General features: G+C 34.7%; 1 protein-coding gene and 1 long non-coding RNA gene across 2 annotated transcripts in view; both read right to left on the bottom strand.

The window, feature by feature from the left end:
- Positions 1-34,850: 34,850 nt before the first annotated feature.
- Positions 34,851-59,390, bottom strand: LOC145254660 (muscarinic acetylcholine receptor M2-like). Its single transcript, XM_080113312.1, has 3 exons — positions 56,633-59,390; positions 41,553-41,756; positions 34,851-35,113 (listed from the first exon to the last, which is right to left on the bottom strand). The coding sequence occupies exons 1-3, from the start codon at positions 58,455-58,457 to the stop codon at positions 35,094-35,096; spliced, it is 2,049 nt and encodes a 682-aa protein (XP_079969438.1). The 5' UTR covers positions 58,458-59,390; the 3' UTR covers positions 34,851-35,093.
- A 5,697-nt stretch (positions 59,391-65,087) lies between these two features.
- LOC145254685 (uncharacterized) overlaps positions 65,088-70,271 on the bottom strand; it is a 147,177-nt gene continuing 141,993 nt past the window's right edge. The window contains exon 2 of the long non-coding RNA XR_013863793.1: positions 65,088-65,457. This is a non-coding gene — a long non-coding RNA (uncharacterized LOC145254685). The remainder of the gene's footprint in view (positions 65,458-70,271) is intronic.

Raw genomic sequence — 70,271 nt, forward strand, 5'->3', positions numbered from 1 at the left:
TCTGATGACACCACTACCGGCCGCACATCAAGGATGTGTCGAGGGATGCCGTCGATAGATACATTGTTCGGGGACTGGACACTTGTCACAATGCCTCTCCCCCAGCGTGTGGTACAGCGAGCATCAGGCGGTTTGATCCACACTTCCTCTCCCACTCGCACAGTCGCTCGCTTCTCGCCTTCCTCCGCGGGTACCTATGCAGTTCGGGGATGCCGCCACTCGTACTTGAAGACTGCCCTCTGCGGCACTGACTCCACTTTTTGCCCTGACTTTGGAGCCATATTATACCAGAAGACAGCTTCTGGCGGCGAAATCTGGCCCCTTTCAGCTATAGTCTTAATGGTCCTGTGATGCTGCTCCACAATTCCGTTTCCGCCTGGTCTATATGCAGCCCTGAAATAGCGCCGCACTTCCCACTTATCCAATACATTCTCCATGGCAGCTGAGCGAAAGGCAGTTCCATTGTCCATTAGCACTTCCGTCACTGGACCCCTCTCCAAAAACACCTCTTCCAAGACCTTTGCAATTTCACCTGCATTTTCCGCCTTGATCTCCCTCCAAATGGCTACTCTTCCTGGTCCACAGTCGACCATTGACAGATACGGCCTCTGTCGATAGTGCGTTACGTCTATCGCCAACCTGATCCAGTTCTCTGCCACCTGAACCTCACCAGCTTCGTGTCTACTCGGCGCAGGGTCGATTGATTGACACCGGCTGCATCTCTCAACGACTGTCCTAACGGCCTCCTTTGTGATTCTGGGGTCCACCTTCCTGGAAAGAACAAGGTTCTATCCACTCCAAAATGGTGCATGTCATGCAAATCCTTCAGAGTGTCTTCATTCAAACAACATATTGCAACAGCCGCCTCATTCGGCGCCTTTAGCCAGGTCTTGCGCACCCTCGTCATCACATCTGCTCTGTTCTTCTCTGAAGGAACGATAGTGACCCTAAGTTGAAGATCAAATTCCCTAATCAGCTCCCTTAGCATCATCAATCGACGCTTTACTAGCATCTCGGCAGCGCCTTTCGTCTTCAACCTCCTTTCTCCTGTAGCTTCGGACTGGATCCAAGAGAACACAGTGGCTGAGTCGGTCCTCACCTCAACATTCTGTAGCCCCCATTTCAAGGCTAAGTCGATGCCCTTCATAACCGCATCCAGTTCCGCCACATTTATGTGAGCCACATCGTCCTTCTTCCGCAACCAAGCAGCATCTTCTGCAGTAACACCACCTATCTCCAAGGTGACCCCCACTGCTATACAGCTTGCATCACACCACACAACACCTTCTGCACTGTTGGGTACATGCCAAACACCTCTCACTGGATCCTCCCTCTTCACCTATTCAATAATCTCTCTCATAATGTCCACAGTCTTTTTATCAACTCCATCCTGCCACTTCGCTCCACTAGCTAGCCTTTTGATATAACTACATGCGGTCCGTAGCCATCCTGCAATAGGGTAATGGCCCACCAGTCTTCCGCATATTGAGAAGAGTTCTCGCCTGCTCAATTTTTCCGACACCTCCGGGATCTCATTTCCCCTCCGGAACACTAACCGTCCTATCTGGTCCTTTCTTAGTTGGAGCCCTTACACAGCTCCTCCCTCCAATGATTCCGGGCTTTTTGCAATTAGCCCAAAGCTGTTGAGGTGTTTTACTACGTCCTCCGCAGTTGTTACCGTCTCATCCACCAAAATATCATCAATGTAGGAACTGGTGGCTCTTCTGACTGCGTCCTCCTTGCTTAGCACCGTTTTGAGGATTGCTGCCATGATTTTTGGTGCAGAATTCAGGCCAAAACCCAACCTAGTCAGGCAGTACGTTCGGCCCTTGTATCTGACCAGCTGGTATTTCCAGAATTCCTGTGAAATGTGGATCTGTAGGTATGCAGATTTTAAATCCACAATCGTCGCAGCCTTCTGAATCTGCCTCCACTCTCGCATGGTTCCTCCGCACACGTCCATCACATCGCCTCCCGTGTGACACGCAACGTGTACGTTCAGCTCCCTGAAGTCCAGTACTGGCCGAACTGCAGCACACCTTCCACCTTCTCCGCCCATGGTCTTAAAATCCCCTCTGAGATCCATCGGTCCACCTCCTTCTCAAATTCCACTCTTGTGCCTCCTCGCAACGTATACTCATAGCATTCCACTCTGTTGTTCAGTATGGGAGGTTCTCCCTTCCATGCCCACTTGACTGTCCGTTTCTCACTATCAAAGTGTGCAGAGAAATCTTGGTCCTCTATCGTGCAACTTTTGTCTGACCCGGCCGTTCCTGTGACACCTTTTCGAATTGCACACCTGCAGCCCCTTGATGTCCTCCAAATCTCACGGAGTTCCTATATACCGTAACGCCCCCTAGTCGAGCAATTGCGTCCATCCCTAGCACCACATCGACACCCATGACAATTTTGTCAATAACAATCGCCTGGATTGTTAGTAACATCCCACGTACCATCAACCGAACGATACTTGTGCAATTGCACTTCACCTCTCTGCCGTCAACTGCCGTAATGCTGCTGATTCCATTGCATGTGTCAACCATGTCTTTGGTGACAATTGTTGAAGTACAGCCCGTGTCGACAAGGGCTTTTGCACTTCGTCCATTTAGGGTCACCTCTACGTGTGGTGACATACCCTGAACCCCTTCATCGAATAAGTGGGGTAGCCACCGGCGCACTGGCTTCCCCCTGTTCGTTTCCCTGGGGACAGAATCTGTTGATGTGGCCGACTTCCCCACAGCGGTAACACGTGACTTCTGGCTTTGGATCCCTGCACTCCCTCGCCATATGGGGCTTTGGCATCGGTAGCATCTGCCAGAGAACCTATGTCTCTGCCACAGTCCTCTCTGCTTTTCGTCCTTCACAATTTCCTGCTGCAGTTTGCTTCGTTGAGCGACAGCTACGATTCCCTGCTCACTCTCTTTTTTCCTGGCCAGCACCCTAGCCTGTGTAATCAATTCCGCCACCTCCATAGTATTTACACCGGGCAGTTGCTGCAGAGCTATAGAAATATGGTCCGGGAAGCCATTGATAAAGGCCATCTTAACCATCTGTCGACGGCCTCCTCCATTGAATCCTGCTAGTCCCGTCAACCTCCTGATATTGTTGGCGTAAACATCGACAGGCTCTCCAGTCCACACCATACGGCTTAGTTTGCCATATGCCACAAACGGTCCTCCGGTAAACGCTTCCTTAAACTTTTCCTCAATGGCGTCAACAGACAGTCGATCCTCCTCCCGCATCTCCAGATATAGGGCCAGAGCATCACCATCAAGATACAGCGGTATCAAGCTGGCTACATCCGCGATGTCCCGCAACTTTGCGACAATTTTAACCTTGGTCAACCAGGTTATAACATCTCCCTCTCCAGAGAACGTCTTAAGCATTTCACTGCTAATCCTCTTTGCTTCCATAGTTCCCGCCGAAATAGCTTGTAGTGAAGTAGAAAAAAAAGAAATTAAAAAATATATATATAAGACACAGCTGTTCCTTCCAAAAGGTTGAGCTCTTCAACGTCCAAAAATAATTCACCGTCACTTCTTCCACCCGTCGTTTCACTCTCTGCGCTCTTCACTCCTGCTTAAAAAAAAAAAAAAAAAGTACCGTTTATATGCTGCCCATTTCTCCACTTATGCAAATTGACTATCAACCAGAGCCATCTAGTTTTCCATTTCTCCAAACAGCCAATTTGCAAAGGGGGACAACTCAAACCACATCTTTACTTTCTGCGTTCGTGTTGTTATTGATACAGACACAACAGAAAACATTTTTCATAACTTTTTTTTTTTTTTTTCACGCGTACAAATATTTTTTCCTTCGGGAAATTAAGTTTAGTCCTTAATCTGGCGGAGTTGTATAACCATCAATCGCCCCCCCCCCCGCGTAATTTGTATACTGATATTTTTTTTCACTGGATTATTATTGATTGGACACTAATTAATCAGGTTATGAACAAACAATTGAAAAACAAATAATTTCGACATTTGAAAGGGGTGCTCACTTTTTAGTTACAACGTTCTGGTTAATCAGTCACCCATTTTGTAACCAATAAAAACGCGGGTATATTAAAACCATAAAAAGTCAGAAATATTTTTTTTTCTCAAAGAAAAAAAAAGGATAGAATAAGCGTGACTTTTTTAATTGTTATTCTATGAAAAAGTTTCGAGTTTTTTTTTGTTTGTTTGTTTGTTTGTTTGTTTGTTTGTTTGCTTTTTACTTATTTAGTTTTTGGGGTTTGTCTTAGCATACACACAGATTCGAAAAAGTTGTCAAAAAACAAATATATAACAAATAAATGTTATCAAAGGCAAGACAAGTTACTTTTCTACCTTACTGAATATGTTTTTAGTGTTTTTATTTAATGTAACATGTTTATGCAGCTGGAAAAACATAGTGTTTACCGATGTATTGGAAAGTTAAAAATCGCGCACAACTCTCTTTGACACGGTAAGTTTGGATTGTCATATATATATATATATATATATATATATATATATATATATATATATATATATATATATATATATTGAATTTTTTAAGTATCCCGATACATTGCTTCGTAAACATGGGGCCATTTCATATCTCCCAAAGACACTTCCGTATTTAGAAAAAAAAATGGGTGACCGATTTATCAGAACGTTGTAACTAAAAAGTGAGCACTACTTTCAAATGTCGAAATGATTTTATTTTGTCAATTTTTTTTTTTTGTTTTTTCATAATCTGGTTAATTTCAATCAATAATAATCAAGTGAAAACATTTTAAAAAAATAAAAATAAAAACTATCAGTCTAGAAATTGCGCATGGGGGTGATGGTTGTACAACTCCGCCCTTAATTTTTCAAATACAATCAAAAGTTGTCGGAAACCTACAAATAAATTCGTTTATTTTTGCCCGTACCTAAACTATGGATATTAGCAGCAAATCGACCATTGTGGATCATCTTTTTACTATTCAGGGAATTAAAGATTCAATTAGATTCCTATTTCAGTCACCTAAATTATTTAGTGTGAAACGAGTTTATGAATTTATATCCAAACCTAAATATTATATTTACTTGCATAAAAATAACGTTAATACACTAAGTTAGTTAAAAATTGAATAGAATGCTCTGCTTTACGGAAATTTAAATTTCGTTCCCTTTTAAATTCGGTATTTTTACATTACGTCCAACTTATCGTTCACATTCGACATGTAAACTTTTATACGTTTTCGGATATGCTGACAAGGTTAAGGGTGTCTATTCCGAAAGCCGTTCTTAACATGGAGAGGTTTGGCGTGTCTATTCCGAGAGTCGTTCTTATCATGGAGATTGGAGTGTTTATTCGTTGTAAACGTACCCGACAACATATAAATATCGACATTTCCAATGTGAACAGTAAGTTGGACTTACGTAAAAAAATAATAAAAAGATATACCAAACTGACATTTTCGCTTAAAAATGGAATTATTTCCCTTTCGTTAATAACTTTTTTTTTTTTAATATTTAGTGTTTTATATATATAAAGTACAATTGTTGAATGTTATTCTTTTGATTATATTCGTTTGGAGCGGGGCACAATTTAAAAAAAAAAAAAGATTAAAACGGAGCGAAATTTAAGTTTCCGTTCCATTTTTACAACAACCGTGCCAGTAAGGGGGATTGATTTACTATGATTTGTATTAGAAGCTGAGCTGAGCACTAGGTGTGTCAGAATTTTGGTGGAATTTTTGACACCCCTAACATGAAACTGCGAATAAAATATTTAAAAATTCGTAATTTCTCTTTTACAAATGGGTCGTTTATTTTCTTTATGGAATATACTTCCAAAATAAACTATTAAAGTTGTTTCAAAACTAATAGAAATATTATTTTTTATTTAAAAAAAAAAAAACAGTGTTTACAAAGTGCCGGTGCGCTTTCATGCAGCCATTTTTTAACGTAATGAAATCAATTGAATTTTACGAGTTAATTTTTTTTTTCAATTTTTAAACTTTAAAAATCTATCCAAATGTTTCTATTGGTTACATTTTTACGCAATTATTTATTACAAGAAATGGAAAGCCATAATAATCAAACGACAAACACTCGGACGAAAAAATAAATACATGTGACACACAAAATAACACACACGCTATCGTACTGATGTATAGATTAAAATATTTTATGTACCAAAAACAGTTTTTCATGAAACTATTTTAGTTAAAACAATGTTGTAATAAAAATAATCTATTTAGAAAAAGGAACTGTCATTTAATATATATATATATATATATATATATATATATATATATATATATATATATATATGGATATTTTTTTTAGATTTAATGTTTTTGTAAAAATATTTTATGTTCAAAACCCGTTTCGTTTCGCTGATAATAATTCGCTTTTTTGGTTTGCAACGTGAAGGTTTTTCATGAAATTCGAGGTTTCATAACAGATAGGCATCTTGGCTTTTGTTTGTATGAAAATGTTGTAGAAGTAGCAATAATATTTGAATTAATGAAAACATCAGCGTGCATCTCTCTCTCTCTCTCTCTCTCTCTCTCTCTCTCTCTCTCTCTCTCTCTCTCTCTCTCTCTCTCTCTCAATAAAAAAATGTAAATAAAAAAAAATAAACAAAGAAAGAACAAATAACTGCTCAATTTTAAATTAGAAAACTTATAGCATCCGCCGGCCGAGAGATTCGTGTTATCGTTTTTTACTACGGAATAACTTAAAATCAATTATTTCTTAACAACTTTTGAAAGATAAACCCCTTCATTTTATAGAATTAAAAACAAATATAGCGGTGAGAACACGCTAATCGAATGCCACCTGGGGCGTTCGTAAATGTGTATTCCAAAATTAATGTCCATTCACGAATTAAATCTCAACCAATGACATTTTCCGGAAAACATGACACAAAATAGCACACACGCTATCGTATTACTATATAGATAAGTAAAAATTTATAGTTCGCAATAACATTCCTGGATTGGTTCAAGAGTTACTTTCTAAGTTTCAATAGCGTAAAGTTATGATTTCACAAAAACTTGAAATAAAAAAATGAACAAAAAAAAGCACAAGGCGATGCGACTGTGGCTAAGTGGTTAACGACACGAACTGAAAACCTGGTTTTGTCAGGTTTGAATCCAGTTTGTTCCACAAGGATGTTAGCAACCCTCATATGGCCCCCTCCGTACGTAATGTTATTCTAGAAAGAATTCTAAATGGAAAGCTATCCGAGAAACGAATGCCAACTATTATCGTCTGATTCATACGAATGAATGAATGGTACTCAGCAGAAACAACAAAAATGAAAACGTCGATTCATCCAGTGAGTTTGGTCAAGTTGTTTGAATCAAGAAAAATGTGAGTTTGCAAATTCAGTTAAGTATAAAAGATAAAAAGACAAAACCCATAATTATCCATTTTTGCCTCCCTTCCTCTCTCTCTCTCTCTCTCTCTCTCTCTCTCTCTCTCTCTCTCTCTCTCTCTCTCTCTCTCGCTCTCCCACTCTCCTTCATTCTTTCTTTCTTTCTCTTCAACTACTGGTTAAATTGTATTACTGTCTATAATGATATTCCCTTTATTTATAATGGACTATTCCGATCTTTTTAGAGTTTCCTTTCTTTATTGCCTTCTACTGTTATTAAACAGAGATAGAAAGAGTGACGAGGGCGATATTAATAGACCGGGTCTAGAATAAGAGCGCGAGGGGGGTCACACAAAATACATTACCAAAGAATGAAAAATGATAGTAAATTAGTAAGCGAAGACAAATTTCGAATAATTAAAACGAATAAAATGAAACGTTTTTCACACATTGCTCAATCCCTAAAACAAGTGAATATTTTATTATGTATTTCTTGTTTCTAAAATATATAGAGAAAAGCTTTAGAGAAGCAAACGTTTATTGAGTTAGCTTTTGCATAATAATTTCTTTTTACAATTAGTCTCTCCAGTACCAGATGATAACCATTTGGGAACACTAGGCGTTGTATGTGCTCCCCGCTTATCTAGGCATTGTTTCTAGTCGTCCTGAATTAACTAAAAAAAAAACTACTGATCACTAAGGCTAGGACAACAGCATATTCTTTTTCATTGTTTTGGCTCTCGAGTGTGTATCCGTTGATATCTCATATGCTTTTATATAGAGTGATGTGGTTCTCGGTTGATTAACTGCTTGTGTCGGATATATACTCGAGAGTCAAAACAATGAAAAGAATTTTCTGTTGTCATAGCCCTACTGATCATATGACATTGAAATTAACAGGAAATAGTAATTATACATCAAGAATAGTTTATAACGAGTATAATTTTTTGTTTGGGTCGATTAATGACACGTACAGACATATATCGACTCGGTGAAATGCTAATTGTCCATTTCAACTTGCCGACATATTTTTACTTCTTTCTGCGCATGCCCAAATTCAATTTATTTCTGTAAGTTGTTTAATATTAAACCTTTCTTTACCTAAACTACATCGGTAGGAGACGCGTTATTTTGTGTGTCACGCTTGCATCCAAGCGCTAAATGTTTGGGTTTCGATTCTAGCTGATGACACACAGGTCATTTCTTTTAACTTTTGAAATCACTACCATATGAAGTGCAATATGATATCCATACAGAATTCGCTCCATAATAATAAATACGGAATCTGAATGAATTAAAATACGTTTACGCGCATTTTACGACCCGGCAAAGCTGGGTGCCCCCGCTAGCATAATAGACATGAGGACAAGCTACAGCATGTTGACATAAATATATTTATAGCTAAAACTATTCTCTTTAAATATTTAAGATTATCATAGCTATTTTTTCACATAATATCCGAGACAGTATTCGTAGCTATATTTAGATTTACTTAAGTCAGGGAAAAAACATCAATATTTTCGCAACTGATTTAATGATATAATCAGTTGGTCATATATGATGAACAAGTGATATTTCCAGCATAAGTAGATTCATTCGACTAAGATGATTTAAATCTAAGATGAAGTAAGTCTAAGTTCAAAATCACGATTGAATTATCTTCCTATTTTTTCTTTTTTTTTGGGGGGGGAGGGGTAGTGGGTGTCTAATTTTTCCACCCGTGCTAGTCCATCGCTGGCTCTTAATGTAACAGAGCCGTTAACACTATAGTAGCCATATTCAACTGACCGAACCGGCTGCGTGATGTGATATCAAAACGATATTTTGGAAATCGTAATTCTGAATTTCACATGAAAATGGCATCAACGTATTCCTCGTATTTTTAAGATGGTTATATCCAAAAATTACGAAAATCGATGAGGTAGAAAATTATTTATTAAAGAAAATAGAAAATAGAATTTGAGGAACGATCATATTTCCTTATGTAAGACACAGGAGAGTTAAAAAAGGGGTAATTTTTCGTTTCGATTTATTTTATAAAAACAAGATGGGCGCAATTTTTCACCTGCTAACATGATTTAAGTTGTTTTTTTAATAATTCAGTTTTATTTATGTAATTTCCATTGCATAATATAAAAGCTAATATTGTAATTTATTACAACTGACAAAAAAAATCAGTAGAAACCATTGGTTTTTATCTGAAAAATCCATTTATCAACGACAAAACTTCGCTCTGATAGTGTAGAAGCGCCAAATGATCTCCTTTGGCCAATATCACTATTTAATAGATTTTCGGCATTGTTTCCATTATATACTGGTTCTAGACTTACGAGGTGCCTTCAATAAGTTTCCAGACTTTTTTGTACAGGCATTTCAAATTGTCATAGAAAAAGAAAAATTGGTATTTTTTGCTATGCATCTTATGAGATGACTGACATGTTTTTATGGTCTAAGGTTCAAATGAACAGCTACAGCAGAAATTTGAATGCACCACCCTACTAAAGCCTGATTGTCACAGCTGGTGAATTTTAAAAAATGCAATCTGGACGTGAGGACATTTTAAAAGAACGATATGCAATAAAATCCTGTTTTAAACTTGGAAAAATGCGACAGAAACGTATGGAATGCTTCAGACTGCTTTTGGGCCATCATGCATGAACCGAGCATCAGTTTTTAAATGGCATAAGAGATACAAAGAAGGAAGGGGGTCTATGCGGGATGATAAGTAGGGCTGTGACAACAGCATATTCTTTTCATTGTTTTGACTCTCGAGTATATATCCGTTAATATCTTATATGTTTTTAAATACAGTGATGTGGTTCTCAGTTGATTAATTGTGCCAGGTGTATACTCAAAAGTCAAAAGAATGAAAAGAATATGCTGTTGTCACAGCCTTAATGATGACGTGGAGGGAATAAGGAAATCAGAACAACAGAGCCAAATAAAGAATGTTATGGATAAGGACCGCCGTGTATCTATAAAGATAATAAGTGTTCATTTTGGTGTCAGTGTGGGAACTGTACTCACAATTAATCATGAGGGACTGGAGATGCGGAAGATTTGCGAGGTTTGTCTCAAGTGTGTTCAGAGAAGACCAGAAAGAACGACGCTATGATAACCAAGATGGACACAAGACAGTTCCTCGCCCTCCCGATAGGTCAGACCTTGCTCCCTATGACTTTTTATTATTCCCTAAGTCAAAGGAAAACATTTGAGGCTATCGTTATGAAACAAAGAGGTGAAAGAGCCTGTGACGAGGGTCATTGACGCGCTCACACGAGAGGACTTCCATGTGGCCTTCCAGAAGTTGTTAGAACGGTACAACAAGTGCATTGCAACCGGAGGAGATTACTTCAGAAGGAGACTAGAGTTTCATATGTATACTATTAATAAACGTGCCCATACGAAAAAAAGTCTGGAAAATTATTGAAGGCACTTCGTAGATAGCTCAGCCTAGCTTTCCTTTAAGACTTGACAGAGGTGAGCCGAACTTGTAGGTGTATCAAGTGAGATTTAAGTTTGCTGATCGTGCTGAAGTTGAAGCACATTATGTAATTTTATGCTTTGCATCATTGAATGCGTACCAACCCTTGAACCACAAAGTGAGTTGTAGATGAAATCATGCCGTGCTGTTATATACTGTGATAGCCGAGTTGGTCTAATTATTTTCTTTCTCCAAATTTTCCAATTTCGCATTTGACAAATGCCTAAACATACACGTACAGACATATGCACACACACACACACACACACACACACATACATACATACATATATATATATATATATATATATATATATATATATAATACAACAAATTTGTCAAAGAGTAAATATTTGATAAAGCAAAACTTATCAAATTAAAAAAAACTCAACACTATTATGCAGAGCAAAATAAAAACAAAAAAAAAACGGTAATTTTTTTTTAACTTTGACCCCTATTATGACTCCTTAAAATTTATTGTTTAGGCTCAAATAAAGTTATTAAGTTCATGTCCAAGGAATCTATATCTAAAATTTCAAATTGTAGGAGGAGTTTGGTAGAGTTCTCAAAGGTCAAAACTTTGACCCCTAAATCGCCAGATTTCTGTCCGAAAACCAATCACATCGATTTTCCCAAATCTCAGTACCCTGTATATCAAATTTCGAATCCGTAGGCTTAAAATTGACAGAGTTATTGCGTAGGGAAATGTACACAAATGTTCACTTTTATATATATATATATATATATATATATATATATATATATATATTAAATAAAGGGTCGTTCCAAAACTAATGTCTATTATTTTTTATTCCGCCCGAATTGATCCGAGGAGATTGTAAGTTGCATTGTTATGATGACTTAACTTATACATTCATGACCTAAAACTTTCATCTCTCTGTTGCAGATGTTGACGGTGTGAGACTCTTAGAAAGCGACCGCTGTCATAGACGTGCTTCAAAAGCAGAGCTACGTCATTGGACTATGTTTAGTTTTTATCGCCGAAAACATTAACTTTACATTTATAAACAATTTTCGAACGTCCCTCGTAAAATCACACAATATATACGATCCGAAACAAAAGATACAAAAACTACGTCAATCGTAGTTTTACTTTATTAAGATATTTATACGTTTGGTTTTATTTTCAGGAAATTAATCTGATTGCATATTTCAACTCACGCATTCGTGAAGTAAAACGCAATTCATATTGTTTACGTTTTATTATTCAACTACCTATTTCATTGTGTATTTCGTGCCAGGCTTTCGTGAAATATTTTCACGTCTCCATTTCGTCTTTTATAAAGGACGCTCGAACACATTCGCCAATCATCTTCAATAACTATAATAGTTTTTTTTTTTTTTTTTTTTTTGTAATTGTGCATAAAGCGAGAGCCTAACTTTCTAACACACTGGAAGCTGGCGCCCGCGTCTCTCAATTGAGATATGGAAACACAAAATGCATACAATTTTCAGGTATACTTTATGTTTATTTTTTTTTTTTTTCACCACTTTATTATTAAAATATATAAAAATACGTAAACTTTCTTTTATCAATTAATTTTTTTCGCGTCTCTAAATTGAGGTATGGAAACACAAAATGGATACAATTTTAAAATATATTGTATGTTTGATTTTAACGATTTAAAAATAACTGTTTCGGCAATATCATCTACTGGATTCGTACTTATTATTAGGGCTATGACAACAGCATATTCTTTTAATTGTTTTGTACTCTTGAGTGTGTATCCGTTGATATCTTATATGCTTTTATATAGAGTGGTGTGATTCTCGGTTGATTAACTGTGTCCAACTATTAGATATATACCCGAGAGTCAAAACAATGAAAAGAATATGCTGTTGTCATAGCCCTACTTATTATGTTGTTTGAAATTAATGTTTTTAACATATGTGAAATATTCACATTTTAAAACTGTTAAATTGTTTCCTGTTGCACATTCACCTTTTTTATACTACTAAAACTATTTTAAAAAAATGTGACATATTCATATTTATTTCATGTTTCTGTAAATAAATATATTTTTAAAATATCTAAGTTTTACGTATTTTATATATATTTTTATTATAAGGGGCAAAAAAAAAGAGAAAAAAACATGAAATATATTTGAAAATTTTACATCAATTGAGAGACGCGGGTGCCAGCTTCCGGTGTGTTTGAAAGTTAGGCTCTCACTTTATGCACAATTACAGTTTTTTCTCTTTCCGTCATAGATTCGTATTTCGTTTCGTTCGAACATGAAATATGTTACGCGTCCATTTTTTTAATTAATCCGATTTTTTTTTATCATCTGTTTGCTTAACGTAAACATTTGTGTTGTAATACCAGTGAAATTTATTATAGTTTCATTCGTACGCGGTCGTAGTTCAACTTCAATAATTATATGTAGTTCTTTTCTTCCATATGAATGTTTTCGTTTCGTAACGACCCGGCTATTTAATAACAAATGAAAATGAGTAAAATTAATAAATGTTTGGCAAGGCACATTTCAAACATGCTTTTATTACGTGTATATACAGCAACGAGAATGAGTTTCGAACAATAACAAGAGTAATTTATTTTAACAAAGTTATGTTTCTGAATTTTTTAGATGAGGATTGTGATTCGTATTATTTGGATTCTTTGGACTACTGTTCTCATCTTGAGTCGTATTTTTACAACATTTCGGCTAATGTAACCTCCGACTTTCTTAAGGTGTATCTTCACAATGGCTTTTATTGGTAAATTAAACAATTTCATATGTATCGTGTTAAACTCGGGAATCTTGCGGACCCATGGCGTAACGAATAAAATACTTGGTTAAATTCAGTTGTAAGTGAAACTTTTCTGGAGGTTGTAGATTCAATCCCCAGTGTGACCGACACAATTGCGAATGGCTGAAGGCACGAGAATATGCTATTCCTGTGGATAAAATAAAGGATTCTGTTCGAAATTCCGTGCAGTTTTCCGAGTTCAACAAAAAATACCCGAGTTGGACAAGATATATCTGGAGAATGTCGATTGGTTACATCGACCGAAATGTTGTGAAAATAACACTCGAGATGAGAACAATACTCGAAGAATCCAAAGAACACAAAAGCTGCTGTGCTTATTTCATGGAATTTTTTTTCCTTGAACGAAGGTTCAATTTTCACATGAGAGAAAGTAGATAAGCGGTGAATAATGAATCGACAAATGAAAAACAGCCTAGACTAGCAAGGAGACTCGACGTTGCCCGGGATTAGCTGATGGTCAACGAATGTTTCACATTCTCATATTTTTATTGTCGTCGAAATCGGTGAAATTAACCATTTTTGCAATCAAATCGATTGATTGCCTGCTCTAGTTTGGGGACCTATCGAAATGTACCGGGAAGAAGAGTCATATACCACCCCGCAGTGACGTAGTCCTTAACGTACTGTATTTTACATTGCACTGTAGAGAACTTACTGTTGATTTTATAATTTATTTTATATATAATGGTGTGAATTTAAGTTTAAAATGCAAAAGGCTGTGTAAGATATTAACATTAATCGAAGTCGTCTGTTCTTTCTTTTATCAGATTATTTCGATTATCGGTACTTATTGAAAACATTCCGACACAAAACCTATCTAAGAACACTGTCAGGCACATGAAGTACCTACTTGTGACATTTCATAAAAATCGGACCAGCCGTTTTTGAGGCCATAAGGAACGAGCCCCCTCTCTCCCTCTCCTTCTCACACTCACACACACTCACACACATACACAAACAGAAACAGAAACACACAAACACACCTACAAACACATACACATAAACACAAACACACACAAACGCACACACACACCAACAGACACACGCACACACCAACAGACACACGCACACACACAAACACACACACACAAACAAACACACACACACAAACACACACACACAAACACACACACACAAAAACACAAACACAAAAACACAAACACATAGAGAAACACAAACACACACACACACAAACACACACAAACACAAGAACAAACACACACAAACACACACACAAACACACACACAAACACGCACACACACACACACACACACACACGCGCGCACAAACACACACACACACAAACTTCCATATAACAGCAGAGATATGTAACATAAAATCAAATATATTTCTGTGGACTCCGTTTTTTTCCGGTGGTTAAATACAACTGTTTATCTTATCGTTTTCAGTGTAAAAATCTTCTTCGAGAAGTTCTAACCGATGGATTGAGTAATGATCTGTAAAAGAAATCGATATTTAAAAGAACAATTTTATTTCACATTTTTGTACGTACGTTATCACTAGGGCTACGACAACGAATATTCTTTTCATTATTTCGACTCTCGAGTATATATCAGTTAATATCTTATGTTTTTAGATAGAATGATGTGGTTCTCAATTGATTACTTGTATCTGACTATGTTGGATATATACTCGAGAGCTAAAACAATGGCAAGAATACTCTCTTGTCATAGCCCTAGTTATCAATTTTCACACACCTTTTATGTTTGTATGCAAGTTATCACCTTCCACATACATTTTTGTTCGGACGTACGTTATCACCCTTCACACACATTTACGTTTGTACGTATGTTCTCACCTTTCAAATCTATTCATATGTTTGTACATACGTTATCACCTTTCACACACATTTATGTTTGTAATACATTATCACATTTTTTTTTAATTTAATATCAAGTTGTTGTTTTTTTTCAATATTTGTGAACTCCCACCGAACAGCCCGATATTACATTTCTTTTGCTATTGACAGAACATACACTCATAGCATATAACTAGCAACAGATGTTAGCCCTTACTATTAGGTTGGTGCAAAAATAATGTCGTTTTTTGACGTTCAGCTTAAAAAAATATCATAACACCTTTCATAATAAACTTTATTAATCAAAATAAGAATCATTAGAATCGACACATTTTTGCCAACAAGAAACAAGTTTATTTATACTAATAGTCTAGAAATCCAGAATTCTGGAAGCGATGAAGCCATTGAAGGCCGATTCCGTCGTCGGTTATCGTAGAGGATCCACTTTCCATCACACGTCACAATCCGCTCGAAAAATGGGTCGTTTTTGTTGCGCAGAAGACGCCTCAAAACGTTTTTGCTGCGAAGTCGTCTCAAAACGACGATTTTTTTGGATTATGGTAATTCATACGGCACTCATTTATCAAACATTTTTTACTTCCCTAGTTGCTTTAAATGGCGAACAACTGTTGAGTGGTCGACCTCGAGTTCAAGAGCAACTTCTCGACTGATTTTGCGAGGATCGGCTTCAATTAAGGATTTTAAAATATTCGTTATCAACCGCAATCGGCCGGCCGCGACCATCTCGACACCATTGCAAAATTTCTTGAACCATCGTCGTGCCACAAAGCGGTCAATTTTTTTAAGTTTGACTCCTATTATGGCCCCTTAACATTTATTGTTTCGGGCTCAAATCAAGTTATTAAGTTAGATCCACGTCCAAAGAACCTATATCTAAAATCTCAAGTGTTTAGACCCCAAATTGTCGGAGGAGTTTGGTAGAGTTATCAAAGGTCAAATCGTTGAACTTTGACCCCTTAACAGCCAAATTTCTGGCCGAAAACCAATCCCATCGATTTTCCCAAATATCACTACCCTGTATATCAAATTTCGAGTCTGTAGACTAAAAATTGACAGCGTTATTGCGTAGGAAAATGTACACTGACACAAAGACACGTTCACTTTTATAGATATATAGATAGATGGATCTATATATCTACAAAAGTGAACGTGTATGTGTGTCTGTGTGTCTGTCTGTGTACATTTCCCTATGCAATAACTCTGTCAATTTTCAGCCTACAGACTCAAAATTTGATATACAGTGTACTGAGATTGTGGAAAATCTATGTGATCGGTTTCCGGCCAGAAATTTGGCGACTAAGGGGTCAAAGTTCAACGATTTGATCTTTGAGAACTCTACCAAACTCCTCCAACAATTTTGGGTCTAAACACTTGAGATTTTAGATATAGGTTCCATGGACATGGGTCTAACTTAATAACTTGATTTTAGCCCAAAACAATAAATATTAAGGGCTCATAATAGGGGTCAAAGTTTAAAAAATTGACCGCTTTTTGGGTTGTTTTTTTTGCTCAACATTCACCTCCAAATACCCGGCCAATTCCGGGCACCCATGCTAGTATATCTATAAAAGTGAACGTGTCTGTGTGTCTGTCTGTGTACATTTCTCTACGCAATAACTCTGTCAATTTTTAGTCTATAGACTCGAAATTTGATATACAGGGTACTGAGATTTGGTAAAATCTATGTGATCGGTTTTCGGCCAGAAGTTTGGCTGTTAAGGGGTCAAAGTTCAACGATTTGACCTTTGAGAACTCTATCAAACTGCTCTGACAATTTTGGGTCTACACACTTGAGATTTTAGATATAGGTTCTTTGGACGTGGATCTAACTTAATAAGTTGATTTGAGCCCGAAACAATAAATGTTAAGGGGTCATAATAGGGGTCAAACTTAAAAAAATTGACTTTTTTTTGTTTTTTGCTCAGCATACACCTCCAAACACCCGGGTAACGCCATGAACCCATGCTTTTATATCTATAAAAGTGAACATGTCTGTGTGTCTGTCTGTGTGTCTGTCTGTGTACATTTCTCTACGCAATAACTCTGTCAATTTTTAGTCTACAGACTCGAAATTTGATATACAAGGTACTGAGATTTGGGAAAATTTACGTGATCGGTTTTCGGCCAGAAATTTGGCTGTTAAGGGGTCAAAATTCAATAACTTGACCTTTGAGAACTCTACCAAACTCCTCCAACAATTTTGGGTCTAAACACTTGAAATTTTAGATATAGGTTCCTTGGACATGGGTCTAACTTAATAACTTGATTTGAGCCCTAAACAATAAATGTTAAGGCATCATAATAGATAATTGACCTTTTTTTTTTTTTTTGCTCAGGGTACACCCCCAAACTCCCGGGCAACGCCGGGCTGAAATGCTAGTATATTATATGTATAAAAGTGAACGTGTCTGTGTCTGTGTGTCTGTGTAAATTTTCCTACGCAATAACTCTGTCAATTTTTAGTCTACAGACTCGAAATTTGATATACAGGGTACTGAGATTTGGGAAAATCTTTGGAGTCCGTTTTCGGCCAGAAATCTGGCTGTTAAGAGGTCAAAGTACAATGATTTGACTTTTGAGAACTCTATCAAACTCTTCCGTCAATTTTGCGTCTACGCACTTGAAATGTTAGATATAGGTCCATTGGACATGGATCTAACTTAACTTTATTTGAGCCCAAAACAATAAAATAAATGTTAAGGGCTCATAATACGGGTCAAAGTTTAAAAAAATTGACTGCTTTTTTTTTTTTTGCCCAACATAGACCTCCAAACACCCGATCAAGGCCGGGCTTAAATGCTAGTATATATATATATATATATATATATATATATATATATATATATATATATATATATATACACATCAGGTTGACAAGAAAGTTGTTTCGGTTTTTAACTTTTAAATTCAGATGAACATCGTGGTTCTGGATATGACCTTAACTGTATCCGATGGTGATGCCCCAGCTTGCGGGCTTTGAGGAGTGTGGAGCCACCCTTTAATTGTCATTGCTCCCAGGTCCACTCTGACCCGGAGTGGTAGTACCTGTTAGGGTCCCAACTATGGGTTAAATAGAAACTGACTTTAAAAAAACAAAAAAAAAATATATACTCATATTAAAAATTGTTCTTCAAAATCACTGGATTCGACATTAAATAACCTGAAAAGGGTTGATATGCCGTAAAAAAAAAAAACTAACAAAGAACATATCTCGTCTCAAACAAAAAATTACTGATTGGAATAAGCACCATCAGCACCAGCACACTTTTGCCAACACAAAACAAGTTTATTTATGCCAGTAACGTAAAAATCTTGCGTTCTGATCGCGATGAAGTCACTTACAGCGTTTCTAATATCGCTTAGGGTTTTTAAGCATTTCTCACGCAGAAAGTTGTCGAGATGCTTGAAAAATTAGTAGTCGGTAGTTTCGTAGCCCAATTTGTACAACTTCTGATGATTCGGTTTAGCAACGCGCGGTCAGGCATTATTGTGGAAAAGAATTGAGTCCTTTCTGTTGACTGATGCTGATTTTCTGTTTCTGATGCATTTCATCCATTTGTTGACAGTACTTCACCGCCGTAATAGTTTCGCCTGCTTTCAAAAGACTGTAATGGATGAGACCGGAGTCAGGCCACCAAACAGTCGGCATGAGCTTCTTTACATGTAACTCTGGCTTCGGGAAGTGTTATGGAGTTTTGTTGGCGTCTAACACCGGAGCTGAGTGTCGCCAGTTGCCGTAAAGAACCAACTTTTCATCGCAAGTCACAACCCGATCGAGAAACGGGTCGTTTTTGTTGCGTAAAAGAAGGGAAGATGATACTTCATAACGGCGTTTCTTTGGATAGTTGTTAAATTCGTGAGGCGCCCATTTTATCTTTCCGATCTCTTTCAAGTGGTTGGAAATCGTCGTATACGTTACTTCTAATTAAGAAGCAAGTTCTTGAACAGTTGTACCACGATTGGTTTCGAGTAAGGCTCTTAATTGATCATTGTCAACATCCGATGGCCAACCAATATGCTTTTCATCTTTAAGACTCTCGTCGCCGCCACGAAATTTCTTAAACTACTATTGTACTGTCGTGGTTCCTGGATCAAACGCTTCCTTGATATCGCGAGCTGTTTCAGCAACTTTTCGGCTTAGCTTGAACTGAAAAAAGAAAATTGTGCGAATTTGCTTTTTTCCATCTATTATTTAACGCTATGAAAAGAAGACATAATTGTTTTAACACGATTGTAATTCAAAGGATTAGATTGAAAAACGCTCTTTAAAATGATACATAAAGTAAATGTATCGTAATGAAAGCTTATTTGAAAATGCATCATTTGAAATCAAAATAAAAAATTTCGCGAGAACTTTCTTCTTAACTTAATAATTTGTTTATTTAGCTATGCATATTGTGATACAACGCTTAAATATAGCTACATAAAGACCACATTTGTTTTTAAAACATTATGAATTAAAAGAAATAAAACGACTGTAAGGGCTAGCACCCCGGTTTTTAACCTTGTTTAACAGAGCTAACTCGAGGTCAGGATTACGATTAGGAGAAAAAATATGATGATATGGAGATGATAGTGAGGGAAAGGGAAAAAAGGAAACAAATAGAAACTACAGGGAAATTTTGTTTTTGTTTGCAAAGAGGTCTCTAAGACTTAATCTAAACTGTTTCTCGAGTGTTTAGTGTGATTTACTTAGAATGTAGAATAACTTGACACTAAAATTAGAGGCAAAGAATGGTTATTTATAAGGTGCTCGGCAGTGAACTATCATAGGTATTATTCAAAATTTTGGCAAATAATTTACATTGCGAATTTTGTTGGAACGCGTTGTTTGAACCGGATGTCTAATCTTTGCGACGTTCTTCCAACGCAACTATATTTAAATAAATAAATAATTGAATTATTATGGTGGAGGAGAAATTGTTTTTGAATTGAAGTCAAATTGAGTTTAGTAGAAAAACAACTCGTATATTCGATGCAGAATAGCATTGCTGTACAAACAAAGAAAAAAAATTTTACAAATCTATCCCTAATATTACCTAGTCAAGGTAGACGAAGGTAAACAGGACATTTGTCAACTAATGATATTTTAATTTTATAAAAGTTTGAAATTTTATTTTTAATAGTCTGAATGACAGTTATTGATGCAGAGGGTCTTGATGATAAATTTAATTTCATCATCCAGTTTGGTGTTCGAACAAATCATTAAGGCCCTATGGGTAAGAGTTTTAATTAAATTGAACTTTTATTTTGTGGAACAAAATTATTCCCAACGTTTGTAAAGACCAATAAAAGTTGGCTTCAGATATTCTAAAGTAATAAAATCAAAGGAAACTTTACAAACTAACACATGGAAGGAAGAATTATCGGTAAATATTAGCTTATGCTACAACAGAACTCTTTGGACTAATTTGGATTTTTAGGGATATTCGAGGTTGCTGACAACGAATCTGATAATCACACCCGTCGCAAATTTACCGTTTGCATGGTATGAACCTCTGAATCCTGGAACTATTTCACACCATTTCACCGCCTTCAGTTGTGTTTTCTTACATGATGCGCTTGCGTGCACGCGCGCGTAGTGAATGGCCTTATCACATCGCGGAGGACTCTTGTGCAGATATTCTAAACAAACAAAGTTTTTTTTAAAACTGTGGTTCATTTGTGTGTGTGTGTGTGTGTGTGTGTGTGTGTGTGTGTTACCTAGTTTTTAATGTTTTTTAGTTGATTTAATAAAAGTTTTCACGAGTTTACAAAAACATATTTTTATGTTTTCCATTCTTTTTTTGGGGGGCATTCAATTATAGAACTTGTGTAGTTTAAAATGTGTTTCTACAGTTTAATTAACCTTTTTTTTCGTAAGTAACGCGCCGACATTTACTGATTACAATACCGTTTAACATTTCACAAAAATTCTGTTTAAATTGGGGAGGGGACGGTGGAGGGGACGGTGGAGGGCGGGGTGGTGTTCTGTTGAAGCGTAAGGTAACATTTACCGAATTATCTTCCTCATCTAAACTTAAGAGCTGTGTGGAGATCAATAAGGGACATAAAATTCTTGAACAAACAGAAGATGTCGTCAATACAACGAAAGTAAACGGCTGATCTTTGAAAACCAGATAACAGATACTTTTGTAGCCTACAAAAAGATTAACCAATGCCGATCTCAAAGAAGAACCCATAGAGACACCATCAATCTGTTTGTATGTAATGTCGTTAAAACTGAATTCGACCGACGTAGTAGTGAATTGTATTAATTCCACGAAAATACTTTCAGAAATAGGATGCGTTGGTAGTTGACTATGATATAAACCATCTACACACATATTAATAGTCTCTAAAAGAGGAACATGGGTAAAAAGACTTAAAATATCAAAGGAACGACGCTCTGTGAGTGGATCCCCAGTGTATGTGAAGATGACGACTCAGTCGACGACATTCCAGATGAAGGCACAGTAAGTATTGGAACTATTCATGATGAAGACATAATGATTGTGCTGCCACGAAGAAGCACAAAGCGCAAAAGAACCCCCCCACCCCCGCCAGTGTTCCATGTGTTATCATAGGATCGGGGGGGGGATTGTAGTAGTAATTTTATTAATGCACTCACCTTCAAAAGACAGAAAGTCCGTTCTGTTTGTTGGGAGAAGAAGAAGAAGAAGAAGAAGAAGAAGAAGAAGAAGAAGAAGAAGAAGAAGTTGTAGGTGTGGTTGATTTTATGGGAAAGAGGGCGGGTCTAAGCACGAGAATTCCCGAGATTTGAGAGGAATAAAAGACCGAACTCGGACGGAAAGGCGACGGTGCTTTTGCTCAAGCAGAGGAAACGGTGAGAGAAGAGAAAAGTCCCTTCCTAAAAAATGTTCCTGCTCAAAGTGAGAAAGAAAGTGAGGCTGAAGGCTCTAGCAGTTTTCAATAAGTTAGCAAATGTAAATGAATCTTTAATACAACATGCATTATACCGTTCCAAAATTTCTACTTCAGAATAGTGGCAAGCCATTCGACTACCTTAAAGTTAGAGGATTTATATATATATATATATATATATATATATATATATATATATATATATATATATATATATATATATATATATAGTGGATCTTAACGGGTACCTTGTCCTTATGGGTTGTAGGTAGCTCATAGAAACGAGGAGGATAGAATCAGTAAGCCTGATCAAATTAGAAATAGTAAGGGGAAGGATCCACTCGATCCATTTAATCTACGCGGTTTTGGAGCTTGATAAATGTAATAAAATAATGTATCTACTGGATCCAACTATAAAACTAAGAGATATTTCCCAGGATGGTCATCATTTTATTAACATAATCTTGATAATCAAGCATGACAAGGAAGATATTTTGTTTGATTTTTTTTGTTTGTTTGTTTGTTTGTTTGTTTGTTTGTTTTGTTTTGTTTTTTTTTTGTTTTTTGTTTTTTTTATAACTAAGGATTTATTTATTTCATAATAGCAGGGGCGTCCGACGTTACTCGGTCTTAAGATACGCTTAAATATGATATTTTAATTTATCCAGATTTCCTATGTACTATAATAGAGTCTATTCTCTATCGATTATTTCATATGATATTGCACCTAATGTATAGTCGTGGTTTCAAAAGTTAAAAAAATATGACTTGAATACCAATAGCCAGAATCGAAACTGAAAGCAAAATTTGAAAGCAAAAATGGAGACAGACAGACAGACAGACATAGTGAGTTTTGTAAATGATTACATTGAACGTGCATGCCGTATTGCCATTTTCATTATATTTATTATTAATGTTTTTACCATAATTTAAAAGATTAAAATATTATAAGATATTTTTTAATACTTTTATATGTTTATTAAACTCTTTCTGCTCCTTGAAAACTAGTTAAACTCCAAAGAATATGGCTTTCGAATCGTAAACTACTTCGATCATTTCAGGAATAAAAGTAAATATATGGAGATGTCTGTACAACTACCAAAATTGTGAAAAGAAAGTGGCTCGTGATCGAACGATATTTTTTTGCAAGAATTAATTCCTATTGGAGTCACGTAAATTCTTTCGAGTTGAGAACAAACGGCATTGAGGTTCTGCTTTTGCTTCTTCCACGAGGAAATGAATAGGTTTTTATGATCGAACGATATTTTCAGTAATTAATTCCTATTTCAGTAACGTAAATTCTTTCGAGTTGAGATTGTTCTCGATTTATAGTAGTGATTTAAAAATATATATATAAACAAATCGATGCTGCTTCCATTCCAAAACTCGATCGGCACCCAGCATTGTCCGATCGAAAAATACGCTTAAATATGATATTTTAATTCATCCAGATTCCGTATATATGATTATAGAATCAATTCTCTATCCATTTTTTATATGATACTGTACCCAACGTATAATCGTGAGTTCAAAAGTAAAATAAAATATGACTTAAGTGCCATCAGCTAGAATCGAAACAGAAAGCAAAACTATAGCGGTGAACCCGTTGACGTTACCACTTGGCTATCACTCAGATATGAAGTAATTAAAAATGAACTAAGATGAATGTACAAAATGTATAACGATTTGCGCATGCGTATGGAAACAGTTTTATTCGACTAACGCTTGCCAAGTTTTGATTTCTTCAATTTTGATCCTTTAACAACTATTTTATGCGGTTAAAAAACCATAACGAAACGGTTCACAAGATATGCCATTTGAGCCGCATAGCGTCGCTTTGCGAGTTTTATCTTTAAAAATGGAGACAGACAGACATGATGAGTTTTATAAATGAGATTTATGGTGAAGTATTTTAATGGCAATTCGCCATGCTGATTCACACGCCGAGAGCAGTGCAACTATGCAACAGCGTACGAATGAGCGAAGTCTTGCATTAGCTGGCTCCCTTCCCCCCAGCAAGGAAATAATAAAATTATTTAATCAGGCTCCCAGCCCTAAGCCTCATATTATAATTTTAGCTTACTTTTTAATTTCTAAACTAAAGTAAGTTTGTTCTTTATGAATATCTGCCATGAAATCTGACCCCACAGTATAAAGCCTTATAATACAAAATCAATGCCCCTATTGGATTCTTCATAAGATCTTTGTTTTAAATTTCATTTTTCGTGATAATTTGAAATGATAATTGAGCCCTAATGATACCATATTGAATCATGGAAAAAATTTAATAGTTTCATAGAAATTCATTGAAAACTATTACATTTATTTTAACTAATTTGAATTTTTGTCAGTTAATATATCACTTTATTTAACAAACAACCAAGCAAAAGTTATGTTATGAAAATGTTAAGCCGAGAAGTTTGATAGAAGTACTTTCAGATAATGTATTATTAGCCATGGCTGTTGGTAGTTGAGAAAGTTTCTTGTAATTATCGAAGGAAACAAGCTTAGTCTTGGCAGTACTGAATGTGACCATCCATTTTTGTCCCCATTCCACTACAGATTGGAGGTCATCCTCTAGTGTTTCTGCGATTGCCTTAGATATGTGTTCATTCGTTTTTCCCCTCGTGCTTGTTATAGAGCGTGGTATCATTAGCAAATATACCCATCTCAAAGACAATTTTATCAGGGAGGTCATTTATGAATATTAGGAATAATAAAGGTACAAGAGTCGACCTTTGAGGTACAGCTGCATTTATATAATATTGTTTAGATGTACGACCATCGAGGATAAGCTGGATTCTTCTCTTACTAAAGAAGGATTTAATTATGTAAGTATTCGTCCAGTGATACTGTATGATCTGATTTTCCTGAGAAAACCATCGTGCCATACCCTGTCAAAAGCCTTAGATATATCTAGGGCTACTGCTCTACCCGCCCATGCTTTGTCCAATGTATGGTATATACGTTCAGAGATTGTTAGGATATCTGCTACAGAACGAGTTTGCCTAAATCCATATTGTTAGTCGGTCAGAAGTTTAACAACTCTAAGATGATGGACTAGAGCTTGATAAATTAAATATAAATATTTTGGCGAGGCAAGAGAGGGTACTAATATGGTGATAATTCAATGAGTCAGTTCTTTCGCCAGAATTCTTGTAAACTGGTACCCCAGAAGCAGTTTTCCAGCAGTTAGGAAAGCAAGATTCGTTGACATTTGTTGTAAAGTTTGGAGAGGATTGGAACAACTTCAGCGGAGCATTTTTTTTTTTAATAGTACATCCGAGATAAGAGCGGACCCACATGCTTTTGAGGTGTGTAGTTTTTTTATGATATCATGCACCTGTGAAGGGGTTATTTTCAGATCATCAAGTGTTATGTCAGTCTGCAAAGGAAAATCAGGGAGGGGTGCTTTTCTAGGTCCAATGTAGAGTTTGAAGCAAACCGACTGACAAGCATGTTAGCCTTCTCGGTTGCCGTGCAAACAACTTCATAATTGTTAGATAGTGGAGGAATTGCTGATTGCCCATTATTTACTACACTGCTGTAGATTTTCCAGAAATCACGAGTTACTAATTTCTGCGCTTTGGTGCGTTTTCTGATGGTTTTGGTGTCGTTATTTTTTTTCTTACAATTACTTCTAGTTTATATAAACTTTTGTCTCTTTGTATTGGACTTATGTCGAATAAATCTGTGGTATGCATGCCGCTTTTGAGCAATAGCAGCTGCACAAGTAGAAGTAAACCATTGGGAAGAGTGGGATTTGCTATAGAACTTCCGTGTGGGAACATGTGCTTAAATTGTCGCGTTAAATAATTCAGTGGTCTCATTTGCGAACTGTTCTGCAGGAAGAGAAAAGATATTTCCCCATGGGCATCTTTGATAAGATCCCTGATGGTTTCCCAGTTAGACTTCTTATAATACCTTGTCGTTTTCAGTAATGAATCTTTAGCTTTGGGTCGAGAATTTAGGGTGATTTCAACCATTATCACAGCGTGATCAGCATTCCCAAGTGGCTATGGGCATGCGTTATACAATCATCGAGAACTGTTGTCAGAAATAGACATAGAAGTGAAGAATGTTGATCTTGCGTGTCGGAAACGTAACTGTCTGTGGTAGGGAATGAGATATAGAGAAGCTATAGAAGAAACCAAGCCAATTATTGTGGTGGACATTTAAGTCACCAAACGCATGTACTTGCGCGCTAGTATTAATGGAGAGTGTTGTATATATGCTGTCAGAGACTTGGTTGATTGGAGTACAGTCGGGTTAGGGTTAGAGTTAGGGTTAGGTTTAAAGCACTTAAAGGCCTGCTCGTCTGATTCTTGTTTTGATTATCTAGACAAAGAGAGGGTGTTTCGAATATAGACTCCAATTCCGTGCATATGTTTGTCTAAGTCCTTACGGCAAAGTGGGAGATAAAAAGACATGTTAAAAAGGTTAGAGGGGGTGGAGGAGTGTAGGTTAGTTTTACTTAGCGCCAAGATATCCGGGGTGTTTGCTAGGAGAAATGATTCATCATCTAAATTAGTTCTCACCCAGTAGATATTCGAGAATGCAAACCTCAAGGGAGGAAGCAAATTGAATTTGGATTACTACGTAATTTCGAACAGATTAAAAACAATAAATGAAATAAGAAATATATGGTGTATAGAATTTATTTCCTTTCGTTTAAAACTATTATTCACCCCAAACAAGGACAGGTGCCACATATGTAAGTGGTTATTATGTATGGCTATGCCTAATGTGGCGCTACGTAGAGAGTTTAGAAGGGAGATATCCGTTCACATTGCATTTAAACTTTTGCAAGTTAGTACAACCAAGGAATGAGAAAGAGAATTCCAACAGTTCGAGAGAGGAAACTAATAGAGTAGAAAGATTTCTAGCATTTAGAAACCTCTACAGTGAAGTGAGACAGGAATGTTTGCTCTGGCCGATACTCTTCAATGTTTTCCTTGAAATAATTATAACAAATGTACTTGAAGACTGTTGTTGCAAAGAAAAAAAGAGTACACAAAACCTCAGCTCACTGCAGCAGAATCGTCCGTCGATACTTTCCGTGGACTTGTTTTCACATCTGTCAACATCTGCTCCCGTAGCCTCTTTTTATAGGACAGGGTCCTCCTAATTTGCATATGTGCGCGAGAGCACACGAGATTCTCCGAGACTACATTGTTATATAAGGCCGCAGGCGCCATCTTAGGCCCCTTTTCAGCAACATGACGCTGCGTCGGCAAAGCGCATATCGAGGCTGTTTAAAAGGTAAGCCTGCGTTCCCACAATTTTCGTCACAAAGACGACCAGTGAACAGTCAGCATCGGTGGCAGAATGATCAAAACTTGCGTTTTGCTGATGATATAGACCGACTCGCAGGCTCAGAGCAAGAACTAGAGAACCTGGCCAGGCAAATAGACAGATCATTTACAGCTTACAGCATGGAAATCAGTGCAAACAAAACAGAACTGATGATAGTGGCAATGGAATCCAAACTGACATCACTGCCAACAGAGAAAAGCTTAAAACCGTGAAGAATTTCAAATATCTTGGAGCGATAGTTTCAGATGAGGGGTCCAAACCTGAAGTATTAGCTAGAATTGCAATGACAACGCTGGCTAAGTTGAACATCATTTGGAAAGACAAGGCAATTAAGCTCAGCTCAAAGATAAAACTCATGCGTTCCCTTGTCGACTCAGTTTTCCTGTATGCTCGTGAAACATGAACCCTTACAGTAGAATTAGAGAAGATTCAGAAATGAGATGCTTCAGAAGACTGTTTGGCATCTTTTACGATGATCACATGACCAATGATAAAGTCAAAAACAGAATAAAGCAAGCGATTGGTCCTTACGATCACAGTCTGGGAGCGCAAACTAAAATGTTTCGGTCACAAAACAAGAGGAGAGAAGCTTGCCAAGACATTGCTCCAGGGAGCAGTCAGATGAGAAAGAAAGAGAGGACGACAAAAGAAAAGATGGGAAGACAACATCACGGAATGGACAGGATTGAAGCTGATCGAAGCGGTCAAACGTGCGGAGGACAAGGAAAGATGGACAGGACTGGCTGACAGGTCATTTGTAGCGCCCCACTGGTAACCACTACGAGGCAGGTGAAAGTGGAGGTGAGGAAGGACAGTGAAGACATGTAATTTAGTTTAAAGGTTACGCAAGGGTAAAACTGTTGTGTTACGATACGCCCCTCGAGGGTTCTAACTTGGACTTTATTCCCGATTATGTATCGTATTAAGAAAAAATTGCAATATGTCTGTCGTGGAATGTTACACTCGAAATAGCAAGGTAATCTAAGGTTCTTTGATCAGTAACGTCGTGAAATAACCCAGAGCACAATTCGACAAGACAAGAAGTAAATGACCGGACATAACAACAATATTATATATATATATATATATATATATATATATATATATATATATATATATATATATATATATACTAGCATGGGCGCCCGGCGTTGCCCGGGTGTTTGGATATGTATGTTGAGCAAAAAAAAAGCGATAGTAGGAAGGCAGGCTTAAACCCGTACCGCAATGGAAGACAAGAACGGGGTAAAACCTAACGTTTATGCTGTCACGACCACCGCCAAACCATAAGGGACATTTTTTAAAAGTAAGGCTAGACAATCTAAAGGACAGCATAACTTTCAAAAATATCGGCGAAAAAAGTGACCTCCCTCCTGTAGAAAAGTGCCTAGTTGAAGGGGAAGATATTAATGTTTTTAGCCAATTTTTCGATATTTGTCGTATGAACGATCGAACTTTAAAACGATACTGATCTTGGTAAAATCCGTCGAATCTATTGAAAGTTTAAGGCAGATATGCAAACATACATACATACATACATACATACATACATACATACATACATTTATATATTGGTAACTAAAAATTTTCGACCCAAACTGATGAAAAAGCTTGCCCTATCACTAAATACCCTTTATGTAAAATTTACAAATATTTAGACCAGAAATTGTCTGGGTAATTTGGAAGAGACTGCAGAGGTCAATTTTTTTTAACTTTGACCCTTATTATGACCCCTTAAAATTTATTGTTTTTGGCTCAAATAAAGTTATTAAGTTAGATCCATGTCCAAGGAACCTATATCTAAAATTTCAAGTGCGTAGACCCAAAATTGTCGGAGGAGTTTGGTAGAGTTCTCAAAGGTCAAATCGTTGAATTTCGACCCCTTAGCGGCCAAATTTCTGGCCAAAAACTGATCACATCGATTTTCCCAAATATCAGTAAGCTGTATATCAAATTTCGAGTCTGTAGACTAAAAATTGACAGAGTTATTGCGTAGGGAAATGTACACAGACACACAGACACACAGATACACACACAGACACTTTCACTTTTATATATATATATATATATATATATATATATATATATATATATATATATATATATATATATATATTCCGGAATTTTAATAGTTCTTTGAAGTTCGCGGTAACACGTCCGTTCCTCGATTTGCGGCAAGCATGGCTTTTGGAGGGTGTATGCACTTTTCTGTTGTATCGATAAATATGTATAGGTATGTTGGGTCTTTATCCCACGCAGTAATCTCCAAATTGAGTTAATTAGGGCGAATTTAACAATTTCTCTACCACTGATTTTATCATTGCGCGTCTGCCTGCTACGACGTTTTATTTCAGAATGATTTCTTTTTTAATATTTTTTCATGTGGTTTCATTTGCGCACTAACTTTATTTCAAATTACTTGTCCTCTCTTTATGGAAAAGGGAAGGAAGAATTACTGTAGGGCGAGTAATGGGATAAAGAAATGTGTGACGTGACGAGGAGTATGAAGGGCCTGTTCATCTATATTATTTCCGATAGTAACTTCACGCGTGGTCGTTATGAATGACTCGCTTTTCTTTTCTTTTCACTGATTGAATAAAAATTTAATCAAGAAAAGGACATTTTTGTCATCATGCATTTTACCTGACATCAACACTTAATTGCGCTCGCGCCTAACAGTTGATAAACGCTGATATAGATAAATTTATGAAAGCATTTAAACAAATCCCTGGAGAGGTCTTGAGGAGGTTGACTATGTAGAAAAATAAGTTCTGGGTCACAAAAGGTCGCTTGTTTTAATTGTACTGCTCATATCTTCGTAGCTCTTCATCTATTTTTAGTTAAAAAATACGAGGCTTTACTTTTGGAACGACATTTGCATATACATATATTTGTACAGATCCTTAAATGTGAGGCGATAATAAATATTTAAAGGGTGAAAACTCTCCCAGGCTGCATAGGTGCTAACTGATACCAATAATATTATCGCTAAATAATAATAACAACTAAAATATTACCACATAACTTGAAAGGAATAAACTAGCATACAGTTTTAGTCATAGCTTCGTTACGTAGTGATTATCGCACCCGACTGTAGGCTCTGTAGTCGTGGGGTTGAATCTTGGCGTAGTCAGACATGCTGATAAGTCGTAGTACGGCGAAACACCCCTCTCTCTCTCCCTCTCTCCCCCCCTCCATTTAAACAAGATAGACGGAAATCTCCCGAAAGTTCTTTCAACTATCATCTCATCAGGATAAAATCGATAGCATACAATGAAAAGTAATATTATTTGCAAAAATAAAGAGCACTGTGGAAATTTTAAAGTTCCAAAAGACGATTAAAATAAACAATTTGATTAAATGTACGTATATAAGACTATTAAAATGGCACCACGTGAGAGAAAAAAAAACAGAAGGGAGGGAAGGATGAAAGTTCCCCAAAGGGAGTTAACGCTTTTACCGACTCCTTCTATCGACACAGTTTCGAATAGCGATAGAGACAGATTCCAAAATTTTTGTAGCTGAAAGAGCTCTCGAGAGATTTCCGCCTATCTTGTTTAAATGCTTTTTTATCAATTTTTTACCTGTAAACCTGTTAATTTATTAACCAAACAGTTAAAAGCAGTTTCTTTCACGTTTTTTATAAACACAAAGAGACAGTGACTATGACTAACATCACATGAAGTTGATTGTAATATAAGAAAGTATAGTAGAATCCCGGAATACGGTGACCCTAGGATACGTTTTTTTTCAGGTTACGATTTAGAATACGATGTTTTTTCCGGTACCTGGTTACGGTACTGCCCCGCCTTACGGTGTTATTTATAATGTTATTTGATTATATACATGTGTATTACATACTGTACTGTATTTTGTTACCAATTTTTAATGCCGTATCCCGGGATTCTACTGTAATCGCTTTTACTTGTTCCGATTCTGATAATAGGTATGCTTCTTTCTCTACATTCTTATTCCAGAAGTACTTATTTCGAATTCGTTGCCGCAGACAGCCATCAATAGACTGCCTCTTCTGCGCCAAACAATCGTAATTAAAAAAACAAACGTCACATAAAATCTTTTTCGGAGAAAATTTTATATTAAAAATTTGTTGAAATCAATTTTTAAATAACATTTGCTAAAATGAGTTTTTAAATGAAATTTGTTGAAATCAATTTGTAAACAACATTTGCTAAAACAAGCTTTTAAATGAAATTTGTTGAAATCAATTTTTAAATGAAATTTAAATATCAAGTAAAAATGACATTTTTATTTGATTATTGAAAACCATCAGATAATTCGAAATAATAAAAAAAAAAGATATTTTTATTCAATTATTTTTAGTGTTCGGTCATTTATATCGGTTTGGAACCGTCGGGTTAAATAATGTTTAGAACGTTGTTTATCACCGTTTGGTACAAGAAAAAAAGTCTATTGATGGCGGTTAAAAAGTCTATTGACGGATTCGGATTAAGGACACGTGAGCGATAAATGTCAATATCGCTAAAATTAAAGTTAGCATCTTTCTTATGGTTTATTGTTGTTTCTGTTATTTTCTTTTTATTGCGGCGTTAGACATCCAGAGATATTGTAACATAGCGTGGACGGATATATGTAAATACCGAACCGTGAGCGAAATAACAACACGGTAAAGAAAAAAAAGACTATAAAAAGAGGAAAGCACGTTCGAGAAGACGATCAAGTTAGAGATATGGATGACGTTCGAGAGCACGTTCGAGAAAACGATAACGTTTGAGACACGTAAGTGACGTCACAACCGTAACGAGAAGTTCACGCGTGGCAGGAAAATGAGGAAGTAAATGTCGTTGTACAAGGCGAGTTGAAGTTCTTTTCTATTCTTTATCTACTTTGCGACTGAGGCTACAACCTGCTGTGTACAACGTTACAGTATAGACGACCCGTGACCCAAAGTAACATCATCATTTATGACGCAATCCTGTTGTGATTTCAATGTTTATTATGTAATCTTTTATGACGCCATAATTGTGCGCAGGAAAAAAAAGCAGGCAAACAAAATAACAAACAATATGATTAATTTCATGGGGTGAGGCCAGACCCACAGAACTTTAATAGATAGATAGATAGATAGATAGATAGATAGATAGATAGATAGATAGATAGATAGATTTAAATATTTTTCACAACCGTCATTTAACTTTGAAACTACATGTTCCAAAACAGTATATTTTTCTACTTAAAGTCATTAACAGTATTAAAACAAAGAAATACCCACAGAGTGTTCGCAATATATAGCATATATTATAACACTAACTGAAATATCCGTCTATGGGGTTTCTCAAAATGTTCTGAAGTTCGAAGCCACATCCTATAGTCATATGTATTAAGTTTGAAAATCCCTAAGATAAACATTTTTTTTTTTTGCGTATCGATACTGTGTATCATTTGTTACGTTTGTTTTATATATATATATATATATATATATATATATATAATTATTTTTTTTTTTTTTTTTTTACTATAATAATTAAATACCTATATATAATTTAGTTATTTTTCATTTTCAAATTGAATTGTAAATAAATTTAGCAAATTTTAATATAGAAAAAATTCTGTTTCTTTTTTATTTTGCTTTTTATGTCTTATATGTAAATTTTAAAAGACACAATGTTTTCCTTTCTACATAATGGGTCCTAAACTTAAGGTCCAGTGTTAAGACTCAAAATCAAAGCCAATATCAATTATTTAGATTTTTTATTAGTTTTACATCTATAATAGCTGTAGAAAAGTGGAAACCTGTATAGACAGACATCTTTTGCTTTTGTATATATATATATATATATATATATATATATATATATATATACTATTGAAATAAAATTTTCTAATTTTGTATTCGAATAAATATATTAATTATACAAGGTTTATTTAGATAGCTCGATAGTTCAATAATAGAGCTTTAATTACTTTTATATGCCGCATCGCTGGGAACAATCATTTTTATGCTAATCTAAAAAATAACCTTTTTTTAAATTATAAAAAAAAAATGAGTGCGTGTCCCCAGTGAAGCGCATATTATAAAAGTATATATATATATATATATATATATATATATATATATATATATATATATATATAAGGTGTGAAAGAATTATAGAAAAATTCTTTAAATGAAAACTTATCAATACAGTAGAAAAGCTCAACACATAGGTGAAGCTTAGATAGTAGAAGGACAGATAGTAACAATAGAAAAATGTATACTTTGCATAGATTGAGTCATCAAATTATTTTAAATAAAGGAATACAATCAAGGGCGTAGGGTTTATCAAAGCTCTTTATGATAGACATTTGGAAGCCACACCCTCTAATATATAACTCCTAAACCAGATTCCCTGAAACGCATATGGCTAGCCGTACCATTCCTACTGTGTTAACTAGTGCCTCCCATCTTCTAATGATGATGAGAAGCATTAGGCTTCGGAATGCCTGGCATAAAGAGCTTTGAACCCCCCTACGCCCTTGATTGTATTCTCTTATTTTCTTTGATGAATACATTTATATGCAACAGTATATATTTTCTACTGTAAATATCTTTTCTTCTCGTGTGTATATATATATATATATATATATATATATATATATATATATATATATATATATATATATATATATATATATATATATATATATATATATAAAAATTATACTGGTTCAATGAACTTAAAAATAACTTTATTTAAATCAAGGAGTTTTTATTATTCCAAGTAAGATAAAGAATACTTTAGAAATTTTATCTCCTTATCCTATAGGGTTTCGATGCCTACCATATTTTCTCCTCTGAAGAGATGGTAGGCATCGAAACCCTATAGGATAAGGAGATAAAATTTCGAAAGTATTCTTTGTCTTACTTGGAATAATAAAAATTACTTGATTTAAATAAAGTTGTTTTTTAATTTCATTGAATTGCTATAATTTGCTTTATTTGCTCTATCCTGTATATTGAGCAATTCCTATAGAATATTACGGCTATTATAGAATATTACGACCAGTAATATTTTGTAAATCTTATAATCACAGGTTTCCATACCAGCTGATTGCTGGATAAATCTATTCGAAAGTATATATATATATATATATATATATATATATATATATATATATATATATATATATATATAATGGAGATTTATTTTGAACTAAACAATCTCCATCTTGTGTCCAATATTGATCAAATATTCTTTTTTTTTATAGAAAAACCATAGTTGGCATTCATAATAAGAAAACGAGTCGATCTTCGGTATTTTCCGCTCTCTCCTGCAATTTGTCGACATTAGATTGTTTCCCGGTTATTCACCGTCGAAAGTGCTGCTCTCCTTTATCATTGGTTCACAATCGCGCAGTGAAAAAGTGACCTTAATGAAAAGGTAAACCATTTCGCCTGCTGCTGGCATTTTTTATCATCACTGTAATTCACAAGACACTCATTTTTCGTTGGTCCACTCTGTCATAATAGAAAACAGAAAAAAGAAATTCGTTAATTTAGCATTTCAAATTGACTTAGAAATAAAAAAAAGTAAAAAAGAAAATAATCGAAAAAAATATAAGAATGTTATAATGCATAGTTATACGTTATGTTTGCGATTATCTCCCTTGAATAAGAACTCTCTAAAGAAAGCATTTCAATGGATTCAGAACTTTCTAGCATATAAGTAACTTCAGTATAAATAGTAATTGTCTGTATTTTTGAGATGAGGTGTTTTCATTGATTGAGATTGTCGGACTGACTTCCTCATCTTGGTTGTTATCGTCACAACGTTTCGGCCGTTTTGCTCTCCGGCCTTCATCAGGTGTTTTCTATCGAACTGGGGAACCGTTTGTTAGGAGTCTCGAACCCAACCCTTTATTATTATTATTACGGGGGTACCGTGTTCGGACTCCAGCTAGGCTCTGGGACATAGTTGCTGATTCTGTTTTGAATGTTACTTTTTATTGTCTTCGTTCAGGATTGAACTCAGCACCTTTGGGTAACTATAAACTTTGATACAACGTCTAGGACCACTCGGCCATATGTCACTGTCACAGTTCGATACAAAACACCTGATGAAGGCCGGAGGGCAAAACGGCCGAAACGTTGTGACGATAACAACCAAGATCAGGAAGTCAATCCGACAATCTCAATTCAATATAAATAATTATATATATTATTGCTCGATATCAGAGACCCTATGCAAGTAGCTATTATGTTAGCTAATGTGAATTATAATAGAATTCAAATTGATTGCATGATAACCCAGATGTGTAAAACAGAATCGTTCCCAGGGTTGAAAAACGTGTGACGTAAAGTTCAGGCAGGAACAGAGGTCAAACGCTGTAGACAAAACAGATAAATAATGAAGAATAGCGTCACGTTTTCGAACGAGATAAAAAAAATCAATGATTTTTCAGGCCAGTATCTCTGGGAAGCCATGTGAATGAGACAGGTCCAATAATCTAAACCGTTTATTAATAAAACAGTTAAAATTAGTTCCTTTGCGTTTCTTATAAACACAAACATACAATTTTTTGTCTCGGTTAGTGGAGCAGAAATCCTTCATGACAGATACATTTTTTCATTTTTGTTATAAACCAAAGTACCCTTTTTGGGGAGTTGGTTTCTCCCACATTAAAAATCGACCTTTTGCCTCACTCTGTCCTCGTGGGGCTGCACGTAAACAAAAAAAAAACACAAAGATACAATGACTATGATTACTATCGCATGAAATTGATATATTATATTTTTTTAGATAAAAATCTAAAACGAATGTTACTACGATGTCGGTCAGCCTGTTTCACTCATTTCTTAAGTGAGACATTAAAGTTTAGTAAGTAAATAATTATTAAGATAACATTTGATCATGTCTCTAGTATTAATTCTTTTCAAATAAAACCTTGAAGAAAACTCAGCGAACGTCTCCTTGAGTCTTTCCTGTATGAAAAGTTTTTATTCGTCTAGCAAAACTGAAAACTAATTACGGACTGAAGAAAAGAAAATCATGTAAAGAACACCGTAACGTTATTGTTCTCTCTAACGAACCTAAACGTTCAATGTAGAGGCAGTCACAAAGGAAATGAGAACTTCGACACAAACTTTCCAGGTGCAAGAAAAAGTTATTTAATTTCTTTGTTTACCACGCTAGTTGCCGACACGTATTTAACACCAGTATGTTCTCTCTTTCTGGCCGTCACACCGGCCGGCTGTCATTACACGGCACCAGGCACAGCTGGTAGTGAGTATATGGTAACAGTCACAGCTGGTTGTAAAAATGCGACACCACATACAGCTGACTCTTAATCGAAAGAAGTAAGAGAAAAAGCCGCTGCGTGCTTACTGCGTGTAACTCCCACGCGTCTTTTTCCTTTTTCTTCTCTTTTTCTTCTCTTTGCAATCTTAGTCCCTATACATGCATTTGAGTCCGTGACGTCACGTTCATGCTCCGCCTCAAAATGCTGGCGCGACTACGTTACAAATAGCTGCATTTAATGTGTATGCATGTGTGAAGAGAACTTTAATTTATTTTGTTATCGAAAATGTTACACTAAACGTAATAAACTCCGTTTGCGACATTGCTCTCGTGTGCTTTACTATGATAATTATTATTCGTTCTACCGCTCTCGAAAGTATCTCACTTTCGACGCAATCGTTTACCTGTACAAGAGTCAAATATATCCTAAGATGGAGTACTGTTGCTACGTCTGAGGTGGAGCACCTACGAGTATCCTTTTCTGCCTTATCAGGTTATGAAACCGTTTCCGTAATTTAGGCGGATGGGACCTTTTCGCATCCCTACTTCACCTTTCTCACAGAAGAGATGTTGCGAGTCTAGTTCTACTCTATTGTTACTTTTATGGTAGGTGCTCGACTGAGCTTTAATCTCTGCCCACCCTGTAGAACGTTCGCAACAAATATTCATCTAGCTGCAACAAACGCCAACAATTTCCCTCACTCTTTATCTTTGCCTAAAACTAAACGAAAATTCCATGAGTAGAGTTTCTTTCCTGGAACTATCCGTCTGTGAAACACAATACCCTGGGACTGTTTCCCAAATGACTATAACATTTCAAATTTATATGTAAATAAATTTCTCTACAGTCGTTTTCTTAAATGATTAAGCTCTACCTAAGTTCCGCCATTACTGATCATGTTGTCTCACCATTTACCTAACAGTTATTAACTCTTATCCTAGAGTAGCTTGTAGGCCTTGACAAGCGATGACCTCTCTAAGTAAAAAAAAAAATAGTAAACATATGTAGTTTATTTACCAAGCGAGTTCCCAGAGGATATGAAATATGTAACTGTTATAAATATTTTTTTTATTATTCTGAACATGACGATTAAAAGACCAGACAAGTGCAGAATTTAAAACACACACACACATACACATTCGTTTATTTTAAAATTCGAATTTTCGACTCGTAAAAAGTCTTTATCAGGAAAATATTTTTTTCTTCTTAGCCATGATGATATTTGACTAATTCCTTAGTTGTTGATCCTGGATATGACCTTAAACTATATCCGGTGGTGACGCCCCAGGTTGCGGGCTTTGGGGAGTGTGGAGCCACCCTTTAATTGCCATTGCTCCCAGGTCCACTCTGACGCGGATTGGTAGTACCTGTTAGGGTCCCAACTATGGGTTAAATAGAAACCAACTTGAAAACAAATATATTCTATTAAAAAATTTTTCTTAAATCTTTGGATTTGGCATTAAATAACCTGAAAAGGGTTGATATGCCGTAAAACAAAAACAACCAACCAACCTTAGTTGTTGTCGAAGATGGAGATTTTAATGCCAGATTCAGTATATACGTGCTGGTACAGCGCATGTGTGTTAAAATAATAGCGAATTCATTTTTCATGGTATTAATAAATTTTGTGATTACAGCGCAGAGAGTATATTATATGGAAATTATTAGATGCTTTCGTATGACGTATTTAAAAGAATCTGAAGTTATTAGGCGTTATATCGACTTGATAAATAAGGAGGTGTCCTATACTTCTTCATGACATCTAATAGCGTTCATTTTCTGTTTTTCTTTATCTAATGTTTTTAAGGACGCATGTTCTAATCACACACCTAGATTTCATATTCTATGCTTACGCCCCCATCGTCAGTGCTGGTTTGTTTTGTTTTGTTTTTTGGGGGTTTTTGGGGGGGGTTGTATTATTAGCTTTACTAGATGAAACAGATTTTCATCGAGAAAACATGTCAAAGGGAAAGTAACTCTTTGCATTAGTAATCTTTCTTACAGCAAAGAGATTTAGAGAGCAGAGTTATGTCCCTTGCACATTCCAGATAGAAAAAATTTTGAATCAACGCGTGTTATAGAGTTCTCTCCAAGTGAGACGTTTTTGACTATGAAGTAATTTTTTTCTTTACTTGTAAATAGAGAATAAATATTAATTGTTAATTTCTATAGAAGTTTTATTAAATTCTACATTTTATATCCGTGCTATATTTCACAAATAATACCACTACACGTCAAAGCTGGACTAGTGTTCAGAAGTTGGAAAAAACGTGGGTCATCCATAGTTATAATATAGTTATAATATACTAGTGCTAAGTAGAGATTAAAAATATGTGAGTCATTCATAGTTATAATATTCTTATCTTCGTAAATAAATGTGTTGATTCTATAATTAAAAGTTGTTTCAATAAAGTTGTGTGATTTTTTCCGCCCACAGCTTTTTTAATTAACTTAAACAATCTGTTGCGCATGTCAGTCTCCGTAGCACGCTTTCTTCCAGCTCAACATCCCGTTCTGTACGTGGTTCTTTCTGATCTACATTAATGATCTTCCAACACACATCCTTACATCATTCGTAGACATTTATGCTGATGACACTACTATCTTGTCGGATATTATCTTGCTTCCAGATAAATTCGACGCTAAAGTAACTAAGCTGAAAAAAAAGCATGAAACAAAAGAGGGGGAGGGGTAAAGAATAAAATATAAATGTCTTGCTTTGAAACGAAGAAGAAATTTTATTTACAATAAGTTGCAAAGTTTTCCCTTTGCGGGCATTAAACTTAAGAGACTCCAAGGTAACATATTATGAAAAAAGTAACATGTAATGAAAAAAATAACAACACTGGTTCTTATAAAGAAGTTGTGTGTATCCATAAACGAATACAATAATAATCTACAAAATAGTAGTATCTCCTAATCACACTCGCATATGAAATTAATTTTAGGAGCGTACTCACAATTGAAAGCCAGTCAGGCACGTGTCTTTTTCTTTTTTTTTTGTTTAAAGTCCTTTTAGAATTTTCTTCCTCTCCATGCTGCATGCAAACTGTAGACACACAGATGAATTTCAGAAGCAAGACCTCGTCGCTTGTCCTGATAGGAAATTTCAAAATCCTTGTCACGTAAAAGGTATTTTCTTGAAAATAATTTCACTCTTTGTAAAATAAATACGCGCAAAACCGTAGCCACGTAGTTAATTTTCAGAAGTCTGTCTCGTCACAGCCGGGTATTAATTTCTTGCCGGGTTTACTTCTTTGAAGGAGGCTCATAAAAATTCCGTTTTCAGCGCCAGGCAATGAACACGTTCACTCTCCACGTCAGCAGAATTTCAAAAGAGGACGAAATACGCGCTGGGCTCGTGACGTCACGACAGAGCTAGTATTTCCCTTTTCTCCAAATTAAAGGGAGTTTCGTACAAACCGAAAATAAACTAAAAATCATAATGGATACAAAATACAAAAAATCATATATAAGAACCAGATAAAAAATAATAAACGTAAACAGGGGGATGCACCATTATTGGTACAAAAAAAGTTCCAACAATCTATGGTAGCACATCTAAGACCGTAAACGACCAAGTTCTCTCCTCTGATCTTGAGCAAGTGGTACAATAGTGAAAGAGGTGGCTTGTTACTTTTAATGCATGTAAAACCAAACTTCTATCTTTACATCATCAACGCTTTGATCCCCATCCGGCATCAATTGAAATGATTGTCTCTCGTTTTGGGGAGGCCTCATGTTTTGACAAGCTTCTGGGCTTGACCTTTACTCCTGATCTGAAATAGAACACATACATTAAATCCGTTGCCAAGGCAGCTGGAAAAATGGTGGGATCCTTCTATCGATCCAGTAGATATCTCACTGCTGATGCAATTCTCTATCTATATAAGAGCTAGGTACGTCCAAGGATGAAGTACTGTTGCCACATCTGGGCAGGAGCTGCTAGAAAGGACTTATCCCGCCTTGATAGAGTTCAAAATAGACTTCGTAGCCTCGTAGGTGTCCTTTTCTCTTCCCTACAACCTCTTTTCCACAGAAGAGATGTTGTGAGTTTGTCTCTGCTTTATCGTTATTTTCATGGCAAGTGTTCGTCTGAGCTCCAATCTATGATCCCCCCTTCGCCAAACTTACACAAGGAACACCCGTCTAGCAGAAAACAATATCAATAATCTTCCTCACTCTTTATCTGTGCCTAAACCTAAACGTAGATTTCATGAACAAAGCTTCTTTCTTAGAACTGTACGCCTATGGAATTGTCTTCCGTTTTCCTGCTTTCCAGCTGACTACAATATCGTTGTCTTCAAGTCTAACGTAAACAAGTTTTTGATTAGGCGTTCCATATAAGTTAACAAATTTATCGAATTTCCGTTACTAATGAGTACTATATTGTCGAATTGTCTACTGTACACTCTTTAACCCTTATCCTTGAGTGGCCTCTTGGCCTTGATAAGTGGTGATGCCTATGTAAAAAAAAAAATGGCGAGAGCATGCGTTACACACGCCAAGTACAAAAGCAACTGTGAGTCACCATATTATTTTATCAAGCGGTCGAACTCAACAAAGCACACGCGCGCGCTATTCAGGTAAATTACGATTTTCCGTACATATTCGTAGTAAAAATGTCTTTAATTAAAAATAAAAGAAAGAAAACTTACTAGTCTTCTTAACGGAACTGGAAGATGCAAAAGAACTTGATTGGTAAAGACGCCGGTGCCGCTGTAGAAGAATCGTCCTCTGGTAACTGGCGTTACGTTTAGTGCGACAGAACAATATTCGCAGGAAAGTCGTTCGGAAATTCACGTTACACAGGGCATAGCACAAAGGATTGATTGTGCTGTTGAGATAGCACAGTGAATAACCTGAAATATACAACAAAAACGTTTTGACAGCTGAGAAAAGTTAAACATATTATGCATTGTGATTTTCTTTTGTTTTCTTTTCTTTTTTCAACGGCGGCTGGATCGTTAACGACACGGACTTGGGACCTGTATGTGCCAGGTTCGAATCCAGTTCGTTCTACAAAAACGTTTTCATGAAACCCACAATTGACCTTGTGTCTAACCTCATGGAGAGGAGATAATAAATATTGTTCTAATCTAGGTCTCACATTTCTCTTTTTATTGTCTACTAGCATGGGTGCCCGGCGTTGGCCGGATGTTTTGAGGTGTATGCTGAGAAAAATAAAAACAAAAAAACGGTCACTTTTTTTTTACTTTGACCCTATTATGACCCCTTAAATTTATTGTTTAGGGCTCAAATCAAGTTATTAAGTTCGATCCATGATCAAGGAATCAATATCTAAAATTTCAAGTGTTTAGACGCAAAATTGTAGGAGGAGTTTGGTAGAGTTCTCCAAGGTCAAATCGTTGAATTTTGACTAAAATTTCTACCCGAAGACCGATCACATCGATTTTCTCTGTAAATACACTGTATATCAAATTTCGAATTTGTAGGCTTAAAATTGTCAGAGTTATTGCGTAGGGAAATGTACACACACAGAGACACATAGACGCACACACAGACAGACATACACTTTCACTTTTATAGATATATAGATAGATTTTTCTTTCTCGGTGACGTAATTTCGCAAGCATTCGCATACGCGCATCCGCGCTATGTTACAAAACATTTATTTAATATACGAGAATAGAATTATCTCGTTGCGTCAGTCGTGACCCTTGCCCGAGAAAAAAAGGGGTGGTAGAGAGGAATTAAAACAGAAAAGGATAATAGAGGATGGGAAAGGGGGGTATTGGGATGGGAGAGATAGAAAATGGGAGAGGAAAAGGAAAACGAGTGAGAGATATAGGTAAGATGAAGAAAGGAAGAGAAAGAGAAGTTTTAAAAAAATTACATATTTTTTAACTCTTCTATTTGGTTGTCCATACACCCGGGCAACACCAGGTAACCATAATTGCCATTATACAATACAGAAGCAAAGTACGTATTATTTGGATTCTTTGGACTACTGTTCTTGAGTGTTATTTTCACAACGTTACGGTCGATGTAACCTCCGGCCTTCTTCAGGTGTATCTTGTTGGAGAAAGGAATATTTCTGTCGAACTCGGGAATCCACACGGAATTTCGAACGGAACCTTTTGTTTAATCTCTGGGTGGTAGAATGCTCTCGTTCTATCAACCATGACTGGGTAGAAATCCTAAGTAATTCGCAATTGTATTCATCGTGTCGCCCTCATTGAAGATTGAACCTTCAACCTCCAGAAGACTGTCATTTAAAACTGATTATACTTAGCACTTTATTCGTTACGCCACGGGTCTTTGTGGACAATTCTAGTATGAATTTTGGGAGGCTTAAACTTATTCTTCCCAAGTTCGACAAGTGTTATTTGAAGAACAAATATTGTAAGAATGACAGTCAAGATGAGAACAGTAGTCCGAATAATACAAATGATTAATCCTCGTCTCCTTCAGGCCAAGATCAAAGTGTAGTATCTATTCTGATATTACACTTCACTTTTTTATTCTGGGTTAATGGAGGAGAAATCCTTCACGACTGACACAATTTTTATTTTTGTTTCTTGACCCACATTAAAAATCAACCCTGGTGTCTAACTCTGCCCTCGTGGGGAGGCAAGTAAATAGAATCTGTTCTAATGCTACCTCTAATCTTGACTGTTCTCGGCCAGGGAGGAGAAATCCTTTATGAGAAAATTTTAATTTTTGTTTCTTCCCCTACATTAAAAACCGACCATCGTGTCTAACTCTGCCCTCGTGGGGAGGCAAGTAAATAGAATCTGTTATGATACTACATTTCATCTTAACTGTTCTCGGTCAGGGAGGAGAAATCCTTCATGACTGAGACATTTTTTATTTTTGTTCCTATCTAGAGTGCCCCCTTTTGGGGGCGCTGGATTTCCTCCACATTACAAATCGACCTTGTGTCTAACTCTGCCCTCGTGGCGAATCAAGTAAATAGAAACTTAACGACGCCAGTGAGATGTTTTATTCCTACTCGCTTTGCCTGGTATGATACAGATTGTTGTCTGAACTTAAGGTTAATTGAATCGTTAATCTTGTTTGTTTGGGGTTTTTTTTGTTTTTTTTTTTTTCAAGTTGTTACTTGTATAACCGAAAGATAACGAATATAAATCCTGAAACATATAACCCTACTAACCATTTAGATGTGTTGGCATAAAAGTGTCACATCTACACGTTCATGACATGAACCAAGCAAGAAAGACAAGAAAACTTTGGACTTTATAAAAAAATTGAAATCATCATCATTATCATATCGTATGAATCCGAAGATTCTACTGCTGGCATTGGTTTCCCCGATATTTTTCTAGTCAGAATTATTTCTAGAAAAACAACGGGTACTTATGGAAGGGACCACGAGAAGGATGTCAACATCCTAAGTGAAAGTGAACCGGATTCGAACTTGGGACACTTAAGTTGTCAGTCCGCATCGTTAACCCCTTAAACGTTAAATAATAATAATTAAAATAAGTGTTTTTCATTATTTCTTGTTATAATTTTTTTTCACATCGACGCTGGTGGCATACAAGAAAACAAGACGAACAGATTTTTGAGTATATAAAGATAAAATCATCATATCGCATGAATCTGAATATTTTACTGTTGCATTGGTTTCCCCGATATTTTTCTAAGCAGAATTCTTTCTAGCATGACATTGGAGGTTACGCGAGGGACCATGTGCTGTTGCTAATGTTTTGTCTAGCTAGCTATCTCATAGCTGTCGATTTTTTTTATTATACGCGCTCTGTTACAAATATAATAAATGAGAATATTCGTAAATTGATTTTTTTTTCTTTCAAATAAATATGTTTATTTACAGACACATTTTCATGGGAACAATGAATATTAACCATAAAATATTATGAATTTTTCATACATAATAAATAAACATCGAATCATAGAATTGTCATCCCATTAACGAAACAGCTGTAATGAAGAGATCTAACATGAAATAAACAAGAGTTATATAAAAGAGAAAATGTAAATCTTTGAATTTCAACAAAATTTTGTTATATATATATATATATATATATATATATATATATGTATATATATATATGTGTGTATATATATATACATACATATATATACATATATATATTATATTTACATATATATATATATATATATATATATATATATATATATATATATATATAATACTTACATAATTACTAATTTATTATTACCAGCAATGGAAGATTTTACTTTAAACAAAATAAAATATAAAAGGCAATCAAAAGAATCGTTTTAGCCTCGGAAAATAGGCACTAATATTCCGATACCGATTCCAGTGCCCCCAAATGTTCTTTGGGGTAATTGCACCAAATCCGGGGAGTAATTGTGCCAACTTAAAAAAAAGTGCTTTTTATATGCGTGGTTGCCAAAAGAGTAATTTTAATTTTAGCTAGTTGGTGCAATTATCCTGGACTTGGTGTAATTACCCCAAAGTACGGTATATATATATATATATATATATATATATATATATATATATATATATATATATATATATATATATATATATATATATATATATCCATTTCCTTTTTCTTTTTCTATTTTTTATTTTTATTTCAAAATTATTTTTTTCATTTCGTATAATAAATAGTATAGCAGTCTTTTGAGAAACATTTATTCGTCGTTGAGGAGTTGTTTAGTGGTCTTCCACTATTCATCGAAATGCGTAGACGTAATATAAGGGGACTTCAAACATCTCTAATAACATCACATATTGGCGATGTAATGGATCGTTGAAGATTATCCCCTCACGCGATTTTAATACCAATGTTCACGTTTCAACTTCAAACTAATTTATTTTATCCTTCCATAACATGGTTTCTGCGCTCCAGAAGTTCTCATTCAAAAATTATACATCTAAATGATTTGGATTTCTCCTAATTTACAGATGGATATTCCACCATTAGATTTACGGATAATATTTTTTTTTAAATTCAATTTTCACCCCAAACAAGGCGCAGTGCCACTTTGAAGCAGGGGGCTACTATCAGGGACTTAATTAGCAGGGTCATTATGAAGGGAGATGAGTAGAAAGATGTTTGTTCACATTACACTTGAACTTCTGCATATCAGTACAGTTGGGGAAGCAGAATCCCGGAAGGGAGTTCCAAAGACCTACAGTTCTGGGGAAGAAACTATTGGAGTAAAAGGCTTTCTTGCACTTAGGGATCTCTACTGTAAAGGGATGAGACTTAGTAGCTTGTCGGGTTTGTCGGGGGTAGTTACGTCGGGGAGGTACAAGTGTTTGCAGTTCGTCAGAGCATTCACCATTAAAGTATTTGTAGAACAGGCAGAGGGATGCAACATCTCGTCGATGGGACAGAGGCTGAAGCCTAGATGTTAGTTCAGGACCTATCAGGTTGGCGACTCTCTTTTGAACCCTGTCCAGGAGTGAGAGACAAGCAGCAGGTGCACCAGCCCAGATGTGACAACAATACTCCATACATGGGCGAATGGTGGCCTTATAGAGGTACAGGATACGATCAGATCTATGCTTACCATTCAAGTTCCAGCCAATCTGGTTTTGAATGTTGTTATAATTATATTTTTCATCTTTATACGGGGACTTCGAGTTAAAAATCCTTTTTGGTGTATATATTTTAAATTGTCTTTAAAACATGTCTACTCTAATACGCTGAAGTTTTCAAATTATGTGCTAGTTTATATAAATGCAATTTTGTTGTTTTTCCTCTGGAGACGCGCCATGTTTTAAAACTTTATGGATTAAGGAAATAGCCATTTTTTAATTCGTATCCTTTATTTCAAACGATAAATGTTGCAAATTCTAATTTGTAAAATTTTTACTTCCTTCATATACCGATGCTCTATTTCGAATATTGAGCATTTTCATCTGGTTACGATTGTCCTATTAATATTAGTATAATGTTTATATATCCTCTTTAAGTTTCCAAAATTCCTCATTTTATACAGTAGAATTTCTGAACTATGTACATATTTATATGTTTGTTTGTGTGTTTGTACGTGTATATGTATATATTATTAAAATGACATATAAGGTATAAAAGTCATTATAACTTTATTTTATCGTCAGGACAATAAGGAAACGTTAAGGGGGAAATATAAGAAAAAACTCTTCAAATCATAGCATTTCGAAGCTAAATGCTTCTCATCGGAAGAGGAGACGGGCCAGAATTATACAAAATGCAAATATAGAAAAACTGGCTTAATGACATTTATATATGAAATGAGAGTGAAGGAATAGGATAAAATTATATATATATATATATATATATATATATATATATATATATATATATATATATATATATATTCATTTTAATCGCGTTGACACACCGGTTCTCGTCAGATCACGGAAGTTAAGCAATGTTGAGCCTGCTTAGTAGCAGATGGGTGACCAGTTGGGAATTCTAGGCGCTGTATGTGCTTTCCGCTTATCTCGGATTTGTTCCAGTCGTCCTGAACATACACTTCACTTGCCACATCTATTTAACAATGTCGACTCAGGAGAGGTGTGGTTGGGGAATGCGCACCTCCTGTCACAAAAATTTCACGCGCAGGCACCCCTTCTTGGGTATCCATAGTCTGTTAAAGACTGAAGGAGCCTGTGTGTGGGGGGGGTGTAACTCAATTATGAATTGTACGTAATATCGACTTACCAATTTTCCTCAAAAGCATATAAAGGGTTGTTTTGGGGGTTTAACGTTCCTCTCTGAAGAATACAACATCCCAAGCATTGTGTAATTTTCTTAGAAACATATTGCACTTTTAATGATGATTTGATGATTTGATGATATGAGGACTTTTTTAGCCAGAAAATCTACTTAGATTTTATTTTGGAGGCATTTCACGATCGATCGCCGGCATATGAAGTTCTTTTATGGATTATTTCACCTTCGTATTTATTGTTAGTTTGATAACTAATTTCCTGTTGTATGAAACTAGTTTTATAAAAACTCTTAGGATCCAAAACAGAGTCTTAACTCTAATAAATCCCGCACTGTCGGCCTAGCTCCAACCTCTGCCTCATCGCCGCAATGTAGCATCCCTGAACTTGTTTAACAATATTTTAATGGAATGTGCTCTGATTAACTCACAGCCCCCTCGACGTACTTACTCCAAACTTACCCGACAAAGTATGTAGGATGGTGTCCACATTTATGGCAACTCTTGCATCCCACCTGGCCTCTAGTTGTCTCAACACTGTCCTATCGTTGAAGGAGGCTGGTTGAGACTAGCAAAAACCAGCTTCATTTTAGACAAACTGCCAGCACGTGTCAGCCATTATCCCTAGGTTAATAAGATGTTTTTTGTCGTTCCAACGGACGAACTCTTCATATGAGTACTAGTATATATGATATTAAGTATATGACTGCATATGAGTGTGTATATTTGGCTTGTGATTTTCAAAATAAATAAACAATAAACGTTTTTGTTCGCAATTTCATGCTAAAGTTATTATACGATTTTTAAAGCACAATTTCTTTGTGTGTGTGTGTGTGTGTGTGTGTGTTTTCTTTTCTGTTAGGAAATCTTTTGAAACCGTTTCCTTCTTCAAGCTTGTAGTAGAGTGTGAACCAAGTTTTGAAAAGGGCAAACAATATATATGTGTGTGTGTGTGTAAACACATATATATACATATATGTGTGTGTGAGTGTGTACACACACACACATATGTATATATGTGTGTGTGCGTGTATATATATATATATATATATATATATAAAATAAAATCTGTCTGCCAAAAATATCCCTATTCCTACCCAACAAGAATATATCCACAAATTTGTTCTCGCTTTGAACACTTTCCTAAAAAATATAAGGTGGAAGGCTTATCACCATGACTTAAGCATTAAAAATAAACTTAAAGCGCCTATTTCCTCTGAAGACCAACTTCACCCAGAAATCTTAAATGAACTCCCTATCAACTCTCATAGAGAACAAAAGAAATTCGAAAGAATTGCTGCCAAATTTTATGGATCAAAAACCACTGCCCACCCCAAATACAACCCTTACCTCAAAGAGTTTGAGAATTCCATGCTAAATTTAGTCAAAAAAATTAAATTTAAGAAACAAAAACACCATTATAATCCGGTTACTCGAAAAATAAATAATTTTGCCGAAAAAGTTAAAAAGAATAAACATATATTCGTCCCTGCTGATAAGACAAAAAATTATTATAAACTTGACTATCCTACATATAAAAAAAACTTTTATATAAAGAACTTAATAAATCTTATAAAATAGTCCCTCCTAAGACTTTACATTCCATTAATTCTGAAACTAAACTTTTACTGACTTCTATGAATATTCATAACTTCACTGAAATAATTTCTCTGGGTACACCTAGATTCACCCTCAAAGATCATAAACCTAATTTCTATGACAGCTCCTCCATCAGATTGATCTGCCCATCTAACTCTGACTTAGGAGCTGTAAGCAAAAATATCTTAGATAGAATCATCCCTTCTATTAAAGAAAAAGTAAGTTTCCCTCTTTGGCTGAATTCACATTCCGGAATTAATTGGTTTGTCTCCCTTAAAAATAAACACCTCCTTAACTTCATAACCTTTGACATCCAAAATTATTATCAATCAATTTCTCCTATCCTTTTAAACAAGGCTATTATCTTTGCTAAAAGAAATTCTGACTTAACTGATTTAGAAATAAAATTAATTCTCCTAGCGAAAAAGTCCCTTATACAATTTAACACTAAGCTTTGGACTAGAAGGGATACCCCTGATAATTTTGACATCTTGATGGGTTCTCCTGACTCTGCAGAAGTTATCGATTTAGTGGGACTCTTCTTACTGAAAGAACTTAAATACCACTTTAAACATATCCAAGGGGGTCTTTATAGAGACGATGCCCTTTTTACTACAACAGCCAGGCCAAGAGAGTACAACAAAACAATTAAAAAATTACATAACTTCTTCAATAACTTTGGCCTTTCTATAATTATCGAACCGAACAAAAAAACTTCAAATTTTGTAGATATCACACTTAATCTTAATACCGAAACTCATAGCCCCTATCATAAACCTAATCTTACGCTTTTATACGTCCATAAATCTTCTAACCACCCCAACTCAATTATAAAATCTATAGTACCATCTGTCTCTAGAAGAATTTCTGCTCTTTCTGCTGATAAAAAATTTTTTAATCAAAATGCTACTTTCTTCAATAATGCCTTATGGAACTCAGGACACAAGGAAAAGATTAAATACAACAATTATGCTTCTCCTGCAGGCCGACTTAAATCTGTAATCACACACAATAAGAAACCAGTTCAAATAACAAGATCTGCCGCTATCAATAACAATGAACCAGTCTACATATATAATCCAAACCAAAATACTAATCGCAATACCTCTAACCCATCCAGTCGCATCAGGAGAAAGAAAAATATTTGGTTTAATCCTCCATTTAGCCTAAATGTCAAAACTAATATACCTAAGGAATTCTTCAACATTGTACAAAACTCTTTCAAATACCCACACAGATATAGTTCTATTTTCAATAAAAAATTCAATCAGGATTTCTTATTCAACAATGCCTAATTTAGCACAAAGAATCTTAACATCTAGTTACAAAAAAATTAAATCAGCCCAAAAAATCCCTTTCCCAATTAAACCGAAAACTAACTGTAATTGTAATAACAAACATCTTTGTCCACTCAATAATGATTGCATCCATAAAGATGTTATATATTCTTGCACTATTACTGAGCTCCCACATAATCCTCCCATAACAGACACTAATATTTCGTCTTCAAGTTATTCTTCTTCCCATCCTCTATCTGATATAGTTACTAATCCAATACACCACTCGAGAAGCCCCTCCATCTACAATCATACAACTAGTAATAATGATAATAATAATAATAATAATAATAATAATAATAATAATATTTCTCCTAACAGCCATCCTAAGACTAACAACACTCATTATCCCCTCCAAAATAGTCCTCATACAGACATTGTCCCACCATTTGTTGAACACTATGAACAAAATTCAAACCATCTAACTAATACAAATCAGCAAATTAATATTAATACCAGACCTCGAGCTTTTAATAAAGTACATACATATATCGGCGCTACTTCAACATTAATTAAGAAAAGAATATCAAATCACATTTCTTCTTTTAACAACCATGATTCTAATAATAACAAAGGAACTCCTCTAACCATTTTAATTAAAAAACTTAACTCTAACAATCAAATGGACTATCATAAAAAAGTTAAGTCTTATACTCCAGGCTCTAAGTCATGTCGCCTCTGTACAACCGAAGCTATAACTATAATTACTTCCCCTCAAAGTAACAATATAATAAATTCTAAAAATGAACTGATCTCTTTCTGTAAACATAAGTCCAAATTTAACTATGGCAATTTTGAAATTACATAGTTATTACTTTTACCTTTTATATAGATATAAAAAAATGTTCTTTAACTTTATCGTTTTTCTACATACTTCTTAATACTTTATAATTTAATAATCCTTTATTTTAATTCTTTATCTCTTCTTTGCATGGCCGATTTTTATCTGCATTTTCTGCTTTATTCTTTAAACTTTCCTATCTATCTAATATATCAATCTACCCACACTTTCATATCTTGTATGTATATTTACTTATATTTTACTATATGCATTTACTTACTTTTTTCTTGCTTTTTCCTGAGTTTGCAGATAACGGCCATCCTCTCCCCTTAAATAATTTTTATTTTTAATTTTTTATTTTATATTTTATATTTTATTTTTTATTTATTTTTTATTTATTTATTTATTGTTTATTTATTTTTATTTTCTATTTATTTATTTATTTTCCATTTAGTGTCTTCTAACAACCATTGCTGACATTTTTAAGTGATGACCTATACATTTCAGTTGACCTATATTATTTTGCCCTATATAATTTTTTCGCGCCTTTAATATTTCCTGTCTGGGTCATTTTGACATTTGTTTCTCTATTTTATATTTAACTCTATCATCATTTTTTTTCTCTCTCCTGTTTTTCTTCCCTGGTCTTTCTGATTTATGTTTATGTCTCGGAAGTAGAGTGAAAAGCATATCTTTTATTAATATTATTGGAATTTTTTCGTTTTTTCCTTGTACACATTTTTGTGAATTATTCCATGGATTTCTTATGGACCATCTTCTTCCAATTACGGGATTTCCTTGGATTTTACTTGTGCAAATGGAAATTCAATTAACTTTCTTGACGTTATACATAGTCCGATTAATCAACTTAACACAAGCATTCACATCTCAGCTCAAAAATTCAGAATTGCAAGAAATAAACTGTTTAGAAAAAACATAATACCCGCAAGCAGATGCCTCAGTTTTTCCCCGTTTTTTTTTTTTTGTTGTTTTTTTTTTGTTTTGTTTTTTTATTTCATTTTTTAAAAGAATTCATTATTACGTTTAGATTTTCTGGTTACAATATATAAGAATTCTGCGCTAATTAAAATATATTATTTATGTGTATTTTACCTGCTATCATATATATATATATATATATATATATATATATATATATATATATATTTAAAGTTTTTTTTTTTTTTTAAATGTCGTTACTTCCAATGTATACCGTTTTCGTTTAAAGGGTCTAGATTGTTATTTTAAAACCATTTACCGTTAATTTGGAGTTAAGCTCAATGTGTCTATTTAATAGGGACAGAGCATATATAGTGAAAAATTTTGTTGAAAATTCAAAGACTCACGTTTTCTTTTTATAACCTTCGTTTATTTCCTGGATTTTTCCATTACAGCTGTTTCATTAATGAGTTGGCAATTTTACGATTTATGCTTCCGTAAAAATATCCTGTCCCCATCAACTCCTTCAGATGTTTACCCATTAGATTTTTACAACAAATGGTATATTTTTAACATGCTGGACATCGTATTCGGGTAAAAAGATTTCCACAGCCATGCTTCCTCACTTCCTCTATCTTCTGGTGTTATATATATATATATATATATATATATATATATATATATATATATATATATATATATCATGTCAGGAGGCGATAGAAAAAATCAGATAAAGTGTTCAATCGCGCATGTCAGAGCTGAAAATACAAATTTTATTTCAAAACTATATATACATATTTCAAAACTTAATTTCGAAACCTTTAATGGTTGATTCAATGCAATGAAACTACTGGTACGCATTTGAAATATGTATACAGAGTTTGGAAATAAAAATTTGTATTTATATTTATATCTATGTGTGTATGTGTGTGTGTGTGTGTGTGTGTGTGTGTGTGTGTGTGTGTGTGTGTGTGTGTGTACAGGGTGGAACGATAAAATTGTCGCCATAGAAAAGACATGATTCAATTTCTGTTTCATGGGAACCGGCTTTCTTTTTTGTTGCCGCAGACCATCTACTAATGGCCAGTAGTGCACAAATCCCAAGAGCAATACGAGCCTCCTATCATTTCTGAAAGTGACACAATGTTCAACAAGCAAGATCGGAGGTGTGCGGCTGTACAACTCATGCTCTCTTCCGATCCAAGTTATGACAACAGGACCATTGCCAGCACCATCAAAACGCATCGCTTGATTGACAGGAATAACAGGGACGTGCCCAGGGTGTTTAAAACAAAATTTTCAGCCACGGTTATGGTCTTTGGTGTGGTTTCAAATGAGGGCTACATCATGCAACTTCACATCTTCGAAGTCTGCTTTAAAGTCAACACCAAAGTGTACCTGGATGTGCTGAAGAGTGTGGTGATCCTCTAGTGTAATCAGGTGACCGCTGGCAGATCCTGGATGTGGCAGCAAGACTAGGCACCGGCCCACGGGTCCAAAGAGACCCAAGTTTGGCTTTAGAAAGAGTGGTATGACTTTGTATTCTTCTTTTATTGCCCCTCTCCTCTCTTATCCCGACCTGAACCCGCTGGACTATTTTGTTTAGTTATACATTAGGAACATCATCAACATGACCTCCCACAACACCAAAGCCAGCATGATCGCCGCCATCCACCGAGTATTCGCCGTTACCGCTGACACTTGTGGAAAAGGCATGTTCCCAGTTTCAGATCCGTATCGAGGCCGTGATTGAGGCTGAAGATGGCTACATTGAATAGATGTCTGTTCTACAGCATAATCAAGTTACCTGAATCTAGTTTTTCAATAAAAGTTTTTCAATAAAAGTGTAGTGTTGTTTCCTTTAGGGTGACACATAACGTTCCACCCTGTATATATTGATGTTGGTGTCAACCCTCTCTCTCTCTCTCTCTCTCTCTCTCTCTCTCTCTCTCTCTCTCTCTCTCTCTCTCTCTCTGTTGCTGTTTTTTTTTGTCTTGTTTTCTTAGAAAATGTAAATGAACTCATGGCCATTCATAAAATTCACTACTCCCACATTTAATATATATATATATATATATATATATATATATATATATATATATATATATATATAAAGCTGAACGTCTGTGTGTGTCTGGTCACGAATAGGCTCCTATATGGTTGACTATTATAGAAAACTGATCACATATAATGATAGAAGATGTATCAAGACACAGGAATGGGTATGCTTGATCTGGCATAATGATGATTCATTAAAATTGTGGGGTCTGCATACGCGCCTGGTCCATAGAGTATGGAAATAAAAACATCATAAAAAAGGTTTACAAGTGTTTTTGATATAGATGTACATAATAATACTTTGATAAGTATGTTTTAACTTAAATAGGGATGGTATAATACAATTGTGGGGTCTGCGTCCGCGCCTTGCTCCATAGAATGGAAATAGGCACAAACTTTAATAAAGCCTTTTTATATCTATCTGCGTAAGTATACTTTGATAATTGTGTTTCAGTTTGAAGAAATATGGTATAATAAAATTATGGGGTGTTCGTTCGCGCCTGACCTCCATAGAATGGAAATATGTCACAAAGTTTAACAGTCAACACCCCATAATTTTATTATACCATATTTCTTCAAACTGAAACATAATTATCAAAGTATACTTACGCAAATGAATATGAAAAGTCTTTATTAAAGTTTGTGCCATATGTCCATGGAATACAGGCGCGAACGCAGACCCCACAATTGTATTATACCATCCCTATTTAAGTTGAAACATACTTATCAAAGAATTCTTATGTACATCTATATCAAAAACCCTTGTAAACTTTTTATTTTTCATTTTTATTTCCATACTTTGGGGGACAGACGCGAACGCAGACCCCACAATTTTTATGAACCACCGTTCTGCCAGATCAAATATACCCATTCCTGATCCTCGATACATCTTTTATTATTATATGTAATCCGTTTTTTAAAATAGTCAACCATATAGGAGCCTATTCGTGACCACACACACACACACACACACACAGACAGACAGACAGACAGACAGACGTTCAGCTTTATATATATATATATATATATATATATATATATATATATGTTTACAGCTTTATATATATATATATATATATATATATATATATATGTTTACAGCTTTATATATATATATATATATATATATATATATATATATATATATATGTTTACAGTCAACGATGGGTACTTCTGCTAGTATATATATATAAAGAGTAAAAGAAAGAAAGGAGCAGTAAAGTGATAGGTGGTCATCTACAGACAACTGCTTTGTTGTTTCTTAAGTTCGAAAAAATTCTTTTGAAGAAGGTTAGAGGTTACATCAACTGAAACCTTACGAAAATAGCAACCAATACAAAAGTAGTTGCCAAATAATTCAAATAATACAATTAGTTGCTTTTTTTTCATTTATCCATGGTTTGTTCCATCTATAATATAAAGGGCATGTGTAGGTGTTTACCTATAAGTCAGCAACTATAAAAGACACATCCATAAAACTGATCTATTCTTTTCTGGCATTGCCTCAGACGGAATATGGACACATTTGAGAATATTAATTTGCGGGGGGTGGAGAGGGGTAACATGAAAAAAAAATAATCTGGGTCGATTTTTGTTCAGTTGCTTGAGAAGAGGTGGTAGAGGAGAGTTATAGCGGAAAAGGATGATAAGTGACGGAAAGGAGAATATGGGGATGGGAGTGATAAAAAGTGGGAGAGGAAAAGGAAAACAAGTAAGAGAGATAGAGAGGAAGAGAAAGAAAAGTTTTAAAAAGAAAAAAAATTTGCACAATTTTTTTAACTCTTGTATTTGGGTTTCCATACACCCGAGCAACGCCAGATAACCATAATTATCATAATACAATACAAAGAGGAAATAATACTATTTTTTGTATTCTTCAAACTACTGTTTTCATCTTGAGTGTTATTTTCACAACGTTTAGGTCGATGTAACCTCCGACTTTCTTCAGGTGTATCATGTCGAATTCAAGAATAGGTCTGTCGAACTCTGGAATCTTTCTGTCGAACTCGGGAAACACTGTCGAATTCTGGAATCTGCACGAATTTTCGAACGGGGCCGTTTATTTAATCTCTGGGAGTAGAACGCTCTCGTTTCGTCAGCCATGACTGAGTAGAAGTTTTAAGCAATTCACAATTGTATTTTTGAGTGTCGCTTGTACTGAAGATTCAACTTTCAACCTCGTGAAGAGTGTAACTTTACAAATAAATTTTACCAAGTACGGAGGTTACATCAATAGAAACGTTGTGAAAATAACTAAAGATGGGAACAGCGGTCCGAAAAATCGAAATAATACGAACAATCAAGTCTCCTCTAAAAAATTCAGAAACGTAAGAAGGAAAATAATTTATTTTTAACTTACCAATCGCATAGACCGTTCCATTGATGCAATCTTCACAGAAGACCTGGAACACGGTAAACAGATTATAAGGTGTCCACGTGATGATAAACGCCAGTAAAATGGCGCTGAGTATTTTGGCCGCTTTTTTCTCCTGGTAACCTTGCTGTTTTTTGCGCTTTACCTGTTGTAAGCGTATCCTTTCGAGCACCCAACGCGCCAGTGTTGTCTGCCTCGCAACGGAGGTCAAGTCGATTGTAGGGGTAGTCTTTCGACTTATACCCGGCGTGCTGATTCTGCTGTCAGTCTGATCGTCGTTTTTTGTTCTGAACATTTGGTGTTCTGTTTTACGCGTTTGGGATTTGTGGGGACGAAACGCCGTTTCTGAACACGAGTCGATGCGTTCGCGGGTTCTACAATTTTCTAACTCCTCACTTTCTGTCTTTCCTGGCTCCATGTCTTTGATAAACTGAAAGGCCAACCGATCCGAAGGGTCTTTGTTCGGCATTTTTAAATGTATTGAATCTAGTTGCTGAGTGTAAAAACCCTCTCTTTCCGATTCTATATCGACCGCGTTTGCATCAGAATTCTTTGGGTCCTCATCTCGAGATTTTTGCGAATCTAGAGGAAGTATATATTCTCCACTGTTGTCAGACCGAACATTTTGCCGGTTTGACTTCAACGAACTTGACAAAGTAGAACTGTATAAAGCTACGCGACAGGACGATACAGGCGAATCGTTTTTACATCTCTCGTTGGTAGCTGTTGGCGGTGCCGAAGACACGGCATTATCAGGATTTCCATTGTCTTCCATCTCTTTGTCGACTAAGCAGCATCGCTTGAGCACATTTAGCCATTTCTTTTGATATTTTTCAGAATGGTTATTATAATCCTCCGTAAAAGAATCAATCTCGCTAATATCTGGAGAGGAGTTAGCCCACCTCTGGTTCGTGCTCGTTCCTAGACTTTCGTCATCGCTTGAACACGTCGATCGTTTGCTGTGATTGTGCTGACTATCAGCGGTCAAATTAACTAACCGTTTCTTTCTTTTCTCTGTTGCTTTCCAAATCCTATAGTAAAGGAACGTCATGATAGTCACTGGGACATAAAAAGCCATGAGAGCCGTTATAATTGTCACGTAGGAATTTGTCTTCAAAAACTGTATATAGCAATCGTTCGGAGGGACTGTTCGTTTGCCTTCTATGTAAGGCCAGGAGAATATCCAAGGTGTCCATAAAATAATCGATATTATCCATGCACAGCCTATCATGGCTGCAGCTCTTTTTGGTGTTCGTTTGGCTCGATATGTTAAAGGTCGTTTCACGGAGAAATATCGATCGAAACTTATAATCAACAAATTGGCTACAGATGCATTGCTCATGGTGTAGTCGATGGCAAGCCAGCAATCGCAAAGTGTTGGACCAAGTGGCCATCTGTAGCCGTATAATAGATAGAGAGTGAAAAACGGCATTGAGATTGCTCCGATTGCCAGATCAGCTACTGCCAGGCTCAAAAGGAAGTAGTTACTGACAGTTTGGAGCTGTTTCTCAACTTTAAATGCGACAACAACAAGGACGTTGCCAATTATGGTGGTAAGGGACATAACTGCGCAAATAGTTGCAATGGCGGCCGTCTCAACAAGAGTGTAGGGGATCGTGATCTGACTGAGCGATTCGTTTTTAAATTCAATCGGGTCATAATTCCAGCCTTTTTCGGGTGTTAAGCCGGTCCTTTCGGTTACTACATTTGCAAACTGACTGACAGAAGTTTCAATACTGCTTGATCTCCCTGGGTCAAAAAGAGATGTCTCGATGCTTGGCTCGTCAGACGGGAATAAAAACGATCCCATTGTACATTTTAGCCGACATAAACTGCAGTTGTGTTCTTTAAACAATCCAAAATAATTACGTCCTTTTTTTTTTTTTTTTTAGCGGTGACTCTTTTATGTTTTATCACTTCCGGCTTCCGGGAAGTATTTTATCCGGTCTCTATGCACCTGTTCAACAACCTAACAGAATAACAGTTCTCGGAGTTTTCATGGCAATGTTATTACGTATGAAATTTTTCATTATATTTTTAAGGAAAGTTACTTAAATATGCATATCGTTCAAAGAAATTTTTGAACCATCGATATTTTTTACCGACTCAATAAATAAATTTTCAATGGTATTTTATGATCGTATTTTTATGAAAGTCTTTTGTTCGTATTTTTATGAAAGTTTTAGTCGAAAAATATTTTTCATTAAAAAAATTCCCATATTTTGAAGGATGTTTGGATGTGGGTATAGATCCATAAAGTCTTCGGAATATCAGAATCCTTCAGGAATGAAAACTCATTTTTTTGTCTACAATGTAATTCATGTTTTCTACAAAAAACTGCAGACTTCGTAGTTATTATCTTACATAGCAACCAATACGTGTTATCTGCACAAACAATGCATTTCAATCTGGAGAGCAGGATTATTTTTTAGTCGATTTAGTCAGATAAGATATTGCTTTTGGTTTTGGTGGAGAGTTGCACTCTCTGTGTGTGCTGTTGTTTTTTTCCGCGAATAGAATTTTACGGCTTCACAAAGCCGATACATTTTGCTTAGCTGTAAACGTACACATTAGTTTCGGATGATTAACGTAAAAGCCATTCTGTTTGAGAAGCGATCAACAATCTTTTAGAAACAATAATCTATTGACTTGAGACGATGATATGTAAATAGAGACCTTAAATAATAATAAAAAATGAAGTCCAGGTTTACAAGTAAACTTACTCAACGTTCATCTATTTAGTCCGCCCGTCTAAAACATGTATTAACCTGCTTCGCTAATATTTTTTCAAAGAGAATAGTCGGTTGATATATTTGCTTTTGTGATTCTTACATGCATGCTGTAACAAATGCCGTTGGTGTTTCCTTCTGCTTCGTCCGTACTACACAAAAAAGAAATAGAATAATTGTGGTACATGAACCCATGACGCAGTGGTTAAAAGCGCTGATTAGCAATCAGTTCAAAGTTTTCTAGAAGTCGCATATTTAATCGTTTCTCTAGACGATCGATAATAAGTAAGACTAACATAATAATTATTAAAAAAAAAAAAAAGAATTGTGGCACATGAACTTGTTGCGCAACGGCTAAAAGTACTGATTAACAATCAGTTCTAAGTGACTGTCTTCTGAAAGTTGAGTGTTTAATCCTTACTTTAGAAATCGATAATGACTACAAATAAAATCATAATTAACACTTTTACTCAGCCGTGGATAACGAAATGAGAATAATCTACCCTCTGGGATTAAACAAAGGGTTTAGTTTAAAAATTTCGTACAGATTCCCGAGTTCGACTTAAAGAGTCCCAAGATCGAGTAGATTGTGCCCAAGTTCGAAAAGATGCATCCGAAGAAGGTCGAAGGTTGCATCGACCGAACCGCTGTAAATGTAGAAACTAAAATCAGAAAAGTATTCGGAAAATTCAAATAATGCAATTTGTAGTAAAGTTTAAATTCATCAAATCCTTTTTTTTTTTTTTTGTTAATAAATCAACAAAATTATTTTTATAATCTTCCTACATGGAAATCAATTGAAATTTAAAATCTTGTGTACAATGCAGATAATTTATATAATAAAATGATACAAAACTCCTAATCAGACAATCATTTTAGAAACCACCTGTTTTTTTTAACATAATACGTGGTATCTCCAGAAGATTAACATAAGGAAATTTTCCAAAAAAAGAACATACAAATAACCTTCTTTTATATGTATACGTATACAATCTATAATTTTAAAATGTTTGCTTTTTTATGAATATTAAATGAACTTTTTAAATCTTAATTCTTTATAATTAAAATCTAAGAAAATAACTTTACGCGCACGCTCATCACCAAGCATGAAAATAAAACTAATCAAATTGATTTCATTTTAAATAGGTAAACGATCAACACGGTAACGTTTATTGGACAACTAAACACTCAACTCAGTTTATATTTCAGATTAGATGCTGAGTTTTCCTTGGCTGAACAAGACACGTTTAACTCCAACGTTTGATCTAAAGCTGAACGAAGAAAAACGTAGATTTTTTAAATGCTCTCAAATGGCCAGATTTCTAACCTCAGATCTGTAATTGAGCTGGAAAATATATACAAAACCATAAACTTGATTTTTGATCTAGCATATCTGGAAATAACGATAGAATAATGCCAAAACAGAAGCCGAGCTGTAAGAAAACGGCGCTATAAAATATATTTCTTGACTTCAAATCACGCAGGTAAAACAAAGTTGTGAGACACAGAAGATCTTAGTGACAATAAAGAATGATATATTATATTCTACCGTATATCTAAAGTGAATGGTGGAAGGGGGCAGAAACAAAAACAGGTAAACTACCAAGATATCATTATGAAGTATGTTTCTGGATTTGCAGATATTGCGATCAGCTAAATCAAGTTACGAGGGAGGTAGGAGGGGGGGGAGATCGTAGAGACAATTAATATAAGATAAATTCGTATATCTAAAAGGAATGGTGGAAGAGTGCAAAAAAGTAAACTACCAAGATGGCGTTGTATCGCATGTTTCTACATTTCCAAATAAATCACTCAGCTCAATAAAGTGGAGTGAGATAAAGTATCTTACGAATTACGAGTTAGATAAAGTATCTTACGAATTACGAGTTAAAGTATCTTACGAATTACGAGATAAAGTATCTTACGAATTACGAGTTAAGAAATGTTAGATCGTATTTTGCAGTATATCTAAAAGAAATGGTGGAAGAGTGCAAAAAAAAACATGTAAACCACCGGGATGAGGTGATAGTGTATGTAACTGAACTTAGATAAATCAGTTAGTCGAGTATTACGAGAGAGAGGATCTTAGTGACAGTTAAGATATTATAGATCGTGTTCTGTAGTAGACGCAAAGAAACCGTTTTTATGATCAAGTACTACAATACTACATTATATTTTATTTTATGTTACCTCTTTTATCCCATGCAGTAATGTAAAAAGAAAACAGCGTAATACAATTTCTGTAATTTGATATGTACCTATAATCTAATTAATCAATAACAAAGAAGTGCTGATCATCGAAGCTTTATACGTAAAATCAATTAGAATATGAAACCCGTGTACAAATTAAACGTCACAGGAAATTTGCATGAGCAAACTATGGTAATCGAGGTGGGCTTACATCCGCAGAGGAAACCACACAGAAGATATGTAGAAACAAAAGAGGCGACCAAGATGGCTTCTTTGACATTAAGTATTTCTATTTCGGATGAAATTTCGAAGTTTCTTTTCGAAGTTTCTTTTTTTGTTTCAGTTTTGTTTTGTTAGAGATTAGTTCTAGAATAAACGAATTTTGTTGATGAATTTTCTGGATTTGATTTGCTTTTGTACAAAATCCCCCCAAAACAATGTAAGATTATTTCTTTCCGCTATGAAGTGTTTATATTTGTAATGATAAATAAAGTGAAGCCAATCTTAAATGTAAGACTATTTATTTACCTCCAAGAGTTTTTTTAAACATTTCTAATAAACAAATTGAACACGATAGGAGTGTATCTTAATACAAAGCAACTGAAACATAAATTCCTTTCTATCTCGAAAATGTGTATCTTTCCTGATAAGTCTATACTGCAACAAGTGTTGCGCAATTAATAACCGAACTCCTTCTGAATATTTATTACTTAAGTCCAATGGGAAAGAAGTAACCTGTTAATATTTTTAATATATCTGCGTTTTGCAATATGAACTCTCTTTAAATGTGGGTTTTGCATAATACACCTGTACCATTCTTAAATTCACAATGTTACGTAACAAACAGATTTCATTCGTGCAATTTTTTCTTTGTTCTTTTTTTTTTTTTGCTTTTTTTTTGTTTCTTTGTTTGTTTGTTTGTTTTGGTTTTGTTTCGTTTTTGTTTTCCTTGTAAACAAATTGAAGCCAATATTAAATGTAAGGCTATTAATTAACCTCCAGGAGTTTTTTATTATTATTTTTTTTTTTTTTTTACATTTTATATAAACAAATTGAAGCCAATCTTAAATGTAAGGCTATTTAGTTATCCCCAGAAGTTTTTTTTTTACATTTCTTGTAAACAAATTGAAGTCAATCTCAAATGTAAGGCTATTTATTTACCTCCAAGAGTTTTTTTTTACCATTTCTAATAACCGAACTCCTTCTGGATGTTTATTACTTAAGTCCAATGGGAAAGAAGTAACCTGTTAATATTTTAATATATCTGCGTTTTGCAATATGAACTCTCTTTAAATGTGGGTTTTGCATAATACACTTGTACCATTCTTAAATTCATAATGTTACGTAACAAACAGATTTCATTCGTGCAATTTTTTCTTTGTTTTTTGTTTTTTTTTTGTTGTTGTTTCTTTGTTTGTTTGTTTTGTTTCGTTTTTGTTTTCCTTTTTGTCACTTATATCTTTTATTGCTTTCTTAATTTTGTTTTTTTTTTCCTTTTGTTTTTTTCTGGAATGTAGTTTTCTACTTTCAATAATATCGAAGTTTAAATAATCCGATAACTGAACAAAAAATATATTCAATATATTCGAATATATTATATATTTAATACATTCCAATATTAATATATTTAATATGTTAGAATATATAGCATATTTAATACATTACAATATAAATATATTTCATATATTCGAATATAAATATATTCAATATACTCGAATATATAATATATTTAATACATTCAAATATATAATATATTTAATACATTGGAATATATAATATATTTAATACATTCGAATATATAATATGTTTAATATACTCGAATATATAATATATTTATACAATCGAATATATAATATACTAGCATTTCAGCCCGGCGTTGCCCGGGTATTTGGAGGTGTATGTTGAGCAAAAAAAAAAAAAAAAAAAAAACGTCAATTTTTTTAAAACTTTGACCCCTATTATGACCCCTTAAAATTTATAGTTTCGGGCTCAAATCACTTTATTAAGTTAGATCCAGGTTCAAGGAACCTATATCTAAAATTTCAAGTGTCTAGACCCAAAATTGTCGGAGGAGTTTGGTAGAGTTCTTAAAGGTCAAATTGTTTAAATTTGACCCCTTAACAGCCAAATTTCTGGCTGACACCCGTCACATCGATTTTCCCAAATCTCAGTACCCGGTATTTCAAATTTCGAGTCTATAGACTAAAAATTGACAGAGTTATTGCGTAGGGAAATGTACACAGACAGACAGACAGACAGACACGTTCACTTTTATAGATATATAGATTTAATACATTCGAATATATAATATATTTGATATATTCGAATATATAATATATATAATATATTCGAATATATAATATATTTGATACATTCGAATATATATTTAATATATTTCAATGTGAATATATTTACACAATCAAATACATAATATATTTAATACATTTGAATATAAATATGTTTAATACTTTCCAATGTAAATATGTTTAATACTTTCCAATGTAAATATATTTAATACATTCGAATATATTTAATACGTTCAAATATATAATATATTTAATGCATTCGAATATATAATATATTTAATACATTCATATAAATATATTCAATACATTAGCACATAGATATGTTTTTAAAAATCCAATATATAATATGTATTTGATATATTCGAATATAAATATATTTGACACATTCCAATATATGATATATTTTATACATTCGAATATTATATTGAATACGTTAGAATATATAATATATTTAATACATTTTCAAATATTTAATATATTTAATACATTTGAACATAAATATATTTAAAACATTCTCATATATAATTTATTTAATATATACAAATATAAACATATTTAATACATTCGAATATAAATAGATTTTATATATTCGAATATATAATATATTTAATACATTCAAGTATATAATATATTTAATACAATCGAAGATAAATATCCCAATAAAAAATATATTTAATACAATCAATTATATAATATATTTACTTATTCAAATATAAATATATTTAATACATTCTAATATAAATATATTTAATACATTTAAATATAAATATATTTAATACATTGAAATAAATTCGAATATAAATATATTTAATACATTCGAATATATAATGTATTTAGTACATTTGAAAATATAATATAATACATTTGAATATAAAATATATTTCATACGTTCGAATATATAATATATTTAGTACATTTAAAAATATAATATATTTAATACATTCGAATATATAATATATTTAGTACATTCGAAAATATAATATATTTAATACATTTGAATATAAAATATATTCAATACGTTCGAATATATTATATATTTAATACATTCGAACCTTTGTGGGGGATTTTTCGCTATGAAAGCCATTAAAATTTTATGGAATATGTAAATGTTCCCAAAAAATTACAAAAAAGAGTTAACCAAAATTAACTAGCAAGATAGTATTTTAGAAATATTTCTTTAGTTTTTTGTTTTTTGTGTGTGAAGCAGGTTTGTGCTTTCTTTTTTTTTTATTTGGCATTTAAATATTTATACGGCTCTATAAAATATGTATACGGCTCTATAAAATATTTATACGGCTCTATAAAATATTTATATGGTTAAGCAAAGGCTGTCCTTAAGGCATATCTTGGCGAGTAAAATAAAATTCCGTGTAATATTTTTTCAAGATTTGTTAGTGGTGTCAGATGTTATGCAATAATCGATTTGATTAGATCGTTTGAAATGTTACGTGTAATCACGTGACTTTGTTTTTTCATGGACAAAGTATTTGATAAATATGATTTCATTTCACGAGATGACTGCTGCTCGGATTTCTGTGGATTTTCATTCACTTCTTTTTCTTTCTTTTCATAACCCGCAGGATATCTGAAATTAACGTAAAAAAAAACGAAAAAAAAGTATAGATATATAGTTAATGCGTTCGTAGATAGAAAACATGCAATAGGAAAAAAATTATGAAGAAGAAGAAATAGTTTAACACAGTTTTATGCTTCTTTGCATTCTATATTTTATTTCGGTTATGGAACTTTTCAAGAATAATCTAAATATTAATTTACTTGTCTGACGTCCAGTGTCACAAAAACCATCATCATCGCAAACATTAATTAATGCGAAAAGAATTACCGCTCTTTTTGTTACTCTTTATCGGTTAACAATCATTAAAACTAGTTCCTCTCCAAAAATTTTCAAAACCAAAAAAAACATGACTGTCTGTTTACGTTTTCAATTTGGCTATTTTATTTTATAATTTTTTAGGTCATGTTGAAAGGATGGTTGGTTGTTTTTGTTTTACGGCATATCAACCCTTTTCGGATTATTTAATGCCGAATCCAAAGATTTTGAAGAAAAATTTTTTAATAGAATATATTTGTTGTTTTCACGTCGGTTTCTATTTAACCCATAGTTGGGACCCTAACAGGTACTACCACTCCGGGTCAGAGTGGACCTGGGAGCAATGGTAATTAAAGGGTGGCTCCACACTCCCCAAAGCCCACAAGCTGGGGCCTCACCACTGGATATAGTTTAAGGTCATATCCAGGACCCCCATTGAGGGACTTTTACCCTCTGCAGGGGGGGGGGCAGTCGGCGTATTCTAATGCCCCACCGACAGGGTCCATGATGAGAGGAGACTGTAAGTGTTTTTTTTATCAATTTTTTATCATATTATTTTTTTTTTATCAATTTTTTATCATAGATTCTTTTTTAAAATTAAAAAGAAAATGTGCACATGAATTGACATCTGTTCCGTTATGATTTATATAAAAAATTATTTAGAAAAAAAAAAAAAAACAATATGTTGTGTTTTGAATTTCCATTGAAAAAATGTAATTTTTTTAATTAATTCTTTTTAGCTTCAAAAAGTTCTTCTTTTTTTTTTTTCTTAATTACTAAAAAAAAATGTTTTAAATTTGTCGTTATTTGTTTTATTTTATTTTTGTATTCATTTTCTTTATAATTTGTTTTAAAGTTTTTCAACTATCGTGGATTTTTTTTATGATTTCTGCTAGTTTTTATTAAACAGATCAAATCATACCAAAACATAGTTTTGGGTAGTAGTGAACGGTATCCACCAAAAGAATAGGTCGTCTTCAGGCGAACTCTTAATTTGGTGACTGCGATCAGCAATATGATCATTTGCATGTCATCCTCATTATATCAACCCTGGTGTGGAAAATCCAAATGATCTGATATTTTAATAATATGAACTAGCGGGACCTGTGGAAATTCCACAAGTGACTCATTCATATGTCACATATTGATGTTGGCATTCTGTAGATGTTCAGTGTAAATGGAGACGCTCTGGTATCATTGTAGCTTTTTTGTTAAACTGCAAAAGTATTTATCTAAGCTAGCACGAACTCGTGGTAAAGCCCGGTCGTAAAGTACGCTTAAATATGATATTTTGATTCTTGCAGAGTTTGTATATATTATTATAGAGTTAATGTTCTATCGAATTTTATATATTATAAAGTTGCTATTTCAAAAATAAAAAATATATATATCCATATGACTTGGGTGCATCAGTTTGAATCGAAACTGAAATAAAAACTTATGAAATATATATATATATATATATATATATATATATATATATATATATATATATATATATATTGAGTTCTTTCAGTCATAATCGAAACTGAAACCAAAACTTATGAAGAATTCTTGATAAAATTATTTATTAAAAAAAATAGATGGAGTACCATCAGCTATAGTCGAAACTGAAACCAAAAGTTATGAAAAATTCTTGGTAAAATAATTTATGACAAGAAAAGTACATAAAAATTAAACGACCCGGATGTAAGCATGACGCACAAAAGAACACACACGCTATCGTATCAATATATAGATGATGAACATAAACATATTCATTAAAAAGAAAAACAGTTTTAGAATATTTTTATTTTGTTATATTTAAAAGTAAAAGTTTGTTATAAAAACTTGTGCGAAAATGAAATGAAACAAACAAGAAACTGTGGAACGTAATTGGGCAGGATAATCAAATTAACACCGTCGATTTCGTATGACGTGTTATGATGTAGAAAACAGACAATAGGCCAAGTAAGATAATACCGTATTTTTACTATTTTGTGTGCATTGTGGGTTGGTGAGTTTTAATATATATGGCAGGGGGCCGATACTGGTAATCGGTTTCACAATTAAGACAAAAGACACAGACAAAAAAAAAGACAAACTCATGTATAATATAAACATAGCGTTTATTTCAAAGAAATAAACATGTAACCGTTAGGAAAAGAGTCCATGATTTAGTGTGTCATGAAAAAGATGGATTGTTGCCCTGTGATGATGATGGTTGTTATCCTGGCCGGAGTATCTTTTGGGTGATCATGTTAGTTGATGGATCATTTGACGACTGCTGTGATGATGGATCGTGGCCGGAGTGTCCTCTGATCTTTTTACTGGAAGATGTTTCTTTTTACCTAACTGCTATAAAACTGCGCTTGTCAGAACAAACTTTAGATGTTGCTGCTGCTGCTGCTGCTGCTGCTGCTGCTGCTGCTGCTGCTGCTGATGATGATGATGATGATGATGATGATGACGACGACGACGACGACGACGACGACGACGACAATGGCGATGATGATGATGATGATGATGATGATGGTGGTGGTGGTGGTGGTGGTGGTGGTGGTGGTGGTGGTGGTGGTGGTGGTGGTGGTTGTGGTGGTGGTGGTGGTGGTGGTGGTGGTGGTGGTGGTGGTGGTGATGATGATGATGATGATGATGATGATGATGATGATGATGATGATGATGATGATGATGATGATCGGTTAATAGCTGCTATATTTGGTATGACGATTGTCGGCGTGCTGATGTAGGAAAGATTCGGAGCTTCTGCAAAATGCCATTTCTCCGTACAATAAGGATTGAAGACTATTGGATGTCATCACAGGGGTTAAATGGCGCTGTAACGTCTAGCAAGGATTCGTGGAGAAACTTGTAGTCGGCGAAAACAGGGAGGAAGGCGTCTCGTCTGGCGTCGATTCCAAAAAGGCAGAGCCATGAATGAGCGGCTGAGTAAAGGAACCCACCTATAATATACTGTATTGTCAGCTGCTGCTATTGCGACACTTTGCTATATCTGATTGGTCGGTTTGAGTGACGATATGCGCAGAAAGAAATAAACTGTGTTGGTTTCTGTCACAGATAGCGTTCAATGATCAAACATCTGATTTTGTTAAGAGTACAAAGTTATAAACAGAGTCGTCACGGAACGGCTCTTATCCTGGATAATTGATCGTATGAGTAAAAAAACGTTGTTGGGAATGAGTAACGAATTATATCGCAAAGACTGTCCAAGTAGATAGTACAAGAGTTTCTGTACTTGATAAAACCAATGACGTAATGTGCTTGAAATCATTAATACAAATAGATCTGCACTGTTGGAGATGTTGAATGCAAATAACGCTGCACTGTTGTTGGTGCGCATTGTCAGTAAATTTGTCTGCAAATTCGAAGAGATGGGTGCAAGTGCATTTGCATGGTTGCAGGTGACCACTGCAAGTAAATCTAAACGGTTGAAAGTGATGAGTGCAAATGAGTCTGAACGGTTAAAAGCGATATGCCAGTGCGTCTGCACGAATGTAGGTGATGAGTTCTTGCATCTTTCTACTGTTGTTAGTCGCGTTTTTCAGCGTGGAGACTCCTCGACGGAGTTAATTAATGAACGCTCAATCGTCGGAATCATTAGTACACTATGACCGAAGTTAAATGTGCATGGTGTCGAAGCACGAGGTTTTCAAGTGGGGCTGTAGATTGACAGAGACTACAAGTAGGTATGCTGTGTTGTGGGAGCGCGTTCGTTCGAGTTAATGGGTTTTGATTTTGCAAGACGTGTACAAATATAGAGAGATTTTTTAGAGATGGTAAACTTTACCATGACAACTCTATTTTCTTTAATTGCAGATTTGACAACAATCTTGGGTTCAGCTTTGTTTGGCGATTCATCATGTTGTTTCAATTTAGCAGGACGGAGTTACATGACGCACAGCGCGCGATACGATCAATTTACTGAAACATTTGATGAACAAAATTTCTAACTACTTGGTTCGTGCGATTTAACCCTGTTACGCTTTTTTTTTTTTGTTTTTTGTTTTTTGGTGGGGGGGTATGTAAAGTCTCGTGCCTATGCTGATAAACCAAACACAGTAAGGTCCTGGATATGACCTAAAACTATATCCGATGGTGAGGCCCCACCTTGCGGGCCTTGGGGAGTGTGGAGCCACCCTTTAATTGCCATTGCTCTCAGGTCCACTCTGACCCGGAGTGGTAGTACCTTTTAGGGTCCCAACTATGGGTTAAATAGAATCCGACTTAAAAAAAAAAAACAAATATACTCCATTAAAAATCGTTCCTTAAAATAACTAGATTCGGCATTAAATAACCTGAAAAAGGTTGATATGCCGTAAAACAAAAACAACCAACCAACCAAACACAATAAATTACTTGGAAGACAACATTCCATGCGTTATGAGCGAAATACAGCCTAATATAATGCATAAAGTCTGCGAAAATTGGACTTCTAGATTACACCATATGTGTGGTAGACGGGTGGGGGGGTCATATGTCCGAAACTATTTAAATTATAAATGGCAAAAGTTAATCCTTAGAATAAACCACATATTTGTATAATAAAAATATTTTTTTGTGATTTTATT

This window comes from Euprymna scolopes, chromosome 3 (genome assembly GCF_053919585.1).
Source record: "Euprymna scolopes isolate OS-2025 chromosome 3, ASM5391958v1, whole genome shotgun sequence".
Classification (NCBI taxonomy): Eukaryota; Metazoa; Mollusca; class Cephalopoda; order Sepiida; family Sepiolidae; genus Euprymna; species Euprymna scolopes.

What these genes read in the sequence shown, in the direction of transcription:
- LOC145254660 (XM_080113312.1), bottom strand. Translation starts at nt 58,457, where the DNA reads ATGGGATCGTTTTTATTCCCGTCTGACGAGCCAAGCATCGAGACATCT. An exon ending in TGGAACGGTCTATGCGATTG is followed by an intron (nt 41,757 to 56,632) that starts GTAAGTTAAAAA and finishes TGTATATTTCAG; the next exon opens with GTTATTCACTGTGCTATCTC. An exon ending in CAGTTCCGTTAAGAAGACTA is followed by an intron (nt 35,114 to 41,552) that starts GTAAGTTTTCTT and finishes CTATTATGACAG; the next exon opens with AGTGGACCAACGAAAAATGA.